This window comes from Ciconia boyciana, chromosome 1 (assembly GCF_034638445.1).
Source record: "Ciconia boyciana chromosome 1, ASM3463844v1, whole genome shotgun sequence".
Taxonomy (NCBI): Eukaryota; Metazoa; Chordata; class Aves; order Ciconiiformes; family Ciconiidae; genus Ciconia; species Ciconia boyciana.
The window spans coordinates 49,817,129-49,889,217 of record NC_132934.1 but is presented as its reverse complement, the minus strand read 5'-3'; the positions used below and the strand labels follow the sequence as shown (position 1 = coordinate 49,889,217).

Here is a 72,089-nt window from a genome sequence, read left to right as displayed (position 1 = left end):
AGTCATACTCTAAAAGACTGGTATCCCTGATTATTTTTACTCATCCAGACCAACATGTCTGTGCTAGCCCACCTCTCAGAGTATAATTCAGCAGGTCTTCTCCCCTGGGAGTACAGCAATGAACTTATAATATGTTTTGGAGTTTACTATTTAAATGATGCAAAGTATTCCACTGTTTTAAAGCAGCATGTAAAGCTGATTTAGGGATTACTGTTATGTTGCTTCTCTTTTTTTAGATACACTAAGTATTTATCTATACATTTAAACCTTTATCCAGACAGAGAATAGGTAGGCAGATTAGATGACAGTGAACTAACAATTTTCACTGTTCCAAGCAGAAAAAGCAGCATTATTCAGCTGACAGATTAAGAGGAAGCTAGCAAGCTTGTGGCATGAAAAGGTTAACTGGAAATTAAAATTGTTTATGATTCATATTTGATGAAAAAAATAACATTGTATAATCAAAACAAAAGATAGCAAGTTCATAAGATTATTATATGAAATGCGTATAGCTGTGTGTTGCAGAGAAAAGGAGGAACATGAATTATAATATTCGGCAGGCCTGAAAATAAGAGGTAGTATTTCCTTTTCTCTAATTATTATTCAGATGTGCTTAACACTTACCTGACGAAAGCAAGTAATTTCTTTGTCCAAAGAAACATAAGAAAATAAACAAAAAAAAAGAGTAACAAAATTTGATAAGGTTTACAGTAATAGAATCACATGCTTACTAAACTAAGGTGTATATAATTATTTTATTTAATTTCTCTTTTTCTTTCTCTTCCTCCCACTTCTGACTGAGATTGATTGGTACAAGCTTAAACTGAGAAACTAATTACTCAAGGAATTACAGATGTCTTGAAGACATCTCATTTGCATTATTTTTATATTGTTATAACTGCACCAACTTCAGTGAAGATACTTCTGATTTATGCTGGTGCAATGCAGTTGATATTTTGGTCCAGGAATCTTCCCATGTGGAAGGTGTATATTCCATTTTCAAATGCTTAAATAATCCTGGTTGAATAAATGCTGCTGCAATGATGGAAAAACAAGTCCTGTTTGAGAATGTAAAAAGAATGTCTTATAAATTTGAGGAAGAATATCAGTAGACACAAGAAAAGGAAACAGCTAAGAAACTCTAAAGCAAAGGAAGAAAATTAATTTAAGAGTATACTTTTTTTCTTTCTCTAAGAGGTAGTTCACCCAGAATGAGCACACCACTAAGCTCTACTGAAAGCTACGCAGGTAGGTCACTGACTGTAAGATATGAGTTATTACATTGTAAGTTATTAATGGATGCCATAAGCAGTTTGAGCTATGCACAGTTATAGAACTGTTTTAAATCAGTGGATATGCTGAATAAATGCAAAAGAATCAGTAGCTGTATTCACACTGTCCTGCAAGAGTGCCTTCAACTCTCCCCTGAAAGCGAAATTCCTGAAGAGCCTGTGCTATCTAACCACAGGAGTGAATGTCACAGAGTATGCCACCTGATAAACCCAGGAAGTGCCACAGGATTTTCTGTTTATGTGAGTGGTCTACAGAATACAAACTCAGGCCTTTGGTGAGAACATCTTTGCATCTGCCACTACAACCTGAAGCACAACACCCTTGTGTCTTACCACCACACCCCCAAGCCACGCTGCATAGTATTGCTCTGTGGGTTGGCTAACACGCACAGGCTTCTACAGGCTCTCCTCCACTGGCCCAGATAAGCCGGCAGCCTCAGGAGTGTGCAGCCTGCCTGGGCACATCTCAGTAGCAGCAGCACACTCCCTTTTCTATCCAAGCAGGAAGGAGCGTACCCTACACCAGAATTTTGGAAAGATGACTCATAACCAAAACCTTTATTTTATTTCTGTCACAGGAACAGAATATTGCCACTCAGGCACCTTCTGCTATATCAAGACTCTTGACTTTCCTTGACAGGATTGTTCACCCGGTAGAGGCATTTACCCACAATGAACAACTCATCCACCTAGAAATTCAGTAGAAAGCTGCCACCTTCCAAGTGTATTCATGCAGCAATATGCTTGGGGATCTAAGAGTGTGTCCCTGGCCTCTTCAAAGAAGCAGTATTTATATCAGGTAAGAAAAAGAGCACTTGTGAATTTATTTTGGGACAGCCTGATTATAAGGGGAAGGAGGAAAGCAGGGTGAGTCCCTTAACTGGGATGTAGAGCACATTTCTGAACCTCTGGTTACCTAAGGACATGCAACTGAAATGTTGCATTCCTGGGATTGCTCATTGCCCTGGATTTCATATTAGCAGTTTTCCTCCTTCTTTTGTCCCTAAGATAAGATACTTCCTTGGGATGGCCTCGGGCATTGCACATGTACCTTGGGCATGGAAGGTGGGCTGGATGGTCAACGTACATCTGCTCAGCAGCTTCTCATCTATGAGGCTGACATGTGCCATGTAGAGGACACAAGTGACTTAAGGACTTCAGGAAAAAATGACAGCTGAGTACTGATTTCCCCTATAATGTCTTCAAAAATCAAAGCCTTAAACTTGCATGACATATTCTTATCCTGACAAATCTCTGACAGGGGATCAAGAAATAGAAACCACAAGAAGCCTACAAAGGTCCCTGAAGAAGAATGCCTGGGACACAATCAGGATGAACAGACACAGCTGCAGTGTAGGCCTGTGCAGATGACAGAACAGCATGGGAAGAAACACTAAAGCATTCTTATCAGTAGGCTTCTAAGAATCATCATTCCCCAAAACAGCTTGTTGACTTTGATGCATGCGACTACATCACTTAATCTATATGAAGGGGAATATTTCACAGACTGGCTTACAGGCTGGTGCCTTGGGTTCTTTGAAGAATGGAAGCAAAAAGATTAGCCAAGTGACCACATCTTCTGGGATCAACCTGAGAGTGCATTTGTGATGCATTTCTCATTGGCTGTAAGCACTCCTGATCGATCAGCTCAACTCAATAGTGATGTGGCAAGAGGTGGAGGCTCCAGTTTATCTATGGTTTGGTAAACAAGGTCCAAGAAAAGATTAAGGGCAACAAATGTGAGACAAGGGAGAAGATGAGAGGGAATAAAAAAGTCCCATTTGATTTATACTTATTTTAAAGGGTTTATTTATGCACTCATAAACATAAGAAAACACAGTACCTGGTGAATGAAAACTACTCAACTCATGATCTCTGCCCTTTAATGTGATACATGAATGAAGGTTGTTAACTTATGCAAAGTCTTATTAAAGCTCTGTTAAAGAGATGTTGGAGAGATACAGCTATTCAGAGTAGAGGATTATAAATGTAGCTATACTTATACTAATCTTAAACTAGAGTCGTATATTTGCTACTGCAATTTCTTATGGAAATGGCAATGGAAAAATGGTGTTATCTGTGAGTATGTTCATAGTTTTATCAGCTACTGTTTTCTTAGAAATACTTCCTCTGTATATGATGACCTTATTCTGAGGGGGAAAATACTGGTAAGATTTTATGGCAGCCAAGAGACACTACCTAGTGCAAAAGTCATTAGCAAAAGGTCATAACTCTGCATTGACCTTAAATGCCTGCTTTTGAAATATTCTGGAATTTCGCTTACCTTCTTGAAGAACCTAGCACTATGTAGTTTCAACAATCAGAGATTGTGCCTATCGCTGTATATACTTATTTACATTTCAAATTATAGCAAATTTCCATCCAAACCAGCAGAGTTTCTCTGTAACTATTCATGTCTCTGTCCTGGTTTTGGCTGGGATAGAGTTAATTTTCTTTCCAGTAGCTACTCCAGCCTGCCCTTCGAAAGGCACCGCCGCTATTCCAACCCACCCTGCGACAGGCTCTGCGCCTACTCCAACCCCGGCGACAGATACTGCAGTTACTCCAAACCCTATGACAGGCACTGCAGCAGAACCAGGGAACCAACCCATGCTGGTATCAGTTGCCCCTATACACAAGAAGAAATCTTGGAAGAAAAAGTCAGCTCATTTAGAAAGGGAAGATGAAAAAGCAGGGCCATCACAAGGAGAGGAAGTGGAAGAACTTATAAACAAGACAGGAACCACCCGACCCCTACCCCTGAGTGAGCTGCGAGATATGCAAAAAGATTTCAGCCATCGTCGAGGCAAGCATGTTGTCACCTGGCTGCTCCAATGCTGGGATAACATGGCCCGTAGCCTGGAATTAGAGGGTAAGGAAGCCAAACAGCTGGGATCCCTTTCTAGGGAAGGGGGCATTGACAAAGCAATTGGAAAAGGGGCACAAGTCCTCAGCCTCCAGAGGCAACTACTGTCAGGTATGAAGGAAAGATATCTCTTCAAGGAAGATGTTATATATCGCCCTGGGAAATGGACCACCATGGAGAGAGGTATCCAGTACCTGAGGGAATTAGCCATGCTGGAGGTGATTTATGGTGACCTGGACAATGAGCAGTTATCCAAAGATCCAAATGAAGTCAAAGTGCACATGATCCATGTGGCGCAAGTTGGTATGGAGTGCACCAGCGTCATATGACAATTCTTTGGCAATACTGAGCTGGAAAGACAGAGAGGGAACAACGGTGGATGAAGCGGCTAGCCAACTCCAGGAATACAAAGAAAGTATCTCTTCCCTTGTCTCAGCTGTGGAGAAACTGTCCTGGGAGTTCCAACGATTCAAAGAGAATATGTCCTACTCTCCACCTGTAGGGCCAGTACCTCAGCTATTAGGGGCCAGTATCTCAGCTATTAGGAGTCAGCATTCTTCTGCTCAAGAGAGAGGATATAGAGGGTACATACCACGGGGCACCCTATGGTTTTACCTGTGTGACCACAAAGAGGACATGAGGAAGTGGGATGAAAAACCTACCTACACCCTAGAGGCACGGGTACGTGAGCTGCAAGGAAAAACAATCACCAAAGGGGGTTCTTCCAGGAAAATTGCTGCTCCAGTTTCCAGTGGACAGTTCCCCAGACAGAGTAAAAGGGCTAATCTTACTTCTGATTTTAATGAAGGAACTCCTGACTCATATGTACAAGAAGTGTGTAATTAATACTATGACCAGGACTAGAAAGGCCCTGCCTCCAGCCAGGAGGAGGAAAGGGACAGCCGAGTTTACTGGACTATGTGGATTCGATGGCCTGGCACATCAGACGCACAGGAGTATAAGGCTCTAGTAAACATCGGTGCACAGTGCGCCCTAATGCCATCAAGCTATAAAAGGGTGGAATCCATCTGTATTTCTGGAGTGACAGGGGGATCCCAACAGCTGACTGCATTGGAGGCCGAAGTGAGCCTAACTGGGAATGAATGGCAGAAGCACCCCATTGTGACTGGCCCAGAGGCTCCGCGCATCCTTGGCATAGACTACCTCAGGAGGGTATTTCAAGGACCCAAAAGGGTACTGGTGGGCTTTTGGTATAGCTGCCTTGGGGATGGAGGAAATTAAACAGCTGTCCACCCTGCCTGGTCTTTTGGAGGACCCTTCTGTTGTGGGGTTGCTGAGAGTCAAAGAACAACAGGTGTGAATTGCTACCACAACAGTGCACCGGAGGCAATATCGTACCAACCGAGACTCCCTGATTCCCATCCATGAGCTGATTCATTGACTGGAGAGCCAAGGAGTGATCAGTACGACTTGCACACCTTTTAACAGTCCCATATGGCCAGTGCAAAAGTCTAATGGAGAGTGGAGACTGACAGTAGGCTATCGTGGCCTGAATTAAGTCACGCCGCCACTGAGTGCTGCCATGCCAGACATCTTGGAACTTCAATACGAACTGGAGTCACAAGCAGCCAAGTGGTATCCTACAACTGATATTGCTAATGCATTTTTCTCAATCCCTTTGGCAGCAGAGTGCAGGCCACAGTTTGCTTTCACTTGGAGAGGCATTCAGTATACCTGGAATCGACTGCCCCAGGGGTGGAAACAGAGCCCCACAATTTGCCATGGACTGATCCAGACGGCACTGGAACAGGGTGAAGCTCCAGAACATCTGCAATATATTGATGACATTATCATGTGGGGCAATAGTTTTTGAGAAAGGGAAGAAAACAGTCCAAACCTTTCTGAAAGCCAGTTTTGCTATAGAACAAAGTAAAGTCAAGGGACCTGCACAGGACATCCAGTTTTTAAGAATAAAATGGCACGATGTACGTCGTCAGATCCCAATAGATGTGATTAACAAAATAACAGACATGTCTCCACTGACTAGCAAAAAGGAAACACAAGCTTTCGTAGGCATTGTGGGGTTTTGGAGAATGCACATTCCAAATCACAGTCTGATTGAAAACCCTCTCTATCAAGTGACCCAGAAGAAGAACCATTTCAAATGGGGCTCTGAGCAACAACAAGCCTTTGAACAAATTAAATGGAAGATAGTTCATGCAGTAGCCCTTGGCCCAGGCCAGGCAGGGCAAGATGTAAGGAATGTGCTCTACACCGCAGCCGGGGAGAATGGCCCTACCTGGAGCCTCTGGCAGAAAGCACCAAGGGAGACTTGAGGTCGACCCATAGGGTTTTGGAGTCAGGGATACAGAGGATCTGAGGTCCGCTATACTCCAACTGAAAAAGAGATATTGGCAGCATATGAAGGGGTTCAAGCTGCTTCGGAAGTGGTTGGTACTGAAGCACAGCTCCTCTTGGCACCCCGACTGCCGGTGCTGGGCTGGATGTTCAAAGGGAGGGTCCCCTCTACACATCATGCAACTGATGCTGTAGATGGAGTAAGTTGGTTGCACTGGTTACACAACAGGCTCAAATAGGAAACCCCAATTATCCAGGAATCTTGGAAGTAATTATGGACTGGCCAGAAGGCAAAGATTTTGGAATATCGCCAGAGGAGGAGGTGACATGTGCTGAGGAGACCCCACTGTATAATAAACTATCAGAAAATGAGAAGCAATATGCCCTGTTCACTGATGGGTCCTGTCATATTGTAGGAAAGCATCGGAGACGGAAAGCTGCTGTATGGAGTCCTATACAACAAGTTGTAGAAACTGCTGAAGGAGAAGGTGAATCGAGCCAATTTGCAGAAGTAAAGGCCATCCAGCTGGCTTTAGACATTGCTGAATGAGGAAAGTGGCCAGTGCTCTGTCTCTATACTGATTCATGGATGGTGGCAAATGCCCTGTGGGGGTGGTTGCAGCAATGGAAGCAGACCAACTGGCAGCGCAGAGGCAAACCCATCTGGGCTGCAGCATTGTGGCAAGATATTGCTGCCCAGGTAGAGAACCTGGTTGTAAAAGTACGTCATGTAGATGCTCACGTACCCAAGGGTCGGGCCACTGAGTAACATCAAAACAACTAGCAGGTGGATCAGGCTGCTAAGATTGAAGTGGCTCAGGTGGATCTGGACTGGCAACATAACTGTGAATTATTTAAAGCTTGATGGGCCCATGACACCCCAGGCCATCAAGGACGAGATGCAACATATAGATGGGCTCGTGATTGAGGGGTGGACTTAACCATGGACACTATTGCACAGGTTATCAATGAATGTGAAACATGCGCTGCAATTAAACAAGCCAAGCGGTTAAAGCCTCTGTGGTATGGAGGACGATGGCTGAAATATAAATATGGGGAGGTCTGGCAGATCGATTATATCTCACTCCCACAAACCCACCAAGGCAAGCGCCATGTGCTTACAATGGTGGAAGCAACCACCAGATGGCTGGAAACATATCCTGTACCCTATGCCACCGCCCGGAACACTATCCTGGGCCTTGAAAAGCAAGTCCTATGGCGACATGGCAACCCAGAGAGAATTGAGTCAGACAATGGGACTCATTTCCAAAACAACCTCACAGACACCTGGGCCAAAGAGCATGGCATTCATTGAGTGGGTATATCACATCCCCTATCATGCACCAGCCCCCAGGAAAATTGAATGGTACAATGAGCTGTTAAAGACTACACTGTGAGCAATGGGTGCTGGGACATTCAAACATTGGGATACACATTTATCAAAAGCCACCTGGTTAGTCAACAGTAGGGGATCTGTCAATTGAGCTGGCCCTGCCCAATCAAAACTTTTACGTACTGTAGAAGGGGATAAAGTCCCTGTAATGCACATAAAAAATATACTGGGGAAGACAGTCTGGGTTACTCCTGCCTCAGGCAAAGGCAAACCCATTTGTGGGATTGCTTTTGCTCAAGGACCTGGGTGTACTTGGTGGGCAATGCGAAAGGATGGGGAATTTTGATGTGTACCTCAAGGGGATTTGATTTTGGGTGAGAATAGCCAATGAACTAAATGGTATGATGTAAATTGCTTTATAATACTGTATGTCATCACTTTTATGGTTGCTACATGCCATATTAAAGGTATTACAGTAAGAATCACCTAGATTAATGAAGAATGAACTTTGATGAAACCAAGCACAGTGCAGCAGTGATGGAACCAGAACTGGCTTCAGCATGCAACAGTCCAACACCACACACCATGTCTCCTGCCCTGAAGGACTGTTATGACAGATGGAACCCAAAGTCATGGACTAAATGAACTCAATGGACATTTTAGAGGGATGGCCCATAGACCAAGGGAATGATATCTGTGTGTATATATCAAAAGACAGGGAAAGTGGTGGTGATTAATTTGAATGTATTGGAAAGAGTAGGATCTGGGCATGATGTATAGAATGTATAGATGGTATAGAATAAGGGGTGGATACTGTCCTGGTTTTGGCTGGGATAGTTAATTTTCTTTCTAGTAGCTGGTATAGTGCTGTGTTTTGGATTTAGTATGAGAATAACGTTGATAACACACTGATGTTTTTAGTTGTTGCTAAGTAATGCTTACACTAGTCAAGGACTTTTCGGCTTCCCATGCTCTGCCAGGTGCACAAGAAGTTGGGAGGAGGCACAGCCAAACTGGCCAAAGGGCTATTCCATATCATATGACGTCATGCTCCGTATATCAGCTGGGGCTGAGTTGGCCAGGGGGTAGCGATCGCTGCTCAGGGACTGGCTGGGCGTCAGTCAGTGGGTGGTGAGCAGTTGCATCACTTGGATTTTTCTTGGGTTTTTTTTTCCTCTCTCTCTCCCTCTTGTTGTTTTCCTTTTCATTACAATTTATTATTTATTATTATTATTGTTATTATTATATTTAAATTATTAAACTATTGTTATCTCAACCCACAAATTTTCTTACTTTTGCTCTTCAGATTGTCCCCCCCACCCCACCAGGAGGGGGGTGGAGGGTGAGCGAAAGGCTATGTGGTGCTTAGTTGCCGACTGGGGCTAAACCACGACAGTCTCCAACAACAGGAGCTGCTCCAAGGGAAACATGAAAGATGTCTTAAGTCTCCAGGATATTTTCTCAGTCATGACCATAATCCTAATCCTGAGGACAAAAAAGTGTAAAGCATGAACAGGAAAACAAAGAGAAAACAATACAGCTCCTCTTGCATAATGGAAATACTAGGCCTAGATAAATGTTGCGGTTAAGAGTGATTTTGATTTGTTTCTAAGTCAACACTACTTCTTATGTTCCTTAAGGAACAGCAAGTTCCATCCATAGCTGAAGTAGCAAAGAACTTTCTGAAGATAGTGGCTATTTTTAACAGTAGTTAATAGCTTGTGGCTTTGTTCACATTTTCTACAAATTCTTACTGAGAGGCTTTGTTAAGCTAGGAAAAAAAAGTTACAGCACAGTACCAGGAAATTTGTTTGAAGACTATTTTCAAATGGCTATTTGAACATGTCACATATTTATACTTAAAGAGCACATAGCCCAATTTTCTTTTCTTTTAACAGGTAACCTCTGTTTCACTAAAGACACTGTGAAAGAGCTTTTGCTTTTCCCTTCCAAAGGCTTTCATTCTCTGCTATTGTTAAACCATAAAAATATCGGTAATGTCATGTCAGTTTTATGGAAAGATTCATTAACAATTTTTTTACCTACATTCACATCTCTTTGCTGATTAAAGCTGAAAGAGCGAGGACAAGGGATATCATTAGAGATGTTCATACACCCTTTTCTCCAAATATTTATGTGTACATATGTGCTAAAAGCAAATAATCAGACAAGATTGCTTTCATCAATGCAAAATAAAATCACACATACCTGTCTTAGATGAATTGACTTTTTTTGGAAACTCTGGAAAAAGACATATGCAGAAACAAAATCTGAATGTTTCATTATAGAAAAGCCAAACACTTCTCATTGCCCCCTGCCTTCCCTAAACCTGTTTTATTAATATGTAACAAGAGAACGAGTCCTTTTTTTAATATCATTTTTCAGACCTCTTTCTTCTATGTATTATAAAGAAAGCAAAAAAGCTTAGACCCCTTATTTTAAGTCTCTGTATAGACTGCCTTTACAAATGTATAGCAGATTAACTATACTACAGTACTTTTCACACTGTAGTTCTACAGTATTTTATCACAGTGGTCCACTTTCTTAATATTTTCAAATAAAATGGGAAATATGGATTGCCCTTTTTCACTTATCATTTGTTTCAGACACATGGTGTGGATGATGGTTTCATGACGTATGTGAAATGGTAACTTGATTTTCACTACCATAGGCTACATTGCGTCTCTTAGGTATGAGAGGCAGCAACAGGCAATGTGAGGTTCACCATCCCGTGTGGATTTGGAGGGCAGACAAATCTTCCCTGGGAGAGAAGTACAGTCATAAAGGGAACTATCTTGAATCAGTCCACCTGGTTTAGCTCACCTGTTCTGCAAGATTGGCATTGGTGAAAGAATTTTGAAATCAGTTCATAATACGTATAAAAACAAATCAGCAGGACCAGATGACCTTCACCTAAGGGGTCCAAAGAAGCCTAGATATAAAATTGCTGAATTATACATTTCACAGTTTCTTTTACCGTCATCTACTCTTATGCCATCTACTGTCAGAAGGAAGGGAACAAAGATAACACAAATATTAAAGAAAAAAAAAAGACTTCAAAGAGGAATAAAGAGGATCACAAACCAGTGAATACGGCTTTCAGTCCAGGTCTATTAGTAGAAATTATATTAGTAATCAAATAAATAAACATAATATAATTGAGAACTTTTAACATCTGAAGAGCAAAGTTATGCCTCCCAAATTTGAGAGGTATGAGTTCTTTCAAGGAGTCAGTAATCACATGGAGGAGGTTTCCCATCTAACCCGTCTTGAATTTCCAAAAACTATTACAATGTTTTTTAAAGAAACTAAGCTGTCATGTGGAAAAGTAGGAAGTTGTCTTGTGGATCAGTACTTGGTTGAAAAATAAGTAACAAATTACAGCAATAAATGCTCATTCTCAAAAAAGGGAGAGGATTGTCAGGAGAGTCCCATACGAAACTGTCTTAGGAACCAAACATATTCTTAAACAGTCTGAAAAAGAGACTGAACAATTACACCAAAAAATTATGCAAATTATACAAAAACATCCTCAGTGGCCAAACTAAAATTGACCATAGAGTTCTGCAAAAACATTTTGTAGTACCGAGTGGCAGAGTAATAAAATGGAAAATAAAATTCATTGTCAGTAATTTGCATAATGCACATGGCAAAACCAACTCCAGCTATACATACAAATGATGAACTCTGAATGAACTACTGCTGAAGGAAGAGATCTGTAAGTCACAGGTTTTTGAAATCTCCATCTCAGTGCTTAGTCAAAAGGAAAATTGAATGCTAGGAATTAGTAGGAAGAGAATAGAAAATGAAACAGAAAACTGCTATATTGCTGTACAAATTCCTGATGCAAACTGCTTTTAATTATCTTGCCTTGTTCTGGTCATTACACCTCAAAAAAGATACAGTAGAATAAGAAAAGAAATTATACAAAAGGCAACAGAAGGGATCAAACAAAATGGAGAGGCTTCTTTCTACACAAGTAGAGCCTAAACTCACCGAAACTTAGCCTAGAAAACAGAAAGTAAAAGAAACACATGACAGAAGCATGGCAAAGAAAGTAAATGTTGAATAATTTATTGTTTCTCATAATACCAGAACTGGAGGGAACTAAATGAAATCATGAGGCATCAAGTTAAAAGCAAAGAGTGGAAGTACTTTTTTTCACATTCTGTGCAAAAGAGCTGGGGAACTCACTGCCTCTGGATGTTTTGCCATCAGTACAAATGGGATTGAACAAGATGAAACAAATGTGTATAAGAAAGGTCCACTGATGGCTAATAAACACAGTGGTGAATAGGCAGCCTCTGCAAGACTCATGGCACAGCTTGCACCATGAGGAAAATATCGCTCTGAATTTTCCTTTCCTTATTCTCTTTCCTAAACTAGCCACAATAACGGATGTTAGACAAAGGATGTAAGGCTGTAGAAACCCTTTGTTTAGTACCAGTTTGCTCATTTTTACAGAGACGGAACAGCGTGTTAATTTCTCTACCCTGGCTCCTCTGGAGCCGTCAGTGCCCTCAGGTCATACATAAGAACAGAGACACTCTCCCTGCTTTGTAATAAGCATGGTGAAAGAAAGCTGCTTGAATTTCCCCTTGTAACCCATGCTACATTCAAGGTCAGTCCAAACCTGTAAGTTCTCCCCAATAGGATTTAATGGGAATAAAATCACCCATATTAGAAGTCAAGAGCATCTGGCAATATGCTTGGTGCCACAGGTCTTACCTTTATGACTACCGAACTACAGAGTAGATACATAAATATTCAGAGGAACACCTTGCAGAAAGTTCTCAGCCTTTCAGAGTGTTATGCCAATAGCTAATTTAAGATCAAGTCTGGGTTTACTGGCAATTTATTTGACTTCAGAAACGCCTTTAGAGACCTGTGTGGGTAACACTATATATAGTTCTTTCTAATCTTATTTTTTAAATATCTATCTTGAATTCAAGCATTTGTTGAAAGGAAAGTGTTCTCTGCTATTGTAAGGAAGATGTCATTGTCAAGGGATTAGGGGTCAGCTCTACCTATTAATCCACACTTCAAAACTCTCATTATCAAGAAGTAGGAGTTCTGAGGACAGAATTCTGACGGAATTGGGTCTTTAACAAAACTTTGCTAGGAACTTTGCAGATTTGTCTTAGAACACATCATAAATATAAAAAGTGTGAGGCAGTATCTTTGATGAATTGGAGAATTTTACCTAACCTCATCTGATAGGTTTTGTATCATAGTCAAAAAATCACATCAGAACAATAGGGAGTTAAATAAAATCACTGTATGACAAGACCAAGATACAAGGAAAGAGAATGCAGTGATTCAGGAATTATAACTATAGATATTTAATGGTGCCAGTAAAAAATGCCATCTCTTCATAATGCATCTGAGTACTCACCCAAACGTTAGTGGCAATGTTAAGCACTAATGCACCTGGCTAAGATAGTATCTTCACTAATGAATTATAGGAAGTAGCTGGGAAGGCAGACGGTATGTCGATAGCTGCAGCCTTTACCAGTCAGTTAGAACTGATTCCCTGAGCTCTTCTGAGCTCTGCAAACACTGCAGCACAAAATTTCACGTGTGGCTGCAAAATCAGTACTGCGTTGGACAACCAGGCAGAAATGGTTTGCACGTTCTTGTCTGAAAAAAGAACAACTTTTACTTTAGTTATTGTAGACACACTCAACTTTCCAGTTGAACATTTCAAATTTAAATGGGTTTATCATCCATGGCTAACTTTTAGAAATGCTGAACTTCCACATCTGTCAATGGAAACTGGACACCTGTGAGAACCAGATTTACACTTACCAGCCTTAGAGTTGTCATTTTTGTGCCTCAGATGAAATCTGGTTCCAGTTTAATCAGGGACAAGCATCACTTTTGGCTCAGTGGGACCAGCATTCTTCAGAGAGAGACAAACTCCTTCAGTCCCCAGGTAGTTTATTTTTCAACTGGCACTATTTACACCTTTCATTCACATGTTCATTCTCACCTGTTTAAAGGAAGGAGGCACAGTTTTAAAATTTGATCATACTGAGGCAAATAAACTGAAGTTAAATAACTACAGAGTGGCTTACTGGTCATCTCCCTGGTGCATTAAAGGACTAATCCATGTTTGAGGAAAGAAAATATATTTCCACATGTGACTTTTCATGTATGTGCCTGTAGCACGCTTCTAGTCTATGACAGTAGATACTCCCCTAGACATCATGGCAGGATTTTTCATACCTAACTCTAACTATCTCAAAGTAGTTGTTTATTCTAACCATTTCAGTAAGAATAACCTTCCGGAATATAACGTATAATAGTAACATTTAAGGTTTACATACCAGTCCTGTAAAAGCTGCTTTAAATGTCATTTCATACAACTGACCATTATTTCTGAGTCAGCACTGTAGACCTTTAAAAGTGCTTAAAAATAAATTACATAGCATACATTTTTTATAACCAAAATTACCTGTGGCGATGATTTAAGTGAATCACAGGATAGTGGTTTTCTTTCAGAAAAATAAAAAATCCAAAGCTTTTTGAAGTTGGAAAGAGGTATTAGAACTTAAATGGCCAAAAATCTATTGCAAAGGCTCCTTTGAAATTGTTAGGAAATATCCTAAAAGTGTATCATAGAGAGTTTACAGTAAATCGCCTAGAAGGTGAGTACCATTGATTATTGCTACAGTAGCAATTTGTCATTTTCTGGTTAGAGAAAGATATGAATTTTGCAATTTTATCTGTACCTTTTTACTTGCAATGTTAAACAAAATTAGGTTTTGCCATATCAATACCATTTCCATTTTAACATTGGTTTCACCTTGCATACAAATAGTAGAATTAAGAATACAATTTATTGGTAGAAGAGATATGATATGAACAAATAAGAGCACACAAGCATTAACATTCTGTAGCAAATCAAAATATCTAATTTACTTTTCATTTTATTTATTTGTTAATATTAACCACCTAAGTCATTTGGGGCTGGGACCAATGATAACTGAAAAATCCAGGAATTTAAGATTTCTAGTAAGCAGGACTAAAAGTCTCAAAGACATCAGGTACTGAAAATTCTGTGATATAAACAGTTTGCGATGCAATGCAGTGGAAAACTTTAAAAAGGTGGGGAAATGAAACAATAAGTTTGGCTGCATTTTTATTGTGCTGAAGAAGTACAAATTCTATGTCTTGGAGACAACAGACTGTCAGTAGCTGTAGATCAGGTATTTTTTCATTCAAATGCAATTTTTAAGTAAAAAGAATGTTTTACTAACCACTATGCAGAAGGACAAACCTACCTCCAGTGAGGTTCTTTCCATTGTACATATTATTATCTTCCATGGCAAAAGTGGACAATCGATTTTGGGAAGGTTACAATTTTGTGCATGAATTAGCTAAAACAGAATATGGATAAAACTCACACCTATTAAACCCAAATACAATCAGACATCCGTCTTCAAAACATGCATCTTCAGCTCCTCTTCCTCTCACCCAGCCCACAGGGTGTCTGTAGGATGTAGGCACTTCAGTTTTCAATGTCAGTGTTCCCCAGGTGATTAAACCCCTGATTGTGGGCATCAACAGAAATACCACGGCCATTACAGAGCTGACCACCTAAGCACCTAAATGTGGACCATCCTTCTCTATCAGTCCCTAACCCAGTGGTTGTTTCCAAGCACATCTACAGTCATATGCTCTGCACAAGGATAGGGGTATCGTAAGCTTTCTTTACACCATCTGCCTGAAAAGGGAAAAAAACCTGCTCTATAGCCTATGGGTTTAGCTGTAGCGGAAAGATTTAGGAACCAGTCCTAGACTATGGATAGAGCCTGTTTCTGTCTTCCTAGTGTAGGGATTACTTAATGTAAAATGCATGGGCAACCCTGAAATCAAGAACTGGAGACTTCTGAGTATGAAAGAAAGACCTTGTCACAAAGCTGTAATATCACTGCCCTGATGCTCTTTACAACTGCTGGAATACAACAACCCAGCTTCAAGAAAATGAGAAAATGAGTGGAGAATGCCACCCACCCTCCAGTCTTGTCAAAAAGCTGGCGTCTTGGGTACATTTCAATGGCTTGGGGTTTGAATCTTCTTGCAGAGAAATACAGGCACTCTGAGCTGCAGGAGGATAGAGTTAAGAGCAGGGATAAGGCACATTTCTCTCCGATAGCCTCTGTGCTAGAGAGCAGTTCTGAGTGTATCTAATTCACTGGTCTAGAAGCAACCACTGCGCAGCATGTGTCACTAATCCACCTGAAGCTTCCCTGAAGCAGAGGGCTCAGCGTGGAGAAGAAATTCAGAGTGACTCTGACCAGACGGCTGCACGTCCAGAAGTCTCATCCGTACCCACAACAGGAGAGCATGTCTGAGACCTCTGGTCACGCAGCTGCCGGGGGGGAAGCATCAAGACTGCCAGTACCACAAGAGGCCTTGAAATTGCAGGCATGTTCTTCAAAATCCTTGTGATCAGGGTTTCTGTTAGAAAGAGGATTCTGTTAGAAATTTAGGTCTACAGTAGCCCCATTTTTTTAATCTGTATTAATGACTTACATATTTAAAGTCCACCTTGGTCCTGCTAAAACACTTCAGTCAGTATTTGGCTCTGGCCTCTTGCTGCTCTGTGTGGATGTGTTGGCTCAGCAGTGTTAACAGGAGTAGAAAGCAATAAAAGTTTGTTTTTGTTTTAAACAGTGTAAGCCAATCTGCCCCAGAATACACACAGAGAGTTGTTACGCTATTTAACAAGGTGCCATTTTTACATGGTCACTTTTTTAATAATAACTACATTATGCTGCTAGATGTGCCAACTAGCATAAGTTTTCTTTCCTCTAACTAAAGATCACACTGTGGGGACTTTCTCTGCCAGAAAAAGGGATTATTTATATCTAGTAAGAACTTCTATGAACTAGTTAGTGGTGCCAAGCGCTTACTCTTTTGCTGCAGATGGTTACGTTAGGTCAGAGTTACTCTTTTTAAAGTTACTTCTATACTTGAAAATTTACATTGACAAGAGAATACAAATTAGAAACAAACCGCAAATGCAGTTCCAATGCTGTGGTCATCCAGTTCGTGAGGGAAATATAAAGGCTTATTCAGACTTGCACGAATGATTCCACAACAGAATTAGAGAGCTCATTTCATTAAAGACAAAACCAAAAACATGAAGACTACTAATTAAGGGATCAGCATTTTAAAAACTGTAAGATCTAAGACTCATGCTAAATGACTGACAACCTATTGAGTACCCCTCTGTCACTGGTCCTGACTGATTCCTTGCTCAGATATATGGAGAAAATTGCATTCCTGTTTGAACCAGCAGAGAGAAACAAAACAGTATCATTGACAAATGTGCTCCTATTGCAAGTGAGAGGCAGAGCAGGCATCCAATATACATGCCTATACCAGATTTGCCCAAACTGGGAAATCTGTTTAATTGGGAGAGGAGAAGAAAGAATGGGTTGAAGAACAAGTTGGAGTGTGACAGTAGGAGGATACACCTATTACTGGCATTATAGCACTCAAAAAGCGCTCTTCCAAGGACAGAGAACACTTGCATGGCTAAGGAATGCCAACATCTGTAACCAACAGCTCATAAGGCAAGCATTATATCCAGCTGCTTTCAATTGCCCAGCTCAAATGACCAAAACCTCATTCATAATAGGGGCAGCCTGTAGCATAAATCCAGGGTAAGGTGTAATCTCAGACCTCTGCTTTTGCATGCAGCAAGAAGCTTTTCACCACTCTGCTGTTAGGTTAATGCTCTGTTTAGCATTATGGGGGAAAGCATGATTGCAAGAACTATGTGTCATTTTTGTCATAACATAGGTGATGGTAAAATGGAGGCACACATTGAATATAAAATTAACAGTGTAAATAGTTAGGCATGTTTGATTCTTCCCCTTTAAGATGTTGACTGGTTTAGTGCTGTTGCTGCTTCTCTAACAGTAGAAGTGTAGCTGAATGCATGGAACTTCTCTTCTGGCATTGAAACTGTCTTTAATAAAGGGACTTTTCAACTTCTCTTATAAATTATGAGAATTCATAGGCATTTCTGAAGGACAATCACTGAGGTTCAAAGGACATTAGGAAAAAATGGTCCTGGGAGGACAGTGTAACACTGGCAGTAACAGACATTGTGGGATCTCCATCCCTGAAGTTTTCTTGAAAATCTTTGGGGATTTCCAAGATTCAGCTAGACAAAATCAAGGCTTATCTGATCTCATTTTGACAATAGCCCCACTGTGACTAGGCATTTGTGACTTACTTTATCTGAAGATTTTAATAGCTAATAAGTGTAATATTTGTTTTAAGCATTTTTTCAGAGACCCTGGAGCATGGAGTACATCCTTGGAATAAGTCTCAACAAATAAGTGCTTGATGAGGGCTGATTTCTCTGCAAGTGAGCAGGAGCAACAGTTTCCTAATGTTCTTGGCTGTCCATGGTAAGAGTGCTCAGCACATAGAACACAGCCTGTAGAGGCTATCAAATTGAGTTTTGAAAAACAAAAAATATCTTGTCTCTCTATCTATGTTGTTTTGATTCAGCCAATAATCGTATCCACTCTTTGGCTGCTTTTTGTAGATTCTCCATCTTAACTGATCTTTTGCATGCAGTACAGTATTATTTCCTCTTTGAATCCCTTGATCAGCTCCATTTATCCTTTGACATCACATTCAAGCTGCTTATACTCGCCCTTACCTACACTATAGTATCCATACTGATCTCTTATTTCCTCCCTTTCTCTTAAATGGTCTTCACTATTCCAAAGGCATTTCTTTCTCTCCCTCCTGCTGCTCCTATCAGTTAAAAATGAGCAAGAATGTTCATTATTTTTTTTATGCTTCTGCCTTCTTTCCCACTGCATATTTATTTCATCCCTGTATTTTTTTCTCTTACTGTGTAAGTAAATTCTTCAGGGAAGGAATTACTTTGAAAAAATGTTTGGTATTTTTCCTATTTGTGACTCAGGGTTAGCACCGTAGAGCCTATAAGGACAACAATAATCATTAGGTTTCTCTTTGAACTGGAGATCTTTGTCTCCTGTTCTCACTGAAGCATATTCCATTGTCCACCAGTACCTTGAACTTTTCCCTATACCCATTTCCAAATATCTCCCCTAAAATATTTTTATGTAAATCTGGCCATAACTTTTATGTTTGCATTAACAATTGTTTAGTCCACTATGTTTAGACCTGAATGTTATATTAAAAAAAAAAAACAAAAACAGCTGTACTATTTGGATATATTACTTTAAGCTAACATGTTGGATATAAACATAACTGTTTCAGATTTTAAGCATTTGGGCAAACGCATTGTATTGCCACATCTTTTAGACAAACATGGCTCACACTGGTGATACTGTATAAATTTAAAAAATTGCTTCAGCTTTGTTAGCACCTGTCCTTCAATCTTGTCTATTCTTGGATTTGGAGGGAGACAAGCATAGCATACAGTACACTTAGACTGCTGGGGAACCGTGCTTGAAAAACATAAGCCTTTAGGAACAAAATCCACCTCAGTTTAAGCAGCCTTCCTAATCCTGCCAACTGTTTACTGATTGCTTGAATCACACCCAAATTGTTCAACCAGTCCTCTTTTAGCTAGAAACTAGTAGTTCTCTAAAGGCCACCATTGCACTGAAAATAATAAACTCTCCGATCAGCTGTCAACTGTCAGCCATCAGCTGTCAGCTTATTGCACACTAGAAGACAACTAGAGACTCTACCTTTTGATTTAGGCAGTCTCATGCCTCCAGGATGCTGGGTAACTCCAGTAGGGTTTTATTCCTCTAAACCCACCTCGTCTGGAGGAGACATTTTCCTGGGACTTCCCAGGTATACAGTCAATATGTCTTGAACCACAGAAAGCATTTATTTTATATGTCCAATCAGTTTCATCTGGATAGAGTTTCTTTGCTTCTAGAATCAACTGTGTATTGTAGATAATTTTCTGACTACTCATTCAGTTTTATTAATAGGGAGCTGTTTGAAGCTAGGCACTTGCTTTAATGCTTCTTCAAGCAGAAGATTTTCTCTTGAACAGAGCAAAAGCTGATCTGAAGTCATGGTGCAATGTCAGAAGAACGTAACCATCTTTTACCATTTTCCTTTCACTATGCAAATCAAGGAACCCAAATCATGTCTACATCTTTCCTAAACACTAAGTGGAAAAATACATTCAGAGACAGATGGGCTTCTCTATCCACATGGACTTTTTGTCTCATCTCAGCTGCAAGCTGTTCAAGCCACTTTCCAGTAAGACCATTAGACCTCTCAGCTGGCACTGCTTTCACTTATCTTCTACATCCTCTAGTCCTGTTCCAGTGTCTCTGGTCTATTATTTAATTTGGCAGAAAAACACACTCAATTGGCCCAAATACATTTTCTGGCCTCCCAAGCTTTGTTGGCTGCCAGAATGTGAGTGTATCCCTCACCAAAGGAAATAAGAAGGACTTGCTGTTTTAATGTATCTATCTCATTCATTAATCTGCTGAGGAAAGTTGTCTTGTTTCTTTCTTAAATAGTGAATTGTGACTCACTGACATGTCCTAAAATAACACTCATTTCTTCTTTTAAAAAGCTGACCTAAGAGATTATGGCATTCTGCTTTATAGCACGTTTAGCAAGTGGCAGCTCCCAGGAAAAAGGAGGCATTTCTAGAATACAGAACCAAGGACTTTATCAATGACTCCCAGAATGGCATATTACAGTATTTTTGTCATCTGAGTTGTGCTAAGAGATTTGACTACATAGTATTTTGCAGCCATACAATGGCCAAAATATCTCCTCCTGCATTTCCTACAAGGCTTCCATGCAAAATTGTTCTAGTCTGACAATATCTTAATAAAGGAAAGAATTTAGTTGGAAAGAATTTAGTTGAAAAGATTTCACTGAAAAGCATCCTCAAACAATACCATTTCAGTCAGCCTAAATGATGAGCAATACTAAACTTTGCATCAGACCTTCTTTTTTGTTACATTAATATAAGGAGGTGCATAATGTAAATACTAATTTTCTTTGGAAGATTTCAAGGATTGTAAATGCTATACTCACAGCCATTTTCTCAGCCCCTACAGAATAACAACAGATACGTATACATTAATTCATGCATAACATTTTGCACTTGTGGAGGTACTTCCTATAGAAATTTTTCATATATATATTTTGGCTTGAATTTTTAACATTTGGAATTATTTTAAAAAAAAACATTTGGGCAGACTACTTCATCTACAGTGCTTATTAAATTGTTTCTGTTTGCATACAGCTGACTTTTGTCTAAAACTAATGCATTAAAAACACAGCAGTTTAAAAATTGCAGACTGTTATTCAAGCAGAGCTAGAGGTCTCTATCAACTTTTATCAGTATGGTGCCTGAATATGGAAACATATATTTATGAGACAAACGTCTTTTGACTCTGAACTGTGGGTTGTCACTATCCAGCACACTGCTCCATATATATTTTAATACTAGGCAGGGAAAGAAAGTATTGTGACACCGGATAAAATCAAAATACTGGTGAATCTCATTTAGGAAGAGAGGTGCAGTTCTTCTGCCAAGGCAATATCAAAATCTGTTGTAAGATTTCTAAGGGTAATAGTAAGAGGCGCTCACATTGTGATAGAAAAGTGTGTCTCACATGGCTTTATGGAACAAAGAAGTTATAATCAACAAAGTAGCAAAAATGACACTTTGATTTGCAAAGGGTGGCTAATGCTAACTTCTTAACTACCTACAGTCCTTGTTCCAAGCCATAATTAGAGAGTCTCATCAGAAGCTCTGTAAATTAGCACTGAAACTAATTTGGTCACATGGCCTAATAATGCCTGGAGACTGGTTTAGACCAGTAAGGCATGCTGGCAGCCAACAACCTGTCCGCACTATCCTGATGCATTGCAAGGTCCACTCTTCCCGCTTTCACAAATGAAGATGAAATCAGTTTTTGCTGGTTTAATTGACATCTAATTGTGAAGATTTTCCCTACAAACTCATTTGCCACTAGATGCCACTAAAGGTCAAACAGGCTGCACAGGAGGCTGAGCGCCACCCATAGACTTGTTAGAGCCACCCAGTGTTGTACTAATAGTTGCTTGCCTTGATGTCCAGAAGATGCACATCTCTAAAGCAGAGCAGGGAGGAGCAGAAGTCACACTTCTGTTGTACTTGGCTATGAAGTGGATGGAGCTCACCACATCATCAGATGCTTAATAAGAAATACCACAATGTCTGGAGTTGATTTAGTGCATTATCGAATTCCTCTAAGATATGCAAAAGTAAATTAAGGGAAACATATCAGGGAATTCTTGCAGGATCACAGCTTCTGAAGAAAATGGTGCCACTGGGATGGAAGGAAGCACGAGAAAGGTGTAATTGAGACAGCAGCTAACTCCTCTGCAGCCTGTTTTAGGTAGAGTAAAAATGTATGTAAAAGATGGGTATGTATCTTTTAGATATAGATCTATGTATCTATATAAATTCCCAGCAAAATAAGGTCAAGGACAGTTATAAGGAGATGCTTTAAAGTCCTGATATGGGTCCGTAACTCTGCTGTGAAAAACTTCTGCTGGCTTTGAGGTGAGGGAGAATTGACAGGAGGGAAGAATGGAGCTACTTTGTATGCTGGGTTTTCTTTGTCCCTCAAATCTCCTGCTTCCTCACTCTTTATTTTAATGGGAACCATTTAAGACTGTCTTAAAACTGGATTGTACCTAGCACTCCTAACCCTCATGCAGAGGGTGATATCAAACTGCATTGTCCAAGGAGAGCTTAGAGGGCCCTTTTGTTGGGAGGTATAATCCCATCAGTGAAAATTCCTTTGATTAAGCTGTGATGTTCTTCAGAAGCACATGGTTTGTTGTTTCCGGTATGTCAGATGCACCGAGAAGAGCTTTGACTGGGTATGGGCATCTTGCTGCTCCCCAGTGATGGTTAGAGCCACCTCAGTGAAAGGAATGTGTGGCTGATGTTTTCCTCTGTGTGCCTAAGCCTCCAGTTTTCTTCGACCCATGCATGGGGTACTCTAGTGGGAAATTGGTTTTTGCTGGAATTTGGGATTTAGAACATTGCTTTTGTAGTCTAATCTAACTCAAAGGCTAAGACAATTAATGTTGATGCCATTAGTGATCTTTTATATATTCCAACTTGTAAATAATTTGGGGATATTTACATGCAAAGGAAGTAGGCAGAGATTGGAAGTCTGACACATGTTTATCAAATGTTTGAGTGTACCACCATTTTGAACAAACCTGAGAAATTCTTCTCAACTAAGCTGGCTTAAATAGAGCCAATCCTTTTTTAGGATATATTATTTATGAAGTATAAAACTCCATGTCTGCTAATGATTCTTTGTATGGAAAGTGAAGCAATGCAAAGCAGTGTGCAGTATTATTAGCTACTACTTTACTGATAGGCTTACATTTCAGCGGAAAAGACTTACCATGGTAAAAAAGACTGTGCCTTGTGGGTGTTGGCTTGGCAAATAATTTAAATATGGAGTAAATGAGCCAATTTATTTTAGCAATGTGGAAAAAAGGATTCATAGGGATATACTTTGTGTTAGTTGTGTCAGACAAATATGCAGGTTATTTCCTCAATTTCCTCCATAAATATGAGTAGCTTTAGGACATGCTTGAATAACCTCTCTGTATAAGTCAAAAGAGCAACTGATCATACATGAATGTGTCTGTAGTTACAGTGGTGACGGTTAAGATTTTCTTTTATAGGCTAGCATAATCTCCAGCACTATGGCAATCCACTGCACTCATGTAAACTTCCTGTCTGCAAGTTGATTCATGCAGAACATTTTGCCTCCCTGCCCTTTAGGTGATGAAATTACGCCCTGGAATTGCTGGTCAGGCAGAGCCCAGAAAAACTTTGCTTTGTCGTCTGACAAGACCAGTGGCTGTGACTTAAAATGAAGAGACGGGAATAAACATCTCATGGAGGCACCCAAATTATCGCTCACCCAACAGCACATGTAGAAAGGAGGAGAGGAAAGGGATACCAAAGATATCCCAATAATGAAACTAATCACACAAACCGAAGAGGAGGAAAGAAAGATTCAGCACATCTAGAACTGGAAAGTGAGCTGTGGCAGGGAACATCTGCGAGGAACAAATGTTTCAATGAGAAGCTGCCCACCTTACTGTTATATAAAGGTAAGAGATACTGTTAATCCAAAGTGAACTGTATTTGCTGAAAAATAATTTCACCCAGTAGTGTTGGTCAGTGGGGAACTGGGGGTGGAAATACCTTGGGAAAATAAAGCTAAGAAGCAGAAAGTAATCAAGATTTACGTCCTTTGATTAAGGATTATTTTTTATTTTGTGTTGTTTCCTTTCTTGTTTTCAAGGTTTCGTTTTTAAAGATGGGAAAGTTTGAAAAATACACCAACCTCTCAAAAAACGTTTTAGTTTGGGGAAAAATAAGGAGAGAAAAGATCTTTTCCTTCTGTCCAAGTGGGACTAAAGATACAAATTGTCTCCATGCACAGATCAGTCTTTTATTACAGTGCTTTGGCACAGGACATTATATGTAATATGGATTATTTGGAGCTTTTATGGCATTTGACCTTGTTGCATGTAGCAGAGATATCTAGAACACACCTGTTGTTTATGTCTGTTCAACAAATTACTTGGCTTTGGCAAAGAGAAGAGTAAACACAGCTAAACAAATTTCATATTCAGCACCTAAAAGGTGTCTTTTTCATCTTTGTGGGGGGGAAAGGGTATATACTGTTGTTGCTTCTCATCATGGGTCTCCTGTTAGGAGACATCAGCATGGCAATCTACAGCTCAGTAAGGGCTCCTGGCATGTCTAACCAGTTTTATTAAACCTACCTGCAAAGCCTGTCACTGCGGACACATGCACTATCTGTATCTGTGCCACTTCCAGTGTCTACCGCAGTAACGTGTGCTCACTATCAGGATTTCTTCAGCTAAGGGGCTCGTGGTGTTTTGTGCTTTTTCAACCACTGCTCCAACTGCAGACGTATCACAGAGCCATATCAGGTAGATGCTCTGCATTATTGCAGATGTATCTGCATTATTATTGCAGCAGGGTGCAGGCAGGGATTTGGGACCACATTTCAAGCTGTGTACTTGCTCCCTTAAGTCAGAGTTGGATACCAGAGATGAGAGTGTGTATGCTAGCACCCTGAATAGCAGAGTGGAAAAATCTCTCCCATGTTACAGTCTCTGCAGATTCCCCCTCTTGGTGCATGACAATTATCTCAATCTGATGGGCTAATATCACTACTCAGTCAACTAAAAGTGGCTGAAAGAGTCTCAACTTAAGGAAACATGAGACCTGTAAGGAACTTGCCACAGCCCTCCAAACACCAGATCAGGCAAATAAGGGTTCTCAAACAACCTCTGAATTATACAGCTGTTTCTCACAGTGACCTTTTCAAACACAAAGAAATACATTTCCTCCATGTAAAAAAGTATCCATGAGATATCAATATCTATTGCTAGATTAAGGGATCATGTGTGCTCTTTTCTTCCCAGTGTAATGAGGTCATACCTTCCTTGCAGATAGTGTGGCAGATATCTATACAATTACAAGCAAAATAGAGCCTAAGGTGGTACTGCCTTCAAAGCACCTCAACAATTGTCTCAGGTTAGCAGAGGTAAAAAATCTCACTGAAAAAATGAAAGAATAGACTACTTTACATCTCTGGAAAGAACTAACAATTCACCCTCACACTTTCATTTTAGATTCTGTGATTATAGCAAAATCATGAGTTGATATTGTTTAATGGTTGTCTTTAACTCTCATAAAGAGTCCAGGGGGGTGCAATGAGAATGAACTGCAATCTAAAGAATAAGACCTATACAGAAGGACCAGAGGAATTATATTCATTTTGTCTATAAAAGAGATGACTGAGTTGTGGGAGGAAAGATGGGCTAACAGTCTTCACATATTTTAAAGGTAACTGCCAAAGAAGAAGAACATAAACTATGCTCCTTGTTCTCTCAGAACAGAACTAGAGGTAATAAGCATAAATTGTAGCAAGGAAGATTTATATTAGACATTATAAAAAAGCAATGCCAACTGTCTGATGGTTATTTACTAGAATAGTTTACCCTGGGATTGTGGAATTACTATCACTGCTTGGTTTTAGGAACCAATAAGATGGTCATCTTTCAGGAATGGTTCAGAAGCAGCTGATCTTGTCTTTGGGTAGAGGGATAAACTACACGACTTGCAATGTCGTGTCTAGCCTTACTTTCTATAATTCCACAGTTGGCCTGGTCAGAAGCTGCAGAAGCTGGCACAGCGTATGCTGTCAGAAGCTGGCACGGTATGCCTGCCAGCATAGTGTATCTGATGTAGGATAGCTGGCATATAATATATCTAGCAAGTACTGCTGCCTCAGTATATCTGTCAGCTCCCATATATAATATGGCAAGAATTTAATATTTAATTCATTTGCAGAAACATTGCACAAGAGGCAGAGAGAGAGGAGAAATAAACTCTAAGAGGACAGGCAAAGGTCTTCATGAAAATGTGGGGTCCTACTAACATTATTTCAGATTGCGGAAACTTTGACAGTTAATTCTCTGGAGTGCCCTGACAGGAGAAGGGATTAGGTTTTCCAGCTGAGGAGTTTGTTACTGTCTATCTGAGTGCAAAAAAATTCCCACTGCTTGCTGGCTTGTCAGCAAATCCAGTAGTGGAAAGGGTTAATATGGGGCAGCCACTGGCAGTTTGTCCTGTCCAACAGCATCCTCAGTGACCACCTTCAGTATGAGAAACTCTCATACCTCACGTGTCAGGAATGGGGAGGAACTTGACTGAACTTTAGCTAGAGGCTGAATTAGGATGCAGGGGCTTGCTGTCAGCAGAACTGGTTCATCCCTCCAAATCTTGCACAGTTTGGACAGCATGCTGTGACTGCAATATCCCAACAGACACACTTCTGCCATTTCAGGGAGCTTTTTCTTTTAGTTCTGCTACTGGGGTTTGTAACCCAGCCTCAGTGGGCAATTGCCTTGATGACACTAACCGTATCACTCTCATACCTTGATACAGACAGTACTGTAAATTGAGGTATGCGCTCATGCATATTCAACTGATTAACTGTGTTTCTGCTCAGTTATCTATTTATTTATAAACAACTGACACAAACACAATAAAACTGAAACATTAATTTAATATTTAAATTTTTATCCCCGCCTGATCACCATCTTGCATTTCATGCCAACAAAGTGGAAACAGAAGTCTCTGTGTCAGCAAAAGCTGGAGGTGTAACAGCACCAGCGCTCCCCAGAGAGGAGAAGATTCAGTTAGCTGCTGTTAGAGGCATTTGGGAAAGCATCTGACAGAGGTCTCTCCTGGCTTCTGCCTTCTCTATTTTATTATATGAAAGGCTCACCTGAGTCATAACCTTCAAATCAGAGTGCCCTTTAAACACCACAAAAAACATTACAAAGGCCACTCGAACATATATACAATCAGTCTATACTGATTGTATGTATTTTCATATGTATTCAGTGTATTTGGTCACAACTGGAAAATCCAGCTTTCTTATGTTATATTTATATAAGTGTGTGTGTACATATTTATATATACATACATGCATACATATAAACAGAAGGAGAGCGTGCATGGCATAAGGCAAAATTTTCTAGTCATTATTAACATAAAACTGTATGTATAACTATATATACAGTTGTACATATATAAACTATATATATACACACACAAAAAAATGTAATAAAATATGGAAACTGACACTTATCTGAACACTATTTTTCTTCCAGATTAGTGTTACTTCCAAAAATTGTTCAATGGATCCAGCCTCAGAAAGAGCTTCACATAATTTCATGAGAGTTTTTGGATCACTCACTGCAGTATGCTTCCTGGCTTTTCAAAACACTAAAGTCTATACAAGGGTCTGTTCTGCTTTTCTGTCCACTCTGGAGTCTTCTCCAGTGCTATAAAAATCAGCTCTACCTTCAGTCTAAATATTGGATCATATTGCTTATTAGGCCATTGTACTAGACAATTAGAGGGACAGGACAGCTGGATCATATTTTTTTCAAGTACCTTTTTCATTGAAAAGCACACTTCTGGGACAACGAATAATCACAGTACAGTCAGTATCTTCTTATAATTTTAAGCAAAAGCAAAATTTACAAAATCCTTTTTGAACAGAGTTCATGGTGGGTTGAAATAAATAGTTCAGAAATATTGAAACCAACTGTTCCTGCCATTTCCAGCATATTTCATTTCCAGCCACTTGTGATAAAATGAAAGACGCAAAGCACAATCTTAATAAAGTATGGGCAGAAAGGAGGACTATTGCTTTTGAGCAATAGCTCAGTGCTTAAAACAGGGAGGGTGGGAGACAAGTATGCACTTCCCTTTTTGCTTGAAATCCTGCCTTTCCATGCCTGATAAAACTACATCACGGGCTGTTCTAGAGGAAAGTGTTCTCCAGCTCTTTTGTTGATGCTATTCCAACGTGTATAAAATACCAAAGTATTAATGGAGAAACATACTGGCACCTCTCAAGAGAGTCACTATATCAGCAACAGGCACGATGTCTCTCAGTGGGTGGTTGGCTATTTAAGCAGAAGGACATGAACAGGGGAATGCGAAAGGGAGCAAGAGATGACACACAGGGCACTAGACCCTGACAAAAAAGATACCCATATAGACCTGTGACACTGCCTCTCTCCTGCCATGCTACCTGCCCTCCAGAGGCACTTGGAGTAGGGCAAGAGGCAACCCTGGTGGTGTTCCCGGAGCTGATCGGCAGCACTCTCTATGTGTCCAGCACACACGGTGTGTGAGTGGATGCTACCATACTTTGTAGTCTCCAGCTACCACGTGTGCCCTTGCTACTAGTGGTTGCCTGCAAGGCTTCTGAGATCCTTCTAAGGCAGTTTCTGGCATTGTCTTCTACAAAGGAGCATGGTATCTGCAGGCGAGCTAAGCTCAGAGTGAATGCTGACTGCTTGCAAGGACAGTATGAGCAGCCAAGGTGATTTTTGTCTGCCCAAATGTAGACATCTGTCATGTCAATGTACACATCTGAGTTGTTCATTCTAGAGTTCCATTATAACCAAAGGAGATAAATAGGCATATCCAGAGCACAGTTCACCTTATTTATCTCATGCTTGAGTACATGTCTAAAAGTAATCAGATCAATTCAGCCTATCTAATGTCATTTCTCCCTGTTGACCGTAAAGGGAATCTAGGTGGCTAGTGCAATACACAAATCTTTTTTGTTAAAAGCTGGGGAGATTACTTGTATCTGACTCCAAATCCGGACTGGTCTATGGGGTTCTAGCAGCCCTGGTAATAATCTGACCAAGTACTATTTAGATATCCACTTGTTAAAACTCACTCTCTCCTAACCACCAGGCTCTGAACACTGGACACTGAAAGGGGCTGGGGAAAAATCTCAAATTTTCAAGTTAGTATGGTTACTTTTTGCACCGTGATTCAAACTCTAGAGGGCTTGTTTGAATCTGCTGCACTTGGCCAGCCACATGGTCCTAAATAATTGAGATAACATCAGGGAAGATGGTGGATGATTCTTCTAACTTAATTCTGTCCTGACAATGGGGTTAACATGAAACCTGATATGATCTGCTTATAGAGCACTACTGTGGCATGTAGAGGTTATGTTCAAGCACTCGTCCTCTGCTATGGGCCTAATATTGTAAGATGGCGCCATAAATGTAGTATAGGTTAAATCCCAGACAGGAATGAGTAAACAGAGAGAATGTTTACTGGTCGACATCCTTGACCAGTCTGAGTTCTACTACTTGCTCTGTAGCTATACTTATACTGCAAAGTGGAGGGGGCACACCTCAGGGGCAACCTACACTTTAACTATTTATCTGAGGAAACAAGTATGGATTCAAAGCAGAGGCATAACAGTGTTGTGAGAGGCTAATTCAGAGGGCTTGATCCAGCAAATGGGAAAGAGCTGACTGGGAAAGGGACCACTCTGAAACTCAGTTCAGAACAGCAAGTTGGTAATGACTTGGTAAGACTGGTAAAACTGTCAGCCTTTAAAGAAAAAGCCTTCAGACATGTACCGAAGGCATGTACAAAAAAAAAAAAAGTGGAAACTATCATAATATTTTGTATTTAAATGATCTTGTTGCAGGATCCCAGTGAATTCTATTTTAACTACAGACAATCTGGCTTTTCTTCTTTTTTCCCAAATTGATTCTTTATAGGATTTGGGTTTTTTTTTCTTGTTTCCATGGTATTTATTATCCACCCATTTGGTTTCTATTCTGGGTTGAGCACAGAATGAAAAGCTTGAGTGCTGGGGCTAGATTACTACTTGCTGTAAATCAGGACAGTAGTATCAACCTCAGTGAAGTCACTGTTTATTTATATCATCTGACCTTTGAAATTTTATGATGTAGAACATTATGAAGAAACCTTGGAAAGGAAGTCCATTGGTTTTTTAGGCATCTTTGTGTTTATTTGTATTGACTTTCAAAATAAATGGATAGTATAGGGCAAAAACTGTGCAACCAGAATTCAGTCACTTAATGCATTACAAGGGAGAAGGGAAAATAAGGACAGGCTGGACAGCTCCAGGCTCACTGAAAAAATGGTAAATGGCAGACATGATGGTGGGTTTTTTTCGCAGAATTTACAGATATTTTCAATGTTTTTATCCCTTTTCAGTGGAAGGTGTAGCTCCTACAGGCTAGGTGCTACAGCACTCAGCATAGGCAGTGTGTCTTGCATCTGCACAGATGTCCACACCTGTGAAAACCTACATTAAGTGATTTGCACTATTGCAGATTAAATCAATTTTAACTTCCCCCCCTCAGAACGTATAGTCTTAGAGATTTCTTCTTTGAGACAACTCAAAGGACAGCTCAAACGGACAACTTGCCCACCAGCGAGCTTATTTACCACTATGTGAACTGCTTCCCATTTGTGATGTTATAACATCCCTATGGCAACTGCAGCACTTGGTTACATGGGAAAGACATTTTAGGAAAGTATTGAATTTATTTTTAGCTTCTTTTAGTGAAATCTAGCAGCTGGAAATGAAGTGAGCCAGCACCATGTTACTAGCCAGGGCTTTGTAGAAGAAAGAACTACTGGTTTCAATCATACTATTTTCATTATTACTTAATTATTTCTTTACTGTGCAGAATACTTGAGTCTTCTCTCTGCCCTTCTTCAGCCATTAAAATCAATGTAGATTTTATCAAAGGGCAGAGAGATTTTATCAATTTTATAAAATTGGAATTGGAATTTAAGATGTTGTGACACCACTATCTTAATTATTTTTGTTCTGATGTTTATTATTGACCTTAATTCCAAGATGTTTGATCACAACAATTGAAAATCATAATTGAAATTGTGATAACAATGATTAATTGTGAAAAAGATATAAGAATAAGGAAAATTGCTTGTCTTGTGAAAACGAATATAAATTTCTTCAGCTTGGGTCTGTCTCACAGATTTGTATGTTTAAGATCAACAATAATGAAGAAACAAAATCAGTTCAGAGGTCACTTTTCCTCTCCTGCTTGCAGGCCAAAAGAATTTGAAGCTATATTCTCTCTTCTCTTCAATGTATATTGTGATAAAGGGAGAAGTAATGAAGAAAGTTAACTATAAACTTCACACCCCATCAAAAGCATAAGGTATTACATTCAGAAGTTCATGCTTTATTAATGGTAGAAGAGGAATTCCCATTTAGTCTTGCCATAATCTGAGAGAGTACCATTACTAAAATGAACAGCTTGCAAATCACAATTTCTAGTTATTTCTCTCTCCTGCCACCTGTATTAAGCCACCTATCACACATATTTGTGATTTACGTCTCTTTCCCAAGTGTTATGAGCATATTTGCTGCATCCTATTTCACAGGGAAGCTTGAGAACGCTATGTAAACTAAACTGCTTTCCTGGAAAAGAAATTAATGTGTCTGCTTGTGTATCTTCATAGGCAAAAAGTCAAATACTGAACAAATACTGTCAGACACTGTGGCAGGTAGTGCTGTAATGCTTCAAAGTTAAGAGCACACTCCTAGTTGCTGAATTAATAATGTCAAGGTAAGAGCTGAAGACACCATGCAGCAATCAGACAGAGGAAGGTTAGGCTTCAGGTGTCACAGGTGTGACAGGTGTCACAGGTGCATCAGGTGTCACAAGGGGTCTGAGCACCAAGACGTTTCAGCCAGCCCACAAGAAGGAATAAGGAGGAGAATGTGTCTGAAAACCTTTTTCATAGAGGAACATAAAAAAACCTCTTGTGGCACCAAGTTCCAAAAGTTCGATACCTGCTGTGTAGAGACTTTCTTGTAGCTATTTTAAGCTCGCCTCCTACTAGTGTCATTGGGTGCCCCCTGCTTCCAGTATTGTGGGATTTGGTAAACAACAGTTCTGCATTCACCTTACCCTCTGCCTTAATGAATTTTAAATCTCAGTCTGTCATCCCTCAACCATCTCTGCTCTGAAGCAGAACCCCAGCCCTTTAGTCTCTTCTCAGAAAATGGCAGCTCCATCTCCCAATCAACACGCCTTGTCACTGGCCTTTGGTTTCCATGTCCCCTCCTTGGATCCCTGAATCTCTAAACTTTTGACCACTCAATGGACTAACTTCAAGAGGAAGGCTAAAAATTCATGATCCAGCCCGCAGAACCTGGTGGTTAGAGTACTGTTTTGGAAATTGCAGGTTAGGAAGGCTTCCTAAGGGCCTCCAGCTTCCTCATGGAGGTTCTCATTTGAAAGCCACATGGCAGCAATGGCAACCCACTTTTCATCTTTTTCAAGACAGATCCCAGGATGCCTGCTCTGTGCATCTCGAATCACCTTCATCAGAAGCTGACTGAGTTGGCTTGGCAATGACAGGAATGTCATTAAGCCATGTCCAACAACACATGGAAGTTTTTGTGTAATTTTGGATGTTTAGCATGTCTCAAACACTCAAGTTAAATATGGCTTTTTTGAGCCTTTCTCCTGAATTTAAGGACCAACATGCTCCTTAAGCAACATGAAAGCTTTGTTGAATGCTTGCCAGCATGCTCAGAGCCTTGCTTATTGTGCATAAAATAACAGTAATGATTTGATATACTTGAATCCTAAGAATAAATATACTCTTTTTTTCTTCTCTAAGCCTTCTCTATGTATAGATTTAGTGTGTTTCATAATGCTCTCAGCTTTTTTTTGGCAGCTGTGCTGCTGAACATTTTTGGCATGAACACTTACTTCTTGGCAGTAATACAAACTTTTTATTAGACTATATATATTATTTCTTTTCAATTGTTCTGGTTTACTATATAAACGTGTGTGTCCCTCCCAGTTGTCTTTCAGTAGGTTATAGTCAAAATGCTTAAATTCTTGCATTAACAGGCAAGGAATTTCCTTGTGCATGTTTTTCTTGCATTCAAAGATATACACATTTATCTACTCCAAGTTCTTTTGCTCATAAAGTGTAAGACTACCCTGAGAACAGTAATTTCTTTCTCAACTAAATTAGCCCAATAAACTTTCTCTCTCTGCCTTTGCCAACATGCTCGATCCTTTTCTGGGAGTGTATATTATTGGTGAAAAAAAGGTCTGATTTCCTCTCATCTTTTAATGGGCAATTTATTTAGATAATCAAAAAGATACTCTATAGAGTCAGTTCTCCTCATAGTATTGGGGAGTAGATCAGTAAATGTTAGGAAATGAACAAAACCATTATTTCACATACAGAAATACATTGTCACTTTTAATACGATTCGTGTTAACATGCCATATTGTCCAATGGCAGATGTAGTTGTCTTTCTGGACACTACATATTATATCTATGCAATAACAGATTGTAGAAATTCGAAACTAGTTGTGCTTCTAATTAAAACAATAAGAGTCAAATTTCTTGACAAAAGCATATTGGGATTTACACATCTTCCTGTCAAATTCTATCTGCCAATACATTCTATTAGTTTATACATAGTTTGCTTAATTATTTTCTGCAGTATTTTTCAATGAATTACAGTTTAGCTGACTCTATAATTTTCCCAGCTCCCCCTTAAAAAGAAAAAGGTGGATCTGTTTGCCCTTTACCCATCTTCTGAACTCTCAGTCATGCTCTACAAGATCTAAAAAATACCCATGTTCAACCCTGGGACTGCTCCATCCAGTCCCTAAAATATAGCTTGGATTTATACTTAATATTATTTCCTTAAGAAACTGTCAACTCTCATTTACTTGGTTTTGCCTTGGATTTTCTCTGAGGGGGATATTACTTTCCAATTCCCCAAAGTTTATTGAAATCTGTCTTCTTAAGTCTGCCAGGTTTATTACACTTTTTGCTTATTTTTCTTCCTACCTCAGTGATTCAGGATCACCGTCACCTGAGGTGCATTCAGCCTTTGTCAGTTACTCTGTAGTGAGGAGAAGAAAACATTCTTTTGTTGCATCTTTTACTTTATCTGTCAAATCCCCAGGTCATTCCATGAACCTACTGAATAGTTTCAAAATTCCTCTCCCAACATATGCCCATTTAACGTCCCTGTAAAACCACTCAGTCCTCTGATTCAGAGAATTATGTTCCTTTTTTACAAAAAGTTATAATGACTTGGGCTCGCTTGGCTCGATGGTTCACCATAATCTTAGTATGATATACTTTTCATCTTTTGCTGTTATGCACCAGCTGTCTTAGGATCGATCCATCTACACTCTGGACTTCAGAGCAGATATGTGTCTTTGACCTAGATGGCAACACTTCTTCCCTTTTCAGTTTCTGACCTTTTATATTAATATAAATATTGAGTGTATTGTTTTTAAATATTGTATTGTTTAATATTTTGTATTAATATTAATTATTATAGAAATATTAATTAGTATATTATCTTTATTTTTTTATTTTATTACATTTGTTAACATTAATATCACATGAATTGTGTATTATGAACTACATATGTGTTGTACATGTACTGTATATCACATGTATATGTATACACATGCATGTGTATATCATGTATTATATCATGAACTGTGCATTATGCCAAATAAGTCATATGTTGAACGAATAGTAAGGCTTCCAGATCTAATTATTAGTATCTCATATTTCTTGTCTGTAGACATCTAACATAATCAGCAAACTGAGTTTTCTGTTGTTTGGGTTGGGGTTTTTTTTGTCACGTCTAGGACAGCTAGATTCCCTTCATTATTTTTTTTTTCTCAAGTCTGAACCACAGTAAATTTATACTAATGACTAGTCTTATTTGTCCAGCCTCTTCTATTAATAGTGGACATTTTTTATTCCTGGTTAGCAACTGTATATTCAAAGTTGAATTAAAACCATCCTCATTATGGGACAGATATACTTTTCAACTATCCTGATCACCAGACCAATAACAAGTGAGAAGCCAAAGGTAATGCAGCAAAAAGGTGTTTTCAATAATGGTAAAATAAAAAATCATAATGCATTATATTATCAGAAACAGAATTTGACTCATGAGAAATTAGTCATTAATTTATTTAAAATTCTTAGTTTAGAAAGTGAAAATATTATTTTATACAGAACTGTGTGGAGTAAGTGTGGGAGATCATAAGGGGAAAAGTCAGGGGATGAAACTACAATGGAATATTTATTAGGAGGATTAATTTTAACCATTTAAAAATAATTGTGTAATCTAATCTGGCTGTGTAAACTCCTCTGCTACTTAATATAGAAAAGGAATCACCTCTACAGATGTCCTCCCAACCTGAGATATGTAAGCATCGTGAATCAGTCTCTGAAACTGCCTATCTTTCTTTCTCAACTTCAGAATAAAAAAAGTAAGATGAACAGCTCAGGCTGCATGCTAGCTTTTGGACAGATAAAATTAGGTGGGATTAGTCTGGCCTAGTTAACAGCAGCTTGGAGCAAAGGAAAATAGAAGAGAAGACTCAGGTGTTCTGCAACAGGAGAAATTATAATTAGGGAAAGAAATTGGAGGCTATAAGAAGAAAGTGTGATAAACAAAGCAGTATGACGAAAATACTGCTTTCTATAAGGGAAAACAAGTGCAGATTCAGTGCCAGATGAGGAAATTCAAGTGGCAATTCAAGAGCCAGGAAGTGGAGAGACCAAGACAGCTTGTACATGCTTGAAATTAAGTAAAGACATAGCAAGAAAGGTTGAGTCATCAACATGGACTGAAGCATGAAAGTGGTAGGCTGGAGGCAATAACAAAGTTTTTTATGCAAAACTGGGAAGCAGAGACAGGAAGATTGTGTGGATAGGGACAGGAATCCATCTACGAGGGGACCAGAATTTAGTTTGGTTTTAGAGAAGGGACAGAAAAGATGGGAGAAGAAGTAGGGAGGAGTGATAGGAAAACAGTAGTGAGGAACTGAAGAAGGAAGAATTTAAAAAGCTCAGAAAAATGAAATCTAAAGGAGGATTGAGGGCAGAAAACATTAAGTTGAAAGAGAGGGGGTAGCAGGAAGTAGTTAGAGGATTTGGACAGATGGACAATGCCATGTGCATACAGAGGATTGAAAAATACTGTGAGAACAGTCTGTGGCATAGACAGGAGCCATTTTGACCTTGTGCAACTGAGAAACGTTGTTCTAGGGAAGAAAAGATGTCCAGACTTCAGTATCAAGAGGAGATTAGTAGTTGATGCCATCTGATAAGAACTGCCTTCCTTTTCAGAAAAGTACAATTGCTTATTTTTCACCTGAAAACCAAAATATTTTAGAAAAGGTATTTTGTTGTTAAATATTTTCTCAGTTCTCACAAAATGACTACAAATTGTATTATATTTTCATTATAAAATGCAAATCATAGTGATTTACTATTGAAAAATAATAACAAACAAATTGACTCCTTATCTATTCCCATAATTTTACATTTTATTCTTAGAGTACAATATTAATTAACACTAAATCCCTCCCCCTCCTCTCCTCTTCTAAAAAAAGGTAAGAGAACCATGACCTAATAGTCATGTTTATGCCCTGATTTCTCTTGTATTAAATGTTTTAAGATGTATTAATGCAATTAGGACAAAATTATGGGAAGCTAAAAGACATGGACATCAGTGATAAAGATATTATTGTTAGAATGTAGAATATGTAGAATGTAGAATATGTAGAAAAGAGAAAATACAGCAAATGGAACACAATTTGTTTCATTTTTCTTTTCCAATAAGGTGTAGGAGTTTTGCAACGTAAGTGCTGAAGCAGAATCTAAGCCCTTTTTCTTTCTATCAACGAGGCTACAGGATTATTCTATTGAATATTAACTCTGAAGATGATCTTTATGAAGATTTTTCAAAGGTACAAACTGGATTTGAGATGCCCAAGTTTTATTGATCCTTAGTAGAAATTGAGTAGAAAATCAGTCTCTTTACTTTTACAAATCTTCCCAGTTTCTGCATCTGTGTGTGTGTGTGTGTATATACAAATACGTATATATACGTATGTATATATGTATGCGTGTGTATATGTGTGTGTGTGTATATGTGTGTATATGTGTATATGAATGTACTATATACACATATATGTGTATATGAATGTACTACCTTCAAATAGCTATGGGAAAATCAATATCTCAGTCAATAAGGAAAATTATTGTTACAATTGAAGTGGAATAGAAGAATCACATTTTACTTTTGACCTTGACTTGAAGTAATATGGATCTAAAAGCAAGAACAAGTACATTTTGAGCCATAAACTTCAAAAGATTTAGTTAATAACAATAAAAGTAATAGGTAAATGACTGCCAACTATCATGAGCAGAAGATCTAGTTTGGTCCCCAGAACATATCCATTTGGAAAGCAACTTGGGACAGAATCAGTTTAGGTTATGAGGAATTTAGCCAGACAACTACTTGCATAACTTATTTGGCATGCATTGTTTTTGTAATTTTGTATATATTGAGATTGTATTTTCAGTACTTCTAGGCAATATGCCATTTAATTATCTATATAATAACCCTTAATACCTGGAAAGGAAATAGAGAGAGATTAAAATTTTTATAGCTAGTACAATACTGTTTCTGGGTAAACTTTTCAAAAATCTGTCAGGCAGGGCAATTACTTCTGTTCAGGGGCATAGGACATGAGGATATTTCCTCTCAACTTCAGCATGTAAGAGCTCTCAATTAACTCAATTGTCTCTCAATTGTCTAAAATAACATGTCTTTTTCTGCCTAGCTTGTGTCTTCTATTTTAGCTATTTGGAGGTACAGTGATGCGATTTCACAATTAGTGCACTTTAAGAAGCAATCCATTTAAATAATACTATGAACCTTTTACATGAACACGTGACATTCAGTCTAATTCTGAGTATTAAATAAAGAGCAAATAAAAACCAGTGGATGCTGGAACTGGGAAGCAGAGGTTCAGATTGTGTAACAAGTAACTTTAGGTCCCTTGGCCATTGATCTCTTCAAAATGTACCAAAAGCTCATTCCTGAAAAGAAAAATGTTTCTATTGTCTGGTGTCCTACTTTTTACACAGCCTAATTGAACAAAATAGTCTAAAATGGAAACCAACTATTCCTAGAGAGCAGAGGGGAAGCATGCTAGATTGCCGCCAGGCGATGATTTTAATGACTTTAAAAGAACTTTTAATGTCATGAGTAGTGATATGGTTGCAATTAAATGTTCCACACCCAACCTCCCCTCCTGTGGACTGTCAGATTTACAGATGAGTGATGACTTCAAGTTTCTGAAAAACTAGCTATTTCCTAGCTTTTACCGCTATGGCTTACATAAGAAAGATCTGATTCAAACTGAGTGAACTCAGTGAGTTATTTACACTGAAAGAATGATATTTTTATGGCATTTGTATGTGTTTTGACTGACAGATTTTTGTGCTGCTCTCTCTGGACTCTGTTTGTTACACATTGTATTCCAGGGAGCTTTGAGAAATTTGTTTCCATCATAGGCCAGAGAGATTAATCTAGGCTGCTTGTGTTGTGTTAAATAAACCTTTGACGAAATTACTCAGACGTTAATAAATTCTTCAAGTGATCTTCGGTGGTGGGATCAGAGCAAAAATTACTGAGGTAATGAAAATGTACTTTTCACAAGAATGCCAAAAGGCATCACTTAATATATTTTTTTAGTTTTTTGGAATATTTCTCTCCAAATGGTATGAACAATTGTGGGTAAAGACACCTAGATAGTCTGCTGATGAAGACTGCCAATACTTTTGTTCAGAAAAACAGAAGCTTGATATGATTAAGGTGACATTGTATAACCCCTGCTTTAAAAATGATCTTAGCATTGACAGATTTGTGAAATAACAAGGAATATCAAGGTTTCTGTTCTTAAGAGAGCAATTTGGACATTTGAGGATCTAAAAGGCATGAATTTGCTTCATCCTTATCAATCCTTTTTCAACCAATTACATGAGCAAAGAATTCAAGAATGCAAAAAAGGTATTGTTAGGATTGGAAATTATTCTGACTTTGGAGTACTCAGATCCCAGGCACAGTCATGAGCTTTTTTTGTTTATTCACAAAAGGGTAGCAATATATAAGTGCCTGATGCCCATCTTTACAAGGCATTTTATCTCCTAAAAAAGAATATTCCAAACCATTTTTTTAACCCAAGGGTGCCAGTACAGATAATGGAAATTCCTGAGAAATGTAGTATTGACAAGTAAAAAGTCATATGATACCTACTTTTCTTTAAGCCAAAACTGAAGTTCAGCAAGAAAAAAGTGTGGTGTGTGTGAGTTATACATAAGAGAAAGAAAACACTCCATTGTGAAAACTAGAAGAGAGAGAAGTAGGGAAAGACAAGAGAAAGAGATTGCCTGTGTCAGGACTCCGAGCACCCCGAGAGGCTCTGCAGTCTCCTCCTGCACCAAGGGGGCTGCCTGCCTGTGCCCTGAGATGGTGCCTCCGAGCAGCCCTGCACCGTATCCTGGGAAAGAGAGGCATGAGGATGACAGCCGGGCCGTGGCTGTCCCCAGCCGCTGCCACCATCCCTGGCCTGCTCGCCTGGCGCAGGTGCTGCAGGGCTGCACCCTTGCTGGTGACAGCGCGGTGCTGCCTGCCTTTCCAGCCCCCCAGCCCCGGAGCAGCCTTCTTCTGCCTGACTGTTCCCTGGCAGCTTAGGGATACACGAAGAGAGAGAAAACAAACAATATCCATTTTAATAATTTCCAGCTTAATGGAATTTTTATAATTTTCCATATTTAATAATATCCAGCTTAAAATACAGATATATTAGTCTGTCTATCTAGCTGTCTATAAATAAAGCCTAATATCTGCCATATCACTCAGAATTGCCTGCAGGGTAAGCACTGTATGCCGTAAAAAGACAGTTTTTCAAAACTTCTGGCAGCAGTTTTTCTTTGAAATCTCAGTATTTATTAGAATACATTTCCACGTACACTAACACATCAGCATAATTCTAGTTGTTTCAAAGAAGTATTATTTTTTTCTCGTCAGTCTTAGTTCTTTCACATTGACGTTCAGGTCTGCTGTTAACATTCCTATTTGCAGCAATATTACATGCTTAATGTACTGTAATGGCAGATATGCAAAAATTTATCAGCCAGTCAGCATGCAGTACATATAATACAATTAAATTCCCTTTATAAATAAGTTCTGTTCACTAACAGAAAAACGTAAAGTACTTTCTACCAATTTATAGACTAAATTGTTAAAATGAGTTATAACAACCGCATTTGTTATAATAAGGATCTCTGTGGGAAGCTAATTCAGAGATAGAATTATGAATTATAATTTAATTTGTAGAGAAGCAAAAAGATATATTATGGGATGAACAAAGTGGGATGAACAAGGCTGCTGGCAATTGCCATTGGAAAACAAACCCATAAACTGTAGAGCTGTGGAATTTGCGAGAGCATCCTTCTACCTTACAAAAAAATCAAATTCAAGGACCACCTTACAACCTCATGCTCCAAAAGTAAGAATGTTAAGTAACTTTTTCAGTTGGTGTTTGAAACAGAAAGCTTGTTGAACTCTTAAATATGTATCTATGTGTGCATGATATATACAAAACAATATGCTTAGCTAGAGGTGTGATTCCAAGACAGGAATTTGTTTTCATCTCTCTTGCTGATTTCCTTGCATTATTTTTTCAGTTCTGCTATTTAGTAAGTCGTGTTTTTCTATATCTAGAGAAACAAAATTAAACTCTTTCAATCATTGAACTATCACTTTGATTGTTCAGGTCTTGCAAAAAAAATGCCATTGAAAGTGAAAATCCTTTTAGAACCTAACACATTACTATTGTTGCAAACTATTTATTAAGCACAAAAAAACATGCTTGGCTCTGTACAGAATAAGGAGACATAAACACTGCTGCTAGTGAATTTATAGACTAATCATAATTTCTGTGAAATACATGAGTTCTTAACTTAATTTTTGTCCCCCTTATAATTCCATTTGTACTTACTCAAACTTTATCATCCTTGCAACAGTTAGCTTAAGTTATTTTTCAGGTCAGTAGTTCCTGAACTTATCTTCCAAAACTTCAGATATATCTGTGCTTATTGATATTTTTTCATGCTTGCTATAGCATGACTTGTTCTTCTCTCAAAACTGCTGTTTCTTCAAAACCACTTTTTCACCTTTTTTCCCTTGTTCTTTCATTGCATTCATCAGAAAAAGAACTATTTAAAACTTTTTTGCTCTTTTCATCTTTTTCATCTTTTCCTCAATGGAAAAAATAATTAACATGAATTCATTGTCAGACAACACCTAAGACAGTTCTTCTTTTCTTCCTTTTGCACCACAGCGAGCACAGCAGCTGTCTGGCAGGGGGTGTGCAAATCACATCACAGGTAGCCTTCTCTCCAGGTACAGTTTTGACCTCCTCAGTTACTTTCTTCCTCCTGAAGAAGCTGTGCAATTAATTGGGTAGAAAGAGGGTGGGGTTTTTTGGTCTCTTGTATTTTTGCCCAGTAGCTGATTTTTCTTCCTTCAGACTTCCATATTACTTTCTGCAGAATATATGTTGCTCTATATTGCCTGCCTTCCTCAGCTTTCAGCCTCTGTCCTGCCCTGTGAATTCCTTCATTTTGAGTATCCTCATTTATTCTGCCCCTTTCTCTCACCTATATTAATCTGCAGATTATTCTTGAGATTTAATTTGTTTCTCTGACCAATCTCCTCCAAAGCCTGGAGGCACAAGTTCCATGATATAGCCCTGCCAAAAATTGGGAAATTTTTAGTGCATGCAAAATTACATATAATAATAAGTTTCTCAACACTGTCACTTGTATTGCTCTCTCTTTGCTTTCTCATAAACAAACTATCACCACAGACACTCTTTCAGTTTGAGGTGACAGATTTCAAACAGTTTTTCCACTGTCCTCAGTTTGGGGCTCTATTTTTGTTAATTATCTCATTTCCTACCACGAGTCACCTACTTAGACTCTAAGTACTGGTTTGTTTTGCTGATAACCACACTCATTTGTTTTGTTGTCATTCTCACCAGCTTTCCTCCTTGTCACCAAGTTTCATATATGCTGTGTAGTGACACGAAAGGGCTATGTGCTTCTAAAAAAACTAGTTTCTTTATTACTTATTTACAAGGATGTTCTAACTACTGCTAGCGGAGCTCTGAGCAAAAAGATTGAGACTTCCTGCAGGTACTTCATCCAAGCTTTTTTCTACAAGTTCCTTACAAACTGTCTCCACCAACTCAAAGTGGTCCTTTGGAGTTTGCTGTACATGCTTGGCTCCACCAAAGGTAATTATGAGATAAGGAATATTGTTTCCTTGGCAGAAGTGGTGTAGCTGGAGAAGGAAACAGACAACACCTACTAACTGTATCATAAAATCAAGGAATATGTAGTAAGGTACTTCATCATCTGTGTTCCAGTTAAAGACTGACAAAAGTGCTTGAGGTATCTATGTATTATAGTTATAAATTATAAATTTTTATTATTATATTAAATAATCTTGTAATATTATTTAAGTGTATATATAAACACTTAAATAATATATAGAAAATAAAAATATGAATGTTTTTAAAATAAGAACTTATTATGTATAAAAAGTATATGGATATATACTACCAAAACCTGATTTTTTAAAATATTAATAAGCAAAATCAATGAAATATAGATATGTGTGGCCATCTAATTAAAGAAAGCAAAACACACTGTTATCCATTTGCTTCCTGTTCTCAGCTCAGGTGTACACATCTGACCAGTTTTTATTCTCATTCACAGGAAATTACAGAATTCACAGGTCTTACAGAATGTATGGCCAATGGTTTCAGATTTCTATTATAACTTTTGTCAGCTTTTCACTATAGTAAGTAAAATTAGGCAAAACATTCTGATACTTTCAAAAACATTTTTACATTTTCCTTATCAGTTGAAGTAGGGATGAATCGAGAAGTAAAAATGAATTCAAATGTTGGAGTTGGCATACCTTACCTACAAATGGCTGTATTCATTCCCGTTGAATTAATTTAAGAAGATTTTGCCTGTTGCACTGTTAAAGGACAATACACTCCAACCCCAATTTTTGGTGTTTCAACCCCTGGCACTTCAACTACAGTGTCCTGCTTTTCTTTTGTGTATGTTAAACAGGCAATAATCTCCATTGCCAATGCACACAAGTGCTAGCTGGCTCACATCGTGGGTGCCAAGGTCATTTAAATTATCTTCCTGTATTTGCTCATAACCAGGTGGATAGCTGGTCTTTGTTTTTAGAGTCTTCTCAAGTTAAGGATCTAGGAGTAAGTGCCATCTGTAGTCTTCTATGATCAGAAAAGAATGGAGCTCTTTTGCATATTCTGTATTACTGACTTGCAAGACACAGTCAAAGCCACTTTTAGCTCCTAAATTTGTAAAGGTTAAAGCAAGAAGAGATCTCTAAATAATCAAGTTGGACTTGCTGCATATCTTGGGCCATTATATTTGACGCGTGTGTAGAATCCAGTGGAATCTCATGAAGGTTTAAGAGCCTTCTAAGCTCAGCTCATTTAATTTCAGCATTTCTAACACAATCTAGGTTAAGAAAAAAGAAAACTTTCTTCAAGCAAGAAGAATTCATTAAAAAAAACTGATCAAGAGAGGTGTTTTGAGTCTGAAACTGCATGAAGTCAGTGACAGTTTAAAGGCAGAGACCATATGGGGTCCTCAACTAGGGTAATTGAAATTAGTTTGCCTTTACTTTACTGTCCTCTTATCAGGGTGTAAGCACATACAGGCTGAGTAAATAAAGACATTGTTCCATAAGCACTGGGGCTAATCAAGTGTTTCTCTTCTCAGAGCTCATCATTATCATCATTAATTGAATCTGATACCAAGAAGGGGACAAATTTGACTGAATCCTTCCATGCATCAAGGGACTTCTAAGGGCTCTTTCCTGGTTTAATTCTTTGGTACCTAATCAGATATAAGTTCATATGGTAATTTTCCTTTCATTAGGACACATACTCCTCTACTGAGCCAGATTTTAATGATGTACTTAAGAATTTCTTTATGAAATTTCTACCTCTGTGTCAAATTAGTCTGAAATCAGTTAACAGGTTCAAAAGTTATTAGAAATTCAGAGACAGATGTTGCAGACAAACCTATTATCATGAGACAGAACAAATATGAAAGTCTTAAAGAAACACAAATTTAAAAGGTGATAAAGGGCATTTATTCATTTATTAAAATTCCTGGATAGTGTTCTATTTTGATTTATGATTCATAAATCAGGAAATTTTCCTTATCAATATCCAATAATTATCCTTCTTGTTGCTGTAATCCAAAAATAATCTTATAACACTAGTCATAACTAGAATTAGTTGTGATTCCGAGGAAGGTCTATGACTAGGATAAGTAAATGGTGGTATGTCATATTCTGTGCAGAAAAATATTTAATTAGAATGCATTTTGAGGTTAGATTGGATGCATTATCTGATATCTTCTAAAAAGTTAATGAAATTTAGTGCCAATAACTAATACTTTTAAACTTTCTTTTTAACTTTACTTGGCTAAATGTTACAACTCATTCTTAGGCTGATGTGGGAAAAAAATGTTAATTTTGAATGAATCCTAAAAGGAAAAGAAAATGCAGGAAAAGTTAAACAAGGTATCATTTTTACCATTTATTATGTTTATTGCCAGCTACAGAGATATGTACTATCTTACTGATGTCAAAACAAGAACACACCTCTGAGAATTTTAGCATATGTAATAAAAACCCATTCTTTTGTCAATCACTCTTGTGTTTATTGGGGTTTATTTGCCTTGAAAAAGAGCCAGACTGCATGACCCACATTACCAGCAGGCAGATGCATGGCTTTTATCTACTGTTGGACACTTCCTAAAGCATTGAGGAACCATGCAAATATTTATCTATCAACATGAAGGGGGGAAAGAACAATTGTCCTGAGCATGTCCTATACAGCCAAACTGTCCCAAAGTCTTCAGAATTGAGCTCTGAAGACTTACGCAAGTTTAATGTATCTGAACCTCAGCTCTTAGGTTGTTTGCTTGTGTTCACACAGAGAAATTGCTGGCAGATCTGGGAAGTAAATTCAGATTTTCTAAGTGCGAATGAATTCCTTCAATCACTCTAATGCTCCTGAGGCAGACATTAAGGAACAGAGACCAAGAAACAGGAATACATAATGTAACGTAGGAGATGGAGTTTGCAGAGAACTACTCTTTCTCTCCTACATTGCTCATATCTATTCCGATGCTGGTCAATAGTGTCCCTTAGTTTAATGAGTGGAAGAAGCATATCTAGAAAAAACAGAAAATTTTAAAGGTAGTGGAGATATGTCATCTTCTGTCTTGCAGAAGAGCTACAGATACTTTCCCACATTAGGGTTTTCTTCAATGTCTAAACAGGCACCTGAAAGGGTAAGAAATTCAACAGCAATTTAATCTATGATATTTTTTCAGGCAGTCCAAGACACTTTTAAGGGTCTGTTTAAATTCTCTTGATTTCTTCTTCATTTAGAGTTAAGGTAGGACCTGCCTCGTGATGACCTTATATCTTTACATAATGAAATCTCTTTATATCATGAAAGTATAATCTTAGGTTATCACATATGTTTCTTAACAGCATCTGAAGTCTTTTGTTCCTTTTAGATGAAGCATTATAAATTTCAGCTCTATTTCCCTCATTGCTGTGTTGGAAAATGGTCTTTCTAATGGTAATAATCTTGGTGAAGGAGCAGCAGGAGTTGACATTCCTGTCTCTTATATTTTCCTCCATTTTTGTTTGGTTTTCTTTGTCAAGAAAACAGATCTCTGACAATCCACGGTTTCCTGCCAAAAATATTTTTCTGCTCAGTTGTCCATTAGGGTGATTTTCAGGTAAAACGCTGAGAAAAACAGAAGCACCAGGACAATTAAATATACTTGCATCAATTATTAAAGCTTTGTAAAACAGACAATCTGAAGCCTTTTTAGTCACCTGAAGACAAAAGAAATGGTGGGAGCTTTTGTTTGTTTGTCTTACAGCATTTTGCATAATTTAGAGATCTTTTTTAGGTTTACAGTAGGACTGTTCCCATCATCAAGCTGAACTCAAGGCTCTTTCTGGTGCCAATGTTGTACTGAATACAGTGAGACATGAAAGACATGATCTTTATAACGCAACTACCTAGGGCACTATTCTGCTGACTACATTTTAGCCTGCTAGACATTAGGCACATAATCTAACCTAGTCACCTGGACTCCCGCAGGAGGCAATAGAAAAAGAATGACATTTCTAGAAGGCAATTTATCCCACTTGTCTTAGGTATTTATTTCAGGATGAACCTTTGGAGACACCGTCCCATTAGTTTTGCTTTGATTAAATAATGAATCCCATTGTTAAAAAGCATTCTTCGGGGGGGTTTTTTCCAAGACACAATATTTCTGTAAGATCATTATTTCATTGCATATTACTGCAGTAGCCAAAGAAGAACTAGGAGAGAGAGGAAAGCGCAGTGAAATACCTTCCCACTATTTTCCCAGGCTTAAACATGTGAAGCAGGGCATATTTTTGCTGAGCTCTCTGTTTCAGTCAATCACACAGGGAAAATTTCTACACACTGTGAAGTTCACAGGCAAGTTTCATATTTCAGATTTTTAAGAAACAGCCCAAAGGCAATGATCAAGACCAGATTCATTACACTGAGATCTGTTCACTTTGCCCAAGACTTTGCAAGTGATCAGGTGTAGTTAAGGTGAGACAGTATCTGCTGTGTAGTCAGTGATGCACAAGGCAGTGACAGGGCAGTTGCCTTTCCAGCTACCCTGACTTACCTAATCCAGATTATCCCCTTTCCACACTGGGTCACTTGAGGAGAGCCCTCACTGCTGCCCTCACTACAGGACACACAGCTCAAACCCAAACTTCTGGATACATAGCAAGAGGCGGTACCCACTCTGCCTTTGCCACTGCTTCTCACTGAGACCTGCCTAGATTTCTCCAGTAACATCATTTCCTCATCAAACTATTACAGACCAGTTAATGAGATGAGTCAAATGTCTGCAACAGACACCATGGAAAAACTGAGGGCAAAAGATGAGTATTACAGTAATAAGAGCAGATGATACAAATGTTAAAGGTGCTCGTCTCATTTCTTCACAGAATGCAATGGGAAACTGTAGAAACTCCCCAGTTTCTTCAGCACTGTTATACAATTCCTGTCTTTGGGGGCCACACTAGAGAACTGTCTACTTGGCAATTTGACTGTTTTTATGTATTCCAGTATTCCATATACTATTCAATAAATACAGGTGTGGAATTTCTTATTGAATAATTCCGTAATGATCTTTGGAAACATTACTCCTTGGGTAATGGCAGTAGCTTATGAAAACTATTCATGTTGAAGATAACTGTTTAATTAAAAAGAAATTTCTAGGTTTTTTTCTTTAAGAAGGATGCCTACAAGTTTCTGAAGATTAAGACACTTCTGTCTGAAGACACTTACTGTTTAATATAATAAATCAATAATAATGAAGCTACATCCTGTAATTGAAGAAATGAGCCACTGGCAGAGTGAGAATTAGCCTATATGAATAGCAAGAGGTAGTGAAATAAGAAACATATCTCTTACTGCTTTTATTAAATTGAACAGTCAAACACTGGCACTTTGAATGTTTGTACAATTCCTTTTAAAGACCAGCTAGCAATATCTAACTTTCTTTAAATTTTGCATAATTTTATTGGTGTCACAGTTTTATTTTATAGTACAGAAATACATGTTACATCTTCCATAATTTTCTTATATGTGTGTTCCCAGCTCCTGCAATTTATCTGGGACCTTCCTCTCTGTAATGCATTTTCTTAAACATCACCTCTTGGAGATGAGAAGCAAAAATATAATTCCAGGTTTTAGTTAAAAATTTTTTAAAAGTACTCTGAAAGGCTGAAAAGAATAGTTTGAAAGCGTGCTATGAGCACACATACAGCCTCTGCTGCCATAATTTGCGATGGGCAAGATCATGAACTAATACTTTTTTCACCTGTGTTGGATTCATTTAGGAACAATTTCTTTTAAGTCAGTGGTCTTGCACTGATTTAAATCTATGCAAGATGAGAACAGCTCTCTTCAAGTCATTGAATCAGGAGCTTGGACCCACGCACACTGTTTTGGTGAACTAGAGGGGCAAGAAGGAGCTCACCTGCACAGCTGGCAGTTCTTTCCACCAAGAGGCAGTGCTACATTGCTGCCTCTATGCAGTTTGCTTGTCTGAGTCACCGTGATGCCCCATTACACCACTTATGTCCACTGTTATGCCCCGTTACACCATTTATATCCACCAGTAGAGTGGTGTTTGAGCTCCCTGCAGCAGGGCGCTCTCCCATGCCACTCTGCTGGGTACTCTTCCATGGGATCCACATAGCCCTAGGCAAAGGGGGAAGTTTAAGCCAATGGCAGCAAATACTCTCACATACATTGTCCTGTCTCAGTTTCCTCATCACTTTTTCTGAGTATACACTACAAGGTGTTTGGGATCTTTCTCCCACAATTTGTTGTTCATTCTCCTTGGTCCTCTAGCTTTGACTTGGGTACTTCTAGAGCTAAATACCCACTTCTAAAACACCATTGCCTGATCAGTCCTTCTGTTGTAGTGATCCTCTTTGGCTCAATCTTTCTAAAGCAATTTGATCTAATTTGATCTTTTTTTTCCCCTTTCCTGCGCCTTTCCACAATCCATGTCTCTTTTTTTCTTTTCCTTTTTCTTTTTCCTTTTTTTCAGAAAATTTGAGGAAAAGGGAAAACAAAAGAAAACAGCTTCTCTTAATTTCTGTCAAGCCAATGTCCCAAAGCGATTTCACCTGAATAGGGCAGTACTGAAGGACAGTTAAACTGTGTGCTCTTTGTGATCTGCCCGCTGTGTGACCCTGCTCTGATAGATGCCCCATACTAACGCCAGACCCTAACAGAAACCAGCATATGTTAATTGCCCCTGAATATTCACAGAACATAGAGTCCCAAGGAGTTAGGTCTTTCCACGAGCTCAGACTCTGGCTCTTGCTGGTAAGCAGATCATACAGCTCAGGACATCCCCAGCTGCAGGAGCAGGCACTGGAGACATGGCTCAGGTTACAGAGAAATAACACTTTGTGCAGGACCAACCTCAATACCGAAGAGCAGTGCAGCGTGGCTGAAAGCAGGCTCAGGGCTGCAAAGCAAGGGCTTAGGCTGCACTGCCTCGTCTGTAGCAGCATGGGGAAGAGACAGGGGAGACTGAGAACAGAAGGCAACACAAGAGCACTCTGCAGACCCTAACGCATACAGAGAGTCTCTGTGTTGCCACATTCCTGTGAGGGGCTGGAGGTTTTTAGTAAAAGCACTATTATGAACCAGTAGTTGGTTTAACACTCTTCTATAATCCACAGGCATATAAGCAGTTCACGTTCAGTTTAAGGAAAGAATGGCCCTTCAATGTGGTTTTCAGTTCAGGTTCAGAATCCTGGTGTTTTTGAGTTTATTAAATGATAGCCTAATATAAAATATGTACATAGGCAGGGAAATTTCCACTAGTGTTTATGGTAGAACTGAAAATGAAGCAAAAATTAAAATTAAGGCAGAGAAAACTAGGAAGAGATCACAGACTGATGGCCACTGGGTGAAGTCTACTGAGTTTTGCTGCCCATTGACCAGGATATACAGGGGAGCGACTGTTTCTAGAGCATCATTTGGACTGTTAGAGCAATGCAGAATAAAACAACTATTACTTACTTATGAAGTGCCCTGAAGTTACTAATTCTTGAGCCAGGCTTACAAAAAACAAGCCATAAACAAAAATTGGTAAATGAACATTGTCATTGTTTTTGCAGAAAAATGAATTAAGTCAAAAACATGTTAAAAATCTTCCAGCAGTGTTACTATCTAGCAAGGTTATGGAGGGGGATTCTTAGGGTGTATCAACAGAAAATACTTCTGCCTATATTTCAGTATTTATTGAAAACACTAACATTTACATTTTAATATGTATTCCCAAAAACATTCCCATGTTAAGAGGAACGCCAAGTCATGATTTTTTTCTGGTAAATTAAAAAAAGAAAGATTCATCTAGGAAGAATAAAGACGCTATTGGCTTTCATCTTTAACAGGAAGTTATTATATAAGTTTCACTGGAGAACAGAAAATAAGGTAACCACTTTAAAATAGATGATATTTCAGAAAGTACTTTATGCCAGTGTATGTTAAGAAAATGGGGCCTCAATGCAAGCAATGCTGCAGTTTGACAGAACACGGGCATATTCCATTAGCACTAGGCATTTTTAAAGAGAACATTCTTTCTTTCTTTCCTTCTTTCTTTTAAGAAGTAAGTGCAAGCTGTCATGTTCAAAACCCTTACTGCATGATCATCTCCTATATGTTCTCTCTACCAGGATTGCTGTCACGAAGGATTGCCAAAGAATCCAGGTGGACTTAGTCAGCTTCTTCTAGGGAAGAAGAAATATGAAAGATGCCATCTACCCAAAGTTGTGTTTGCTCTGACTTTAATCCAGATTGGAGGTGAAAAGCCAGAAAAGCTTTTATTATTTTGTGATAGAGGCCGAATTTATGTAAATGTCACACATTATTTCCCCAAGTTTCCAAGCTGAGATTTTTTTAGTCATGTGCAAAAAAATCAATCAGTGTAAGGTTCCTGTGCTATCTCTCTTTTGTGGAGGAATAAAATGAGTTAAAAAGATTTTATATCAACAGAAGTCTTTAATTTAAAAAAATCTTGGCATCAGTTGCTGAATAGACAGTACTGAGATTTTAAATATCTTCGTTATCTCTAAAAGTGTGAATGTGTGAAGTGGATGATCATACCTAACTTATTTATACCCTAATATCCAAGAAGCACTGGTGGAGACAATATCAAATTAATAATGATATATTTATTTTTTCATATGCCTTTCATAATGAGTCTTTTCTGCACAGGTGGTCATTTTGCTATAGACTGTGCATTAATATAATCACATCAAACAGAGACTGAAACTTTTAAATAAATAAAATCATGCTGTTGTTTTCTTTTTTCAGAAATATAACGTTCTTAAGACCAAAAAAAAAGCTAATTACCAATTTAAAATCAAGGGTTTAGACTCTCTGCCAAGATAATTATATCTAGTCTCACTGTCTTTGCTGTCAGCTGAATGCATTTGTTACAATAATCTCCTTTGCTTCACAAGAAGGTGTTGAAGACTGAGTCAATTTTTTTAGCAGAAGAGGTGAACCTCTGAGGTTTTTAAAAATTTTCTTGTATATGCTTATTGAAAACACCTGCCCAATGCTGAAGACATTATTCAAACTTCAGTCAAATATTTAAACTTCATGCCCGGTTTATACAAAAAATTCAGGAAAATAACTTCACATGGCTGTGTTTTGAAGTTCTGGGATTTTACAAGGGTGATGTTTGTTGTAGCATCCATTTTTCACACAACACAAAGTGTCTACGTAGAGATACCGAGCCTAGATGGGTAGAATTCACCTCACTAAGTTTAGCCAACTAAAATGTGAGTCCAGTCTAAGTTAGTCATGTACTTGCCTCTGTATTTTATACAGAGGTTTGGGCACCTGCTGAGAGAGACTCTTCTGGCCTTGGAGAGAGACATAAGACGGGAGGCGTCAGCTGAAATGACCAGTTGCCATGGAGGCAAATTATGAGTCTGAAGCTAGAAATAAATGAAGTAAGGGTAAGAAGGATCCAAGCCCACATGACTAGCTTAAGGTGGGCTTTTAACTTTCAGATTAATAAAGAGTAAGTAGCCTCACATCCTGTGGCTAATTACATAATGTAGGAGCTGGACAGCCATATGACTGAATTTGTTTCCTTTTAAAAGGGCATATATCCATACGCATGCAAATATATGTGTGAAGGTACAAGTCTGCTTCTAAATAGCAAGACAGAGGTAGCATTTTACAATAATATTTAACCTTCAAATTTGTTCAGTTAGAAGTAAAATAAAAGGAACTTTATTTGGACCTTAACTGCAAAAATAGTCTGTAATTCCCCCATTTTTTACCCCTTTGACCATTCTTTACTATGGGACTTTGCTAGAACAAAGGAGCTATAACTGATGGACCTCTGTAGTTTAGCAGGTACAAGAATGACATGGTGAGACTTCAAGCAAGTTGGTGTAACAGCTGCTCCTTATGCCATAGCCTGGACTATACCCTTGGGTGAAACCTGTTGTCTTGGCGCTGCCTTCCCACTTCACCACCACCCTTCCAGATCTCTCAAATGTCAAATCAGCTAGAGCTGAGAAGCTGTAGTTCTCTGTCTATCATTGTTTCTAATGTTCTGTCTTGTCTGTAATTATCTTAAACATTTGCTGAAGCAGGGCTAATGTTATGAGCTTGCCAGAGAAGTACATTTAAGAGAAAGCAACTCTTCCGTTAAAAAAATTAGGTGAATCATTTGAACAAAAGGAAAACAGTAATAATCATCATCAGAAATTTTCACATCAAAGTTAATGGGAAGTTTACAGACAAAATCCCCATGTGGCTTTGAAGATCAGCATTCTGGGATAGCAATTCTGCTGAATTCAATGGAATTGCTTCTATTTAGAACACTTTTAGTTTTAATGAGTGTACTATTGCTTTACATATTTACAGTATCTTCCCCCCCCCCCCCTTACATTTTTGAAGCATCATCATTTAGGAAAAAACAATAAACCCATGCCCATATTAATGAATAGTGACTCTCTGGGTTGTTCAGTGACCCTGGTGGAACTATATATCCAAATGACAGTAAGTCCCTGTGTAGCCATAGTTCATTAAACACAAGGAATGTGTTGGAAAAGCTTCAGGCTGGCTTTTCAGCAAGTGCTCGCAGGGTTAACTCTTTTAACAAGTATGACTGTTCAAACTAGCTAATTTAGTAATGGCACTTGTTTTGTATAAAGTGCAAATGCCTCCAAAAGCTAAATACAGAGGTTATCATATTATTTACAATGACTGATATATTAAACAAAATGTTTGGCTTTGAAATATCTTTGCTTTTCAGTCAGTATTACTTATATTATATTTTTCAATCCAATTTTCTATAGTCTCATTTTTATAGGTGCTGAGCCATAAAATGTTTCCTCCACAGGCCAGTGGAATCTCTGAGTACATGACACCAATAAAGATCTGACCATGTGAGTAACTATATAAGTTTTTATACGTTTAAGTTCTGTTGTTTGTATCTGAACATTATGGCCTAAGATTCCAACATCAGAAAGTGATTTCTCATAAAAAAATTATTCTGGTCATTAGTGAACGCAGATAACTCACTACAATAGTAGTTAAGAATTTCTGTTTTGCTTAGTACCTTCCATCAACAGAATCTGATGCGCACACAGATGTGTATCCCACAGCTAGCTGATAATTTTTCAAAATAATTTTCTTAGTTTTCTGGAGGAAAAAAAGTAACACAAAGTCCCCAAAGTGCAATAATTTTCTCTGATATTTGTATCTGATGAAAAATTATTGCCAAAACACCTCTTCTATACACAAATACATGATCATGGTCCATCCCTGAAATGCCACTCTCTCCAGTCATTACAGCTGCTTAATGATACATAGCATTTCTATAGAAATAATTAGTAAACACAGGAATCACATGGCTGAAATTACAATGAAAGTAAGTGGATGGGGTGTAGCTATTTAAATGTGGATTTGTTAATAACACCACAGTGTTTGGGTTTTCATATTTTCCTCTTACTTCATAACATGACAGTTTTATTCTACATGCAGTAGTGTTCTTGAATAAGAAGAATGCTTTTGTAGATGAGTTTACCAAATATACCATGAAAAAACCACACAGCAAATTAATTCTGAAAACATTGTCATCAGGAACCACCATTTTTGACAAAATTAGGTAGATAAGGATGATGAAGTTCAGAGACATTTAAAAAAAAAAATTGTACTGGGATGGGCTTGTTTTCTTCTTAATTGAAGTCAAACAAAGACCATTTTCTCATAATTTCTTACCTTTATTATCCTCTTAGTTTGCCCTGTTGTTCTGGAATACCCTATCTTCCTAAAGGACAACTTTCTTCTTTCACAGCTTCTATTGCCCAGACCCTCAGAGGGAAAGATGGGAGTGAAATGTGGATCACTATTCTACCTAGGGAACAGTGCAAAGTATGACAGCCATTTTGCTTTCTTGAGGAGACTGATAATTTATCTGGTTATTCAGCCCTCTTTCCTTCATTGTTGCCATATTTCACATGAAGTTATATTGCAGTGCAATATATTAGCAAAAGATTCTGTTATATCTAATTTATTTTATTTTCTTCTATATTGCAATTAATGTTGGAATTTCTTCTAAGTAAAGACATTTAAGTCATACTGTGTTGAATCAATCTTTATGTGAATTCACATGCAATTCACCTCATCAAACTTTATTCATCTAAAAGTTAGATGTGACATCGAATCTAGGATGGTCATCTAGGTTCCATCTGCATTTAATTGAGAGGTAGGCGTCTCAAGAGGGCCATTCATGGCACCAGCCCAAGACACTTGTATTAAGATAGTATGGAGGTGTTTCAGCTACAAATGGAGCCTGCTTGATTAGCTTAGATTAAATGTTTGCATATTTTATGGGTAAAACCTAGTGAGATGAATACCATCCCATGTCAAAGGCCTGAGTTTTTCCTTCATGAGAACTGATGCGACATGTTGCATATTAGGAACTCAAAAAATGCACAATCTAATGTGAAAAAAAAAAAAAAAAAAAAAGAAGAAAGAAATCTCTCAAACAAGAATATTTTTAGTGTTTGACTCCTTTGTTCTGGTTCAAGTAAAAGTTTTAGTATATTATATTATTTTTTGTCTTTCCCTGTTGGGAAATATTTGTTTTAAAAGACAGTTTTCAGAATGTCAAACAGCATATGTGACAACAGAAACTTTCACCTACAGCTGAAAAGCAACCTGTCAATTTATCATTCAGTTACTGCATCCAAGCCATTTCCACTGGGATTATTTAAAATAATATTCAGGGACAAATATGTCATTAAACTAAGTAGCCAACAACGTGAAAAAAAGAAGTCTGTGGGAATATAAACAAGCTACTTATCTCTAAAGGATGCATGTTTAACATTTCAAAGTGAGGCTCAAATGTTAATAGTTTTCTTTATCAAGCAGGGTTCATAAATAGCAACCTGTTAGTGGTGGGAAACTGTATACTGCATGGTACACCGGCCAAGAAGCAAAAGGAACAATTTATAAGGCATGATTTGCAATGGAAAGTGATCACATCCAGAGATAGATTTCATACAGATAATTGCTGTCTTTGAAACATGGACATCAGCCCTGTCTCAGTTCTTACAGTGGTTTCTGCAGTTTGTCAACCACCCTTCCTATCATATCTCACAACTACAGCCTGACTCAGTAAATCAGTGCTACCAAAAAAAGTGGAAGAATTCAGGCAGTTTGTGTTATGTCATTATTTGGAGATGTTAGAAAGATTCATTACCTTACAGTAGAGCCTAATACACTGTTGGTCACAGTCTAACTTTTAGTCATCTGCCCTTGGAATAGCTCTGCTGCCTTGCATGACATTCAATACTTGACATGCCTTCAGTGATACAGTCCATAGGTTTTCATACATATCAACCACAGGCTGTAGAAAAGGATGTTTCAAAGTGAAAGTGTATACAGAAATGTTATTATAAAATGCCTAAATTGTCTTGACATATACCTGACGTATACTTGACATATACTTGACATGTAAAATATAGGCCAGAAAAAAAACAAACCACATTTTTTTGTAATCCCCTTCATGCATTGTTTTATGAAGTGATCTCAGTGAGGTAAGAGATTAAACATGCCTCTACAGTTCTGTGTGCAAAGTAACTTGCACAGAGTGGTCACAGTGGTAACTGATACAAAATGAAGAGCAATTCATGAATGAATTCTACCCTTGCTGTGCAATGACTGGATAAGCCATCAAAACAAACAGTACACGCTTTTTTTTTGTTCCTATGTGCTCTTGAAAATTACCACTGCATACATCAACAAAAAAATGTAATGTGTTAATATGCTCTGGGGAAAAAAAGCCATGCAAAGTAATTTCCAAGCAGAAGGCAAGAGAAGATCATATTTTCCAGAACTAGAAATAACATATATTGCCTGATTTAATCTGAATTCAGGGAGCCACAGTACTGATTTTTTTCTACAAATGGTGCTTATGCAGAAAAAATGAAACAAGCAGTAGTTGTGAGCTATCACAGGAACTTCGCAAAAAATCTGAATTCGAATCTTGTCTAGGTAATAGGAGAGAACGGTACTGTTGGTTTCATCTTATTCTTTCTAAGGAAACAGTTTAACAAAGTTGTTTCAGCACGCTCAGCAGAGGGGTTGTGCGTAGAGTCCTTCAGGCTGGGGATACTGCAGCAGGGGTGTGTGGAGAAGCAAGCGCTGCAATTGTTTGCATTTTACCAGGTTCAGTTTTCTGAGGTAAATGCAAAATAATATCTCTTTTATGACCAGTGTATCCTGTGTATATTTTAAACAAATATCTCACCTGAAAAATAGCAGAGAAAAAAGACAATAAGCTGAAACATGACTCATGATGATGAGGTAGGTTTTAGATAGCGCCAATTTAATGTGTCTGTCTAGAGCTGATGGTGGGTGAGACTGTGGGTAGAGAAAGAGAAAGAGATTTGTATCTTTCTGACCCCAAACATTTAAAACTAATGACCTGCAGTGTGTTGCATGAGTTTATGCAGAGATACCTGAAGCATCTGCCACTTTTATAAGGTTCTGTATAGGTGCAGTAGGCCTTCCATGTGTAGCAGATTGCAGCTAAACCAGTCATAAGCAGCAGCAGAAAATGTGCAAATGAATACATAACACCCACGTAAAGCTTATGTTAATTCAACTGCCACTTTGAAGAAGAATTAGCAAATGGTAGTATGTGCTCTGTCTTGTTAAACAGCTAGTGCCACGCTACAGTTGTTTGAAAGCCTGCAAAAAGAAGAAACACCTGATGTGCATATTGCGCAGTAGGGTATAATGTTAGTAATAGAAGGAACATATTATGAAACACGAATATCAATTAATTGACTTCTGGAGAAAAAAATATACTTTATGAAGAAAGAAAGGAGCAGTTGGGATTTTCTACAGGAAAAATGCATCATTTCACAAACTTCATTGGCACTGTGCTGTGAACAGATGTGTGTTTCAGCTCTGTTTCCTTGGCCTTCTCTGAAGTTCACTTATTCCAGACAGGTAATCAACTGCTGTTAAAATAAATTTGCCCCTGAGTGAGCCAAATGGATGGTTAGGGACTCGAAAGAGTCTGTCCCTTTCTTAGCTCACAGTTTAGGTCAAGGATTATAAGCACAGCAGTGTACAGTCCATATTGAACACATCTCCTGATGATGTTGATGTTCAAAGACTGTTGTCTTCCTTATTCAAGCAGCTGAAATCCACAGGAAGAAATGAGAAATACCATGATAACTGGTTAGTGACTTTGGTTGCTGGATCATTGCCTATTTCCACACTGTTCCACAGTACAGACAACTCACAGGTACAATCCACGTATTTTTCTGAATTCATGAAAATATACACAGCAAAAAAAGTAATTTCAGGCAGAAGGTAAGCCAGGACTCTTGCTTTCTAGGCAAAGATGCTACATTGAGCTAAAGCAGCTGTGTTACCTTAGGTGACCTTCTGGTAATGCTCATCATCAGCTCTCCTGTTTCAAGCAGCAGGAAAATCTTGGTTCACTTTACTCTGGGCTGTAGTACTTCTCCGTAGAATGAGATAACCCCTTTTTTCAGACATAAACATCAGAATTAAACCAGCATGGATTGAAGATAAGAACCAGCTTTGCAACTCAAGTTGCCTGCTGTCGTATGGATATTTCTGTCCCTGCCTTGTGCTGGCATATGACTGCCTATGGTTATATACTACAGTATCGATAATGCAATATTCCAATATAGTCTTAAGAATCTGGCAACAGGAGCACTATTTCCACAGATCAGTCATAAGGGAGAGCTATAGTCTATCACCTATATATGTACTTCCATGCTCCATTTTTCAGATGAAGTCCTGAACTAAGAATGAATGGGAATTAATCAAAATGAAGAACGGAGAGATTTACTGATTCTTTAATTTAAATTTTAAAAAGAAAAACTGATTAAAAGAATGACAGATATTGCAACTTTCACAGTATTTTCAAAAGTAATCAACATTTTTAATTTGGAGGCAAAACTGAAATTGTTTTTAAAAGAATCATGCTATCTTTCCCAGCCAATCCATCTGCACGCCTATATTAAATTGGCAAAGCACACTGTTTTGGATATTTGGGCAAGAAAGAAATGAAGACATAAAAGATATATTTATGAACTTTATCAAAGATTTTAAAGGCAGTATCCTGAATAATTTTTACTGTTACACAACATTTTTATGTGAAACCACTTTACAAAGAAAAATAAGGATTGTTATTTATTTGTCTTAAAACAGCACCTAAAGAGCTGACCTCAGGCCTAGGGAGAGTAGATTCCGAACAGGCACACAGATCTACATCAACAAAAAGATTGCAGTATCTGCTTCCTACTTTTGTTGCTGACATTCAACGTTTTAATTTTCAAAGACCCCATAAACTGTTATCAAACAGTATAGATGTCTGAAATTTGTAAATGTATCCACTTTTACAAGATAGGCTTCCTGAGTATTTAACAGTAGGATTGCTACCAGCTACCCTAAAAGTTAATATAATCAAAGATGTATATCTAAGTTCCTACTGTGAAGAGAAATAGAAACCTTCAAAGGACCACTGATCCTATCATAAGGTGTGAGCCTAAGGTATGTAAGATGAATGACCCTCTGACAGGGTCTTCATTGACTGAAGGGGAGAATTAAACAAGATCAGCCCCAATTTGATCTCAAATATCTGCTTGTCAGCATTGCAGGACCACCCAAACCATGTCTGTCTGAACTAAACACCCACTGAACTAAACAACCAACTAAACATCCACTCAGGATTTGGGAATTCTCAGAACATGGCTACTGGACCAGTCACTGTACACACAGAAAAATTGCTGGAAGAGGTGCTGGTGCCATCTTCACTGTTGCCCATTAGAGCACTCAGGAGCATCTTGAAAGCCTTGAACTCACACTCCTCATGTGCTTCAGAGGTCTTGAACTCCACTTTCTGCAAGCATGGTCTAATATCTAGATGTGGCAAATATTGGACCAGAGGGTCTGCTCTACCTCTCTGACTGAAACTGCTCTATTTCATATGCACACATTTAAATATTAATTGAGGTAAACACTGGGAATAAAGCTGTCTTTTAGCTTAAGCACTTGTCTGAATATAAAGAGATGTGTATTAAACCTCTTACCTAATTCATATTATTTTATTCAAAGTCAAATAGCTCCATGAAAAGTGGTCAAGAAGACTCTCCTCTTTCCCACTCCCAGACTGTCTTGAAGTGCAGTTATTAGGGTAGTCTTTGGGGATATAAACGATTGCTGCTCATGTCTCCTCAGGCAAAAGAAGATAGTTATGCATTTTGTGGAAAAGGGTTAGACTTAATAATTAAGTTAAGAAAAGTTCCATCCAATACCTTAACCACTTCCTTTCTCTTTTACAGAAAACCTGATGATTAATATATGCAAAATGAGTGGTCCTTTTCAAAATTATTGTCTTGAGTCACATCCTCAGATAACGATTAGAAGCGAAGGCCCTCCTGGTTTACAATTAAGGTTTAAAATAAAAATACAGTACTTACAAATCAAGCCCACACACAGGCTTCAAGGAAGAAACACAAAAGAAACCTTAGCCCATGTTTGGAACTGAACTTACACTGAACCCTTCCTGAGCAAAAGTACTTTGGCACCTCTTATTTCCACCAGGGACTAGAGCTGGAAATGACCGTGCTCTAACAGAAAGGCTTTTCTTCTGGTATTTCCAGTTGAGATGCCAAGTGGAAGTGCTGGAATCTGATAAGAAAATTTGCTCTCATAGATGTTTAACCAAACTCAACCCGGACTGTAAAATTTTGGATATCTGGCTATCTTTACAAACTGGCACTGAAGTGAGTTAGCAGAACAGTCTTCATTATTTATATTCAAACATACATTTGTTGTTTTAATAGAAAACTTCCATCTTTTCCTAGAAACCAAAGCAATGAAAGTATCAGTAATACAGGTTGATACAATGGTGAAAGACGATACCTGACTAGCAGATGCTAAAAATACAGTCACTGGATACAAGGCCTTCCAATCAAAAGAAATACATGTGAAATGTCTGTCTTGCCTCCTCACTCTCTTAAATTACAGTCAGAAAAAATTTTACATTGAAGGCCTGGTGTAAAATCCCAGAAATCACTGTGAAATCACTGAGAAGTCTACTACTGAATTGGCTCGTCTTTGGAACAGGCCTCTGCTGTAAAACTTAGCTTCATTTATACTGCCATCCACTCTGTTAAGCTCTTAAGAAGTACTTTAACTGAAATTGTTATGGGAAGTGAGATCTTGGACAGTTTCTCAATGGAAGAGCACTTATTCAGTCCTCATCCTGCCCTAGCAGCACCAGACAATGATAGTCTGTAAAAACTGACAAACTGTGCTGCCTGCTTTCTGAATGCATTGCTAAGACATTTGTGATGGATATGTGCTCCATTCAGAAAAACTAATACAGAGATTATAATGTACCCTTAACAGTGAACTAAAACAAAAGCACTCTCTGATCTGGTAAAACAGATGTGTATCGTTGCATAACAGTGAAGGACTGCACCCAATAAATTATTACAGCTAACTGTGTTTGCATCAACATGTGAAATAGCTTCATTCCCTTGTGCTGGCGAATGAAGTAATATTATCTTCTCTAATAGCACAAATGATTAAAATGAGGCCTTCAGATGACGGTGCCTGTTAAACCACAATCATGCCTTAGTTTCTGCACCAACCGTTATCCCGGCATTTTCCAGTAAACTCTTGCTTTTAATACCTACAACAGTTATGCAATTTATGCAATTATTTGATCAATTTATATGATACACCCGTCCCAAATGTTCCAGGATGAATGTATATGATGTCATACAAAAACTCACTTTATTGATAAAACCAAACCAACACAGTTTCAAATAAATACCTCCCAACCAGCAAAAACTAGACAATTTTCCTCTAAATAAAATCCTAAGTTATTTAAGCTTATATCAGTAGTATTCACTGATAATCAGCACACTAGACCAAGAACTAAAGATCACACCAGGGTAGAAGTTCATCCATCCAGAACTCCAAATGTGAGGACCATGAGTATGTATTCCTCTGGTGAACTTACCTGTTGCCTTGTAAGAGGCTGTGTCTTTCAGATACAGTGAACTAAAAAGCCGGTGATTAATAAAGTGTATCCAGAATGGAAGTGGAAATCAGGGTAGCTATTAAGCAGCAGTGCAGTCAAAGACATGGAGAAAAAGCAAACCACATTTTACTCTTACTGAGGTTTCAAATGATTTTAAAACCGGGACTCTACAACTGCTTACTCTGGATAAGCAAAACAGTGGAAAGTCTGCATTTGGACATATGTTTGTAAATAAGAAAGCAAAACAGAATAAAATTCCCTATCTATTATTGCTGCCTAGGTATCAAGATGCACCTAAAGGTCCTAGAAGATATTCTCAGTTCACAAGCTTGGCTAAAAGGAATGAAATTGCTCCTTCAGACTCAGACAGTATCTCTCAGACAGTCTGCCAGCTTCTCTCAGATGTGCTTCAGGTAGTTACCCTTCACCCAAGTAATGATCTCAACCAGCATGAAGAAAGCTGAGTGTCATGGTTTAACCCCAGCTGGCAACTAAGCACCACACAGCCACTCACTCACTCTCCCCAGTGGGATGGGGGAGAGAGTTGGAAGGGTAAAAGTGAGAAAACTCATGGGTTGAGATAAAGACAGTTTAATAAGTAAAGCAAAAGCCACACACGCAAGCAAAGCAAACCAAGGAATTCATTCACTACTTCGCATCGTCAGGCAGGTGTTCAGCCATCTCCAGGAAAGCAGGGCTCCATCATGCATAACGGCTACTTGGGAAGACAAATGCCATCACTCCAAACATCGCCCCCTTCCTTCTTCTTCCCCTAGCTTAATATGCTGAGCATGATGTCATATGGTATGGGATATCCCTTTGGTCAGTTGGGGTCAGCTGTCCCAGCTGTGTCCCCTCCCAACTTCTTGTGCACCCCCAGCCTGCTCGCTGGTGGGGTGGGGTGAGAAGCAGAAAAGACATTTACTCTGTGTAAGTGCTGCTCAGCAGTAACGAAAACATCCCTGTGTTATCAACACTGTTTCCAGCACAGATCCAAAACATAGCCCCCTACTAGCTACTATGAAGAAAATTAACTCTATCCCAGCCAAAACCAGCACACTGAGGAACCGTGTCATCTGGACAATAAGAAGCAAAGCGGAGCTAAGTGACATCATTGTATTGATGGTTGCAGTCAAAGAGGTCACAGTGTTCCCTTTAGTGACTACATATATGATTTTAAATAAGTCGTATGACATAGAAGTCTACCATGCAATAAACTATTTGTCTTCTTTGGTAAAAGAATCATTTTGAGGTTCATCCTCTCAGAGAAAAAAGAGTGGCACTCTCAGGCATGTCTGAGCCTGCTTTTGCCACGAACTGTAAATGTCACATAAATGATGCTCCATGTGAAAAGTCACTTGTGACAGCTCTGAAAGAATCTGCTTGGACGCAAAATGTATTTGCCAGTATCTTCTGCAGCCAGAAGGTATTGATTCAAAGATCAAGAAAGGCAAATAAAGTGTCGCTGACATTTTTTAAAGGGTCACATACTAAATGTGTCTCTCTTGGAATCAGAGAGTTTGTAAAATAATTTTCTGATTTCCATCTCTCTTTGTGTTTAAGACTATCAGAAGACTGGGGATAGCCTAGCAGCGGTTTCCACCACTTCATTTACATGCACTGTCTACCTGAACTCTCAAAAAGTCTGCTTTAAACCAAATCTGTTTTGGTTGGTTCATACTGCAGAGTTCATGGTTTTCCCAAAAGTGCCATTCCAAACAAACAGAGACAGAGACCCCTGGGGATGAAAGGCTATGCAGTGCCTGCTTTTCTTTCACTTTTGCGATGGTGTAAACCCACAGTAGCTTTGATGGACTTACAGCAGGTATAACCTGTGTATGAAAGAGATTTCTAGACTTCAATAACTAGGTTTGAAGTAGGAGCACCTATTAAGTTGTTCCAGAGGGCAACTGCTTTTGAACCAGAGAATGCATTTGGATCATCTCTACTATGAAGTGATAAGCTGTGTAAGTCCAAAGTACAGTGGAAAGCCTTAACATTATCCATACTTATTAGTACACAGCGCTTGTATAAGCGCTATGGGAAATGCCATTGTGATTGTGGACACAAACCAACTCTGACTGCAAGACTGTATATGCCTGTTGTTATTCTTTTAGGGGTTATTACTGAATCTCTATGTGCCACATTCTTTCAGCCTGCTCTGAAGCCCAGTAACTTTTAATATCTTATTATTCAGTGAACAAAGACATAGCAGGTTTGTCTAAAAAGTTGCAATAATGATCATAATCTATAACAGTGAGTTAAACTGCACTCTGTGTTAACCTGAAGATTTTCCAGAATATATGTTAGCTATCACATTCTGTCTAGACAGCAAACCAAGAGTGCCAAAACTAAGATAGGTAACTCTACTGTCCACTCTGGCAAAAGTGTAAACTGACAGAAACTCCTGTCTACAACTTCTTCTGTTCCATTTCCTTCAAAAAAAGAGTCCAAAACTAGGATTACTGGTACATGCTATATTCCCTGCCTTCAGTTTTATGCTGTGAATATTATGAAGCACCGCAACAGAATGGACAGAGCCCAGGAACAACGACTGCTTTTTAATTCTCTTTAAAGAATATTTTGTGCCTCAAAGAAGGAAGTGGGTTGCAATCCATACTTCTATGTCCAGGTACTAAATATGATTAAGGTCTGTGCTTAAGGTCAATATAACCCCAGTTTACAGAAAAAAAAAGCAGTAGTACAGAGCAGCACTTGTTTCAGAAAAGTACTAGATTCTTGACTGGCACAGTTCAAAGGCAGCTCCACTCACATTCAGAGAGTTATATTCTTTTGTACTTGCTCAGAGTCTGGACTTAGATATAATGCAACTAATACTCTGAGGAATAAGGAAAAAGGCAAAATAGCAAACCAATAGGAATATGGGCCTACCATACACTTATGGTGTGTTTTACTGGAGAATGGAATTCATCTATGCAGAAGGATATTCTTAAAAGTGCACCCAGCCTGAATTTAAGTAGATGTGGAAGAGAAACAAGGAATGTGCTAGTTCATTGTTCACTGAAATAAAGTAAAATAATATACCACTACTGTTGTATTCATGCTTGTGAGTATTCTCTAGCTAACCAGGTTACATATTTAACTTTTTATTACCAACTACCTTCATGAGATTTTCAGTTCTGTGCATTGACTTTGTACTGCATAGCTTGCAGAGAGTATTTTGTATATTTCTCTGATTGTATTCTTTCTTTTTTATGATTCTTGCATGCAAACAGGCTTTTTGAGAGTTCATCAGTTCCAGCTGGCTATTTTCCACTTGATGTCAATAATTCTTTATTCAGCCATTTATCAGAATTCTTTTCACTATATCCAATGAGTGATGTCACCAAGAAAGAGTTATAATTGCAGGTGGGAAATGAAAAGGAGATCAAAAAGCTTTCAAGTAACAAAAATTCTCTATTTATGCAAGTGTTCTAAGAAACAAAGAAGGCAATAAGAAACAAGCAGACAACAAAGTAGGATTCAAATTGGAGCAAAATTATAGCTAAACATACTAATCTTCAAAGTTTAACATGGGTTGTCAGCAGTTCTTTCAGAAAATCATGTTCCTGAAATTGCAACTGTAGAACCATTAGTCAGCTATATATGAATGAATATTTCCCTTTTCCAAATCAGATTTATGGAATATTTTGCCTTCTGTCAGATTACAATATATTTGCATCTAATAGTTCTAATTTAGAATGTTTGAGTTATACATAGATGGGAAATGTGGCATAAATTAACATTGATATGGAAGACTAATACGTTTTCCTTATAAGCTGTACACCACTTCCATGTCACAGGAAAGCTAAACTGCTCTACTCTTGAGGTTTTCTGAGGTAAGAATGCATTGGTGTTTTAAGGCAGTCACGGTGCTCTTGAATTGCGAGATGTGCTATCCAAATTCCTCTCCTTGTTAACTATTACTGACCTTCAGCCATGGAAAGCAGCTAGTAGGGTGACTTAATTTGGCACCTGTTCTGGGGATTTCTGAACAGCTGAAGCCAAAAGCTACCCATATTTAGGTGGCCCAGCCTGTTCTCAGCACATACTGTATTTTACGGTGGATTTCCTTAGAAGATTGTAAGGGCGATGCCACACGGGAATTCCTAAGTGTTGCCTTTCACTCCTTCAAATGCCAAATGTGAGGCTGCTTTTACTTACGTCTTTTCTGTGGCAAGAGTGGCATCCATAGGAGAGTTTCCTCCAGTACAGTAATTGCCATGCATTTTCCAAAAACACCTCATAGGAATATACATTTCTGGGGAATTTGAAAGGAAGGGAAACTATTAATCAGGTGAAACTAGGCTTAAAGTGTAAATGCGATGTTATTGGGTATGCACATTGTATGGAATTTTCTTCACATTTCTTGAGGATAATCACAGGAAGAGTGTGGGTGGATTGGCTCACATATGAAAAGACATCTCTCAGCTAAAGGAAAAACAACAAGATTTTAAAACATAGGGTTTCGACACAACCCTAGACGTAGGACAAAAGCAAAGAAATAAACCGGAGTCTACTCTCACACTAGTCTATGCTGAAATTATTGTTCCACTTCCAGTAACAACAGTAAAACACCTTTTCAATTTCCGATTCTGGAATTCTGCTAGCCTATGTATGTTATTTTACTTTTTCAGATTATTTAGCAATAATGATTATAAATACTTGTAAAGGTTTTAATTGTCCAGAATTAAAAAATAACCACAAAGAGCTGAACAACTGGGTTGGATGCCAATAGTCATAAAATAAAAAAAGAAAAAAAGTGACATCCCAGAGCTTCGGATAGAATTCCTCATGAACAGTCTTTTACCAAGGTGCATCACATTCTTTCACGAGGACACAGTCTACTACTTTTAATGACCATAACATACATAAAGGATGAAAATACTTTTATTTCTTTTCAGTTTCACAGCTATATGTAGGCTATAACAATGAGTATAAAAGAAAAGATGGGCATGATCTTCAGAGGAATGAAAGGGGACAGTTTTGAAGCTTATTTCTCCCCCTCCTGTAGCATTTTTACGCTAGCACGAAACATTCTTGAGCCAGCTGGTTGTTTTGTTCACACTGGCTTTCATTGCCTAATCTAGTGAATTCATTATAGCTCCCCGCCTGAGGGCTCAATTTTCAGCTGCGCTGAGCATGACCCATATCAGCTGTGGGAAAAGGGAGGCAAAGGCTCTGTGGGCACCTCACACCTCCCTGCGTCCTCGGGAAGCCGTGGGGGGACCCAGCCACTGCACCAGCCCAAGCAGCCGTGGCTACGTGACGTTGCCTTGCGTGGGTCTTGGGGATTACTCTGCTAGCGGGAGTTTGCTTGTCCCAACATGAATCCTGTGACAGGGCGTTGCAGGGTAGGAGAAGCTGCCATAAAACAATGCTGGCTCTGTGTCAGGACAGGACTTTCCCATACCAGCGGTTCCTCAATGTATTCTTCCTGGCAAATGCTGCAGGGCTGATCTTGCAATGTAAAGATAATTTTCTGGAACCAGAATATGGAATCGTGCATGTTGTTTCTGAGGTAACCAGACTCTAATGTCATCGCAACAAGTAGTATAATTTTGTTTCTTGGTTACATACTAGAGATACGGTATTACAGAGAAGCTCTGTGGCAAATGGACTCTATTTGCTCCTGTGCTACAAAAGGACAAACAGTTCTCTGTTTTTAAAGCTTTTGGGATGAGATTAGTAGTTGCGGAGACGGAGCTGTGTCCATTTTGTCCTCACTAGCAAGTGGGTGGTTGCCTCCCACACTCACGTCACTGCCACATTTGGCAGCAATAACACTTTGGCAGCAATAATTTATCTAAGAGGTCCCAGCACTGTAAAGTAGTCTCACTACTCCCTAAAAATTTTATGAATTGAGTAGTTTAGCTTTTTACTTCCAGTTCACTGAGCTATGGTCACTACCTACACGCACACACAAATACACACTGTGTGCCCATCTCCTAAGCACTGCAAGAAACTTAAGACGTACAAATCAACAAGACAGAATGGTCCCGGACAAGGAAGAAGAACAAGCAAGATGAAAACATCATAAAGACCCCATGCTGGCACAGCACACTCTGACTCATACTTTCCAGTTATAAATGTCATCCATTAGGTTAAAAAAATAATAATAAAAATCAGTCTCCATTCTGGGTTGTGTTTTTTTTTTATTGCTTGCTTTAATAGCTCTGCTCTTCATCAGCTCCAGTGTTCAGCAGCTGATCCCTCTTTCCTTGGCTAAGGACATGTGATAGTTTTGCTGAATAGCTGCAAACATGCTCTCTGCTGGGTACTAATAGCTGGCACATTAGGCTGCTTGGCGAACTGTGGCAGCCAAACAGAAATGCTTTCAACAGACTGATTTCAGTAAAGCAGTGGAGGTTTGGGATTTTTTTTCTTTTTCTTTTTTTTTTTTTCCCTTTCCCCACTCTGCTTGGTGCCAGAGTTCTTAAAATAGTTCTCTCAGAGTTTTCTTGTTACCCATTTTGGAGCCCAGATGTAGGAAGCAAGCCAGCACAGCTGGTGGAGCCTAAGTGTCTCACAGATAGGGAAGGCTTACGTGGCCTTCATTTTATTCTTAACTGCTATTCTTCACTTTATTCTTAACTGTTATTGATGTTATTGCTATTGGATTGTCAAGAAAAAGATGCACGGGCTTGCAGAGGTTAAAGGTCTACCAGCTGAAGACCTTTCTCTCTCTCCTGTCTTCATCACCAGGCCACTGTACTTTGTTATCTTCAGTAATTCCCTCATCTTTTCCCTCATCAGGAATGTAGATTTAATTAGTTGTTCCATTCTGAGCTCACACTGATACCTGTGCTGAGCTAGTACAAGTGATGCGCAGTGATGCTGTGATGTGAACTCATTCTCACAGCAGGCTGGATATAAAATCAGCAGTCTCCTTATACTTAGGAGTATATGCTAGATTTCTAGCACATTTCTGAGGAGAAAAGAATATATGGAGTGGTACCAGCCTTCCTGAAAGCAAGCTAAAATGCACACAACAAATTGAAAAGAGATGATATGCCAATCAGTAGAGGTTCCTTATAGGTATCTAGTAAGCACTGGGCTGGCCAGTCTTGGAGACACAGTAACTTTCTTCCCCTAAGGATCTCTGGAAGCCTATTTGCTTCTGTGAAATTTTTTTCCTGTTAGAGATTTGCTATCACCTGAGCACTCTCATGGGATCTTTCCTCATGCAACATATGATAACTCCTACCAGCCCTGAATTACTTATAATTGCACAGTGCCTGCAGGGTGGTTTTTGAAAGCAGCCCAGTCTCGGGTATTACCGTTATAGACTGCAGAACTCCATGTTCCTAGTACATCTGTGGAAGCATTTGGGGGAACAGCAATACGGGTGGAAGTAACACTGATTCATTCTATCTTCATATGAAAACAGAGGGAACAGTTGGCCTCTCCAAACTGGAATGATACAGATACAGAGATCTGAATATGCAAAAATAGCACAGCAATTTCTAGGAGAAGACTAAACGCATCTCAGAAATGTATTGAAAAACAGCACTTTGAGGTCCACAGGGAAACATATGAAAGGTGCAGAGTGCAACACTTGGTTACACTAAACAATAGGTTACACTAAAAGTCAGTAAGAGTCAGGTATTTAATCCTTGTTTATGCCCTTAGACCTCTGTTGTCTTCAACAGCTTGCTCTAGCAGGAAGCGTGTCCCCTACCGTAAGCAAACCTCTGATTACAGCACTTGCGAATGAATGACAGAGGCTTTTGGAGGAGATGAACAATCAAATTCTGCACTGATTTGGGGCTTTGACAAAGCATCTCTGGTGGATGTTGAGCTATTAATTTACAGCCTTCCACTGCCCACCATTTCCTTTTGCCCCTTCACGACAGAATCAGAATAATTCAGTTCGTGCCCACATCTCCCCGATGGGAACATCAGGTCCAGCATCTTAGCTGATGCTGGTAATAAAAGTGGTCTTGCATGAAGGTGCAGGCCTGTGAGTGGGAGCTGCTGACGCATACATATTCCTTTCTACCAGCACAGTTACAGGAAGAGTAACCTCCAGTAAGCAAACAGCTGAGAAGGTATTTCCTTAAACAGCTTCTGCTGTTTGCACAGAGAATATGAATACAAGCCTCTATAGTCTGCACTAATTCACGCATGTGACCGTGTTCAAGCTTATGCCTACCTCCATTCCCTCCCCTTGTGTCAGCAGCTCACTGCTTATGTTGGTTCTGAAGTTGACAGTAATTATATATAAGCAACACATGACTAGAGAGCTTTAGATGAGGTCAGGCTTTTTTGCACACAGGCTTGTGCTACCATATGCCTCCTTTTCTAGGGAAGATGGTCAGCGTAATGCTTGAGACTGGAGTTTTACAGGTACCTGCTGAGGTCTGTACCCAACTTCCACTAGCTGTTTGCAGAACCTGTATGTTTCTTTCTCCTTGGAGGGCTTCTCAGAGGATTTAACCTAAGCAGAGAGATTTTTATTGTATTCCTAAGGTGAGATTTAAGTTATCAACCATTTGGAAGTGTCTCACCTAAGCTACTATTTAGGTTTTCTGTATTAATCGGAGAGGCATAAGCACCTTCACATGCCAGTTCTCTACATCATAAGACAGGTGTATAAGATAACAGGTGAATTTCCACACAGCATTAATAAGAGGGGGCCCTGATGACTGTCTGAAATTGTATGCTAAAGCTTGTGTGACTAAATCTGTATGAGGTAAACCCTATTTTTCTGAAATTCTTCTGTCATGATTGAGCCCACCACAGAGACACCACGTTAAAGCCTCTATGTACCTTCTTTCCTGATGATTTTCTACAAAGATCCTCATTAGCTCAATTATCCGTGAAGCTACTGATAAGAAAAAAGATCTTGAAATAGATAACAGATGCACTTAAGAGTTACATCTTGTGATGAATGAACACAAAATCCCAGCTTCATTATAGCCAGCCCACGCAGTCACATTTTTTATTGCTCATATGTAATGATCAACAATCATTTGGGACAAAAAAAAATAAACTCTAGCCAGAATTTTAACACAATCATCTCATAAAATAGAATAAAATAAAATAAAATAAAATAAAATAAAATAAAATAAAATAAATAAAATAAAATAAAATAATAAAATAATTTTTAAAATTGAAATTATTTACAATGTTTGAGGCACCTGGGAGAAGCACCCTGGCTTGACGGCTTGACCCTAACTACTTGCTAATTTCTATCCGTCTGATGTTCTCAGTAAGACCTCTGGTACTTTCATCTTCCACTCTTTATTATCCCCGCCTATACCTGCTCCAAATGCCACACATCATCCTCAACAATCTACTTTTTCTTTTCACAATTTCTTTAACTAGAACTGGTCTGTTTTTCACCCATGAAATTTAGCTTCCAGTTCATTCTTAATTTTGTGTACAAACTGTATGATAGCCCTCAGGCTCATGTGATATTATTTCTGTTCTCTCTGTTTAGATGTGCTCATTTTTTATGGCAAATATTTCTCTTCCTATTGGCAAGTTACCTTTAAATATTCGTTATTCTTCTATAAATCCTTGTGTGTCCTTTGTATGGTGACCCTTCCTTTTCTCAAAATGGCACTTCCTGTACAAAGACACTTACCTGAGCCTTGAAACTCCTTTGCTACCTGCATTTCACTTGCCCCAGTGTTTGCAAGTAAACAAATTTAGGACATATCTACACAAACAGGTACAGACAGTTACATATCCATTCTGCCTGAACTGAACTCCAATCTGGCTGAATACCATGTGGTTCAAACTATTTTGTCCTGCTAAGATTAAGATGTTTATCTGGGAGTGGGGTGAAGATGCAACTATCTGGACCCATTCATCTGATCACATTATTTGCATGGCCAAAATCAGAAGTGAACTGTGGTTTATGCAGAAGCATTCACAAATATTTCGTATATGATATTTACCTACCCAGAGTACTTATCAAGATTTATAGGAAATTTTTTTCTGGTCCTCTGACTAATTTTACAAGTGCTGAAGTCACCTGAAGTGAATTCTTCCTCTGTGAGGAAGTTCAAGGCTTGTGAGTCTTGAACTGAGCACTCTGCCAGTCTAATTGCAGCATTTTATTTTCTTGCAGAGGTAACCTACAACCAATACACATGATTCCCAGACAGGTGATGGGGAAGACAATTTTATGCAGTTTTGCTCAGTCTCACAAAGAACTGTAATAAAAGACTGACAATAAGTACTTCTTAGTACTTTTTTGATCAGGTAAACTGGCAAAACTTCTTTAACAGCACTGTTGGTTCCCCATAATGTTAGAAGTTATCTAAGTGTAAAAATATTGCATTATAATAAAGATTTTAATCTTCCTTTTTTTTTCTTCTCTTTTTCCAGTTCAGTATTTCTTGTAACTTCTGTATCTTGACATTAAAAGTTGCTGAGACCAGTCAAGTCAAGATTACCAGATGTCAAATTTTGATGGTAATTATAAGAGACTTAGCTATGTTAGCTTTTGTCATTTCTAGAGATAGCATTGCACAGCAGAGACAGGTTCTTAAGTTAACCAAGTAAAAGAGGCCTATTTCAGTTTCACTGGTTAAAAGCAACACTTTAAACGCCATGTGGAAATGAAGAAGCAACTGTGCCGGTCACGGAGCACCGAGGTAAAGCTCTCTGCTGCTCAGT

At 38.5% G+C, this 72,089-nt stretch overlaps 1 long non-coding RNA gene across 2 annotated transcripts; it reads left to right on the top strand.

Moving 5' to 3' along the window:
- Positions 1 to 23,670: 23,670 nt before the first annotated feature.
- Positions 23,671 to 67,534, top strand: LOC140653211 (uncharacterized). Of its 2 annotated transcripts, none has more exons than XR_012043053.1 (4): positions 23,671 to 23,956; positions 50,557 to 50,683; positions 53,206 to 53,295; positions 61,738 to 67,534. It is a non-coding gene; the product is annotated as an uncharacterized lncRNA (long non-coding RNA). The 2 variants fall into 2 exon arrangements; XR_012043054.1 differs by lacking the exon at positions 61,738 to 67,534 and adding an exon at positions 54,207 to 54,369.
- The last annotated feature ends 4,555 nt before the right edge of the window (positions 67,535 to 72,089 follow it).